At 30.9% G+C, this 63,540-nt stretch overlaps 7 protein-coding genes across 7 annotated transcripts; 4 read left to right on the top strand and 3 right to left on the bottom strand.

Moving 5' to 3' along the window:
* Nucleotides 1-3,715: 3,715 nt before the first annotated feature.
* Nucleotides 3,716-6,476, top strand: TRIADDRAFT_19184 (uncharacterized protein; the record flags this gene model as incomplete). Its single annotated transcript, XM_002108434.1, has 6 exons — nucleotides 3,716-4,015; nucleotides 4,817-4,905; nucleotides 5,136-5,265; nucleotides 5,940-6,013; nucleotides 6,126-6,224; nucleotides 6,338-6,476. 6 exons carry the CDS (start codon nucleotides 3,716-3,718, stop codon nucleotides 6,474-6,476), a joined length of 831 nt encoding a protein of 276 aa, XP_002108470.1.
* Nucleotides 6,477-13,520: 7,044 nt separating this feature from the next.
* On the top strand, nucleotides 13,521-17,131 carry TRIADDRAFT_36890 (expressed hypothetical protein; the record flags this gene model as incomplete). The annotated part of the gene is made up of 8 exons (XM_002108433.1): nucleotides 13,521-13,766; nucleotides 14,183-14,271; nucleotides 15,054-15,183; nucleotides 15,445-15,518; nucleotides 15,697-15,795; nucleotides 15,979-16,065; nucleotides 16,205-16,384; nucleotides 16,812-17,131. The coding sequence occupies 8 exons, from the start codon at nucleotides 13,521-13,523 to the stop codon at nucleotides 16,834-16,836; spliced, it is 930 nt and encodes a 309-aa protein (XP_002108469.1). The 3' UTR covers nucleotides 16,837-17,131.
* Nucleotides 17,132-20,279: 3,148 nt separating this feature from the next.
* On the top strand, nucleotides 20,280-25,614 carry TRIADDRAFT_51409 (uncharacterized protein; the record flags this gene model as incomplete). Its single annotated transcript, XM_002108432.1, has 8 exons — nucleotides 20,280-20,313; nucleotides 20,451-20,689; nucleotides 22,247-22,335; nucleotides 23,088-23,229; nucleotides 23,652-23,728; nucleotides 24,128-24,226; nucleotides 24,724-24,810; nucleotides 25,359-25,614. The coding sequence occupies 8 exons, from the start codon at nucleotides 20,280-20,282 to the stop codon at nucleotides 25,612-25,614; spliced, it is 1,023 nt and encodes a 340-aa protein (XP_002108468.1).
* Nucleotides 25,615-43,500: 17,886 nt separating this feature from the next.
* TRIADDRAFT_51408 (uncharacterized protein) lies at nucleotides 43,501-46,016 on the bottom strand (the record flags this gene model as incomplete). The annotated part of the gene is made up of 3 exons (XM_002107636.1): nucleotides 43,501-43,624; nucleotides 44,322-44,371; nucleotides 45,684-46,016. 3 exons carry the CDS (start codon nucleotides 46,014-46,016, stop codon nucleotides 43,501-43,503), a joined length of 507 nt encoding a protein of 168 aa, XP_002107672.1.
* Nucleotides 46,017-54,534: 8,518 nt separating this feature from the next.
* On the bottom strand, nucleotides 54,535-55,343 carry TRIADDRAFT_51407 (uncharacterized protein; the record flags this gene model as incomplete). Its single annotated transcript, XM_002107635.1, has 2 exons — nucleotides 54,535-54,645; nucleotides 55,092-55,343. The coding sequence occupies 2 exons, from the start codon at nucleotides 55,341-55,343 to the stop codon at nucleotides 54,535-54,537; spliced, it is 363 nt and encodes a 120-aa protein (XP_002107671.1).
* Nucleotides 55,344-58,863: 3,520 nt separating this feature from the next.
* TRIADDRAFT_18549 (uncharacterized protein) lies at nucleotides 58,864-59,427 on the bottom strand (the record flags this gene model as incomplete). Its single annotated transcript, XM_002107634.1, has 1 exon — nucleotides 58,864-59,427. One exon carries the CDS (start codon nucleotides 59,425-59,427, stop codon nucleotides 58,864-58,866), a length of 564 nt encoding a protein of 187 aa, XP_002107670.1.
* Nucleotides 59,428-60,867: 1,440 nt separating this feature from the next.
* TRIADDRAFT_51405 (uncharacterized protein) lies at nucleotides 60,868-63,236 on the top strand (the record flags this gene model as incomplete). The annotated part of the gene is made up of 7 exons (XM_002108431.1): nucleotides 60,868-60,918; nucleotides 61,373-61,471; nucleotides 61,570-61,635; nucleotides 62,142-62,261; nucleotides 62,415-62,457; nucleotides 62,840-62,966; nucleotides 63,137-63,236. The coding sequence occupies 7 exons, from the start codon at nucleotides 60,868-60,870 to the stop codon at nucleotides 63,234-63,236; spliced, it is 606 nt and encodes a 201-aa protein (XP_002108467.1).
* Nucleotides 63,237-63,540: the final 304 nt, after the last annotated feature.

The following is a 63,540-nucleotide window of genomic DNA, read 5'->3' as shown; positions in this document are numbered from 1 at the left end:
AAGTACCAGGTATCGCATTGAATTCCATTAAATTGTTGATTTGAACTATTTTGAGCGACCATTCCATTAAATTAAGTAGCATGATGCTTGATAGCCCCGCTTCCTCAATGAAGTGGAATAAAATGTCTCGGAAAAAGCTATTTATGTTGGTGCTAAAGTAGCTTAAGCTCCCAAGTATCAAATTAAAAAAAGTTCTATATAAATGTTGGTTTTAATTTTTCTGAACGAATATTCTAATTCAACTAAAGTATAGAATTGTGGTATAAATTTATCGATTTGAAATAAGTGCATATTGAAAAGGCGTCTTATGTTGGTACTACTTTAGCTTAAGTACAAGATATGAAATTAGATTTCATTCAATTATTGATTTGAACTGTTTTGGACAACCATTCCATTAAATTAAATAACATAATGCTGGGTGGCATCATTTCCACAATATAATGGAATAAAATATCTCGCAAAAAGCGTTTTATGTTGTTTCTAATGTAGCTTAAGCCCCAAGTATCGAATTAAATACCGTTTCATGCAATAGTTGATTTTAAACGATTCTAAACAATCATTCTAATTCTATTGCAGTATAAGGAATTGGCATCAATTTATAAATTTGAACAATCAGACTTCTTGACTGCCCATTTATTATAGTTTCCTAAAGTTAAATCAATAAGACAAAGCCATATTGTATCTAATCAAGAGATTTATCGTAACTATCGATTTGTCTAAATTGTTATTTAGCGTTAATTAGTTACTAAATAATGCAGTAGATAATGGAAATATGAAATAATAGCACAAATTAATTTTAAATTAATGCAGGTCATCAATATTTTACAGATGCTCGTCACATTTATAGAATTACTGGAAAATCATCTAGACAGAGTTATCTTTTCTGTACCCACTGATTTCAATTTATTGTCTTGGCAAGGCATTTAATACGACGTAATTAATTAGCAATAGTATTACTAATCATTCCAATAGTTATTGAAGAGCTGAATAATTAGCATAAACAATAGGTAATGGCTTACTGATTCTATTCCTTTGGTTATATGTATTCTTTTATGTTTAATTAGCGTGGTGTAAAAAAGGAATCCTATTTAATGTAAGGTTAGCAATGATTCAGTTTAAATAGAGTGTTTCATGTCTCAAATAATAATGATCTTATTACATGAATTAAGCATAGAAGATAGTCACTGTAACAGAAGTTGAGAAATAGAGTTAAATAAAATGCGATCGCCTTGAATAGAAGTTTGTATCTTTTAATGTTTAGTATACGTACGAAAAATGGAATCTAACTACCATAAATAAAATGATCAGTAGTTTTGTACACAAAGTCACTCTATTTCGATCATCATGAACAGACGCTATGTCTTCCAACGCTTAGTAGATGCAGGAGAGATGAAATTAGAATGCCCAAAATAATTAACCAGTAATTTTGCATCTTTGTTTACAGAAAAGGTTAGAAAAAAATAAGCACAGAATAAAGGATATTTATCCTTCGATTGAATGATATGCTAGCCAAAACTAAGAGAATGAATTTAAGATAGGAGATACACGTTTGTATATTGGTTACTCGATATTAAAAGGTCTGTGATATCCTGTTTAAAAATGAACTAACCTTGACCCAGTATAATTTTAAAGCTTTCTTAAAAACATTAATAAGGTATAGAAAGCTATTAGTTAAGCAACACTATCAGCTGTCCTATACCTTTCTCTACATAAGTATACGGTTTATGTATGGCAGCTATTAATCGCTGTTAGTAAGATATAGTAAGCTATTACTTAAGCTGCACTACCAACTGTCCCATGCCTTTCTCTAAATAAGTTCGCAGTTTATCTATGGCAGCTGTTAGCCTCTATTATTATTTTAGTGTATTTAGAATATACTGTAACTATATCCTACTCTTAAATATAGATATGTTGTATTGCTCTTATATTTAAACATATCTACAGTCCGCTTACTTCACATTCATATATAGGCTACTGTATTTAGTTATTATATTACTCGCTGTTTGCTACAATCATCAGCTATGTTGTAACCTGTTAGGGTATATGTTGTATCTAATTCTACAATCCTATTCTCTGCATGTGCTCTATCTTTAAACTATAAATACCGCCGTTTTCCACCTCAGAAATCGTTCGTTTCCTGCTTAATCTTCACACGTTACTCACGGCAGCTTGCACGCTGGTCTACCGTAACTACCTCGCTGTACTTACTTTACTACTTAAAATAAAGTATAACTTTTATACAACTTTTGGTGTACTTATTGTAAATGGCAACTAAATCTCAATCCTCCGAGATATCGAACCCTCAATCACAATTATAATTGTAATTGTTCTGAATAAGTTCACAGTTTACCTATGGCAGCTGTTAACCTCTATTATTATAAATGTAATTGTTCATCTAGCTAAAGTCAATAAGTAATTATTTCTAATAGATATCTGTTGGGGAATATCATTACAGTTAGGTAACTTAAAAGTAGGCCATTGAGCTAACTACAGTAATATACAAGTGACGCTATAATACGGTAGTTCTTCATAAAATGCCACAAAATTGCAAATACGCAAACCTTGCAAAACAGCATGCTAAGCTCAAGCCTTTACAATATAGGATTAGTCCACTCATCGATACACTATGGCTGAAAAGTATTAAAAGTTTTCTAATATCTCTGATAGTATAGATTAAAATTGGCTAATTTATGAGAATTTGGAGCGCCTAACGCTAGCGTCTACTGACAAATTCATTTTATCAATCCTACTAACGAAATAAATCGCTTAGTTGCTTTCCTTTACTCAGCGAATTAATTATTTATCTAAATGCAACCAAGGTTGAGTAATCTAAAAAAACAAAAATTTACAAAAAAGGGACGGAGATTATCTTGACTCTTGGAATAATTACTATTCTAAATGCATACAGAAGATCTAACTACAATCTTATCAAAGCAAGTTTTACTTAAGATTCCAAAAAGACCTTAAAATCGTAATCTAAAATTCTCATCTTTTAATACACCATATTCTTTATAGTATAATAATTTTTTATAAGTTATATGAATTACTGCGAGACCATTCATCTCGTGATCCAATTCAAATCGATATAAATTCTCACCTGATAAAAAGTAATATCTCATGCAGAGCTGAATCATCGAAGACTAATGGATTCAAATATTAAACTTTAGCAACGAATATGTATTGATATAGCTGACAATTTGTGAACGGAGAGGAGATCATAGGTTAATCCTTATCATATACTATTGCATTGAAGCTGGAATGATCCCTCAATATTGTAGTGTAGCTAAATTTTTTCTTAGCAAAATTTTCACGGCCATCGCTACCCTATCAAGAATAACAATAGCAATTGTTCGATTATAATTAATGGAAATAGCAAAAAAATCAATTTATCAAGTTTAATAAAATTAAGCCCTAGGGCATGGTGTGAAATCAATTATTTAATTAACCCTAAAAGCGATTTAAATTAAATATCGGTAGTGTTTTAATATATTTTAGCGTTAGCCAATAAATCCGACGAGTTAAAAACCATTATTTCAACTAATTAGTTTATACATCTGGACTATTATACTTTTTATAAAGGCTCCTCTTATTTATTATGCAAATGCAAAAGCATACTATAAAAGCAGAATTTTGAGTTTACAATTCATCACTTTCACGGCCTGCTATCTACCAAAGACATCTTGCTAAACACAATTAGTCTTTTTATTGAATCAAGATGAAAATTCTTCTCTATATCTGCTTGATTTTTGCCTATAGCCAAGTTGGACTGTCCCATTATCGATATCCATTTTATGGACTAAGTGATGATGCTGGTACAACACCTAGGATTGATCAAATCTTCATTGGACGCTGTTCAGATTATCAAGCATCACATACTATGGAGCATGAGGTCGATTGCCATGAATTATGGATGACATTTTCTAGCGTTTTCGCTAATTTAGATCCTTGCAAAGTACAAACGGCTGGCTATGATAAATTCATAGAGAAATCATCTGTGCCAATTCCTCAAGATGGCGTAAGATACTCATATCAGCTAATGCTTAATAGCGAATAACTTGATTGCTTTATACGCGCTACTTCGTCTTTATCCTTCGCTTAAATTTAGATAAAGTGATAAAACCAAAAATGAATGATACATTCAGTATTCCTTTTCATTAAATAGCTATTAATTAACATTACTGCTTTATTACTTTTATGTGCTACGTATCATGCTCACCTTTCGCCAAAAAATTAGATAAAATAATAAGATCAAAAATAGATGATAGTCTAAGTAATTTACACAGTTCATCAGAAATCGTAGCTATCGATTAATACTAGTACTAAGTGTTTTGATTACTTTTATATGCACTATATCGTCTTCATCTCTCGCTAAAATCGATATGATGAAATCATAAATGAACGATAGCTTAAGTATATGTTACAGCTAATCAAACAGCGTTTACTTATTTTATACAGCTAATCAAACAGTGAAGAGGTCAATGATAGTTATCGACATTGTTATTAATATAATCCAAAAAGATACGTAAAAATATTAATAGGAAAATGATATCGGTTAAAATAACGTACTTTTAGCTATCTAGGAATTATATCATGTTATAGGTATGCATGTATGGGTAATAGACTAGCAGAGATGTGCAGACATTTAGTTTCCCTTATATATATGCAAACATAAATACTGACATCTTTCCTTTACCCAAGTGCATTATTAAACATGCAGTTCTTGGGCTATTAATAAGATTGGCTATATTCTGGTATTTGCAAACAATTATGATATTCAACACTTGAATCTTTTTCCATTTTATTTTAAATCGTAAAGTCAGTATTCTGGTCCGGAACATATGATTTCACACATAGTTACGTAAAAACTGTTGGAAATTTATATACACTCGAGGATGTTTTACCGGGGTAAGTGGCTGGCATAATCATTTATATAGAAGAGCTACAACTAGTTTCTTTGGTGAGCTAAATTTTAGTCGATACGTGTAAAATTTTCAATTATAATGAGATCATGACGCTTATTTGATTAAATCCGTATTTAAAGGCGAATTTATACTTAAAAATTACGCCGAAACAAACAATTAAATTTGTTACTTGACGAAATCGAATCATAATTATTGTTTTCTGGTAAATCATAGATATTTAGTCAATAGCTTAACATGGTGTGGCCAAGAAAAATCTCCTGGCATCAACTATGAAACTTGCTCAGATCCACAAGGATGTAATAAGAATAATACATACGATTTCTGGGCAAAAATGTCGACTTGGGTAGGGATATATTCACAACTATAAAAGTAGTTTGCTTGTGTGTTATTACCTATAATTTTTTTTCTTTTATGATTGGTAATTGTTTTGCAATTTAGTATAATACTTACGTATCATTTATAAAACGTCAGCTTAGACAAAACTGTATTTTTCCATGTTGTATTCTGTTAATTTTCATTGTACGTAAAACTGTAACCACATGCGGCTCTTTTGTAAAGTTCTGCATAACAAATTTAAGTCTTCTGTTTGCGGCATACGCATTAATTTAATTAAAAAAAATAGTTACAATCTGTTTTAATCTTTAACTTAAAATCTAAAATAGCACCTTTAGTCGTTATGTTAATAGATAGTTATAATTAGTGTCCGTACTATTAATGAATGATAAGTGCCTTCATTCCGTACTTAGACTGTCCATATTATGCATATATATATTTATATATTTCAGCCAACGATAGCCAGCTATTACACATAATGGCAGGGATCGGATTTTAATCAGATCATATATAGGTGTACGAGTATATATTTAAAAGAATACTTTAGTAAAAATATTTCATTTTGGTTCTTTATCTTGGAAATTATATGGCAGTAAGATCAGAGATTACACCTGTTAAATCATTTCTAATGTAGTATTAGACAATTACTAATTTAATTTGTCTATTAATTAATCCAATAATAAGTTTGCTAAAAGTGCCAGTGGGTCTGTTCAAGTGATACTAAATGCAGGCCGTGATCCAGCTTTCGCATCAGATAGGTAATTTATATTTCAAGAGCGATTATTTTACAATTTCTATTTTCGTGGATTTAGTTGATAAGCGCATAATGGTATCAAAGTTTCATTTCTATTACATTCTTGTATTATGAAGCTTCTTCGCCAAATTTGAATTGCCCAATCTCCCACATGATAAAGTAAATAAAATAGAGATTATTGTTGTTCATGGCATCGACGGTAAAGATAATCCAAAGTAAGAGAAATACATCTGTTTTATATTTTTGGGAAGTTCTGGATGAAAACTAATTTTTCTTTTCATACTCATAAACTGACTAATCATATATTATTATAAAACGTCAGGGAGAGGTGTGGTTCAGGTTCAATAAAAGAATTGCAGAGTCTGATAGAACAGTACAACTTCGCTTGGACCTGTGCTGATAATCCAGGGTTAATTATTATATTTACATTTCGTTTTAATTTTTACCTTACTTATCAAAAAGAATAGTTTGTGATAGTCTAAAGAGGAAACCAGGATAACTATTACACGATAACACGTTTCACTTTATGACTAATTTAGGTGAAAATGAATAGCTAATGTCTTTTACTAATTTCTTTCAAATGTTTGTAGCCCTATATATCACCATCTCTGTACCTCTACGCCCGATACTATCCGATGTCGAAGTATTCATGGAGTTTCTAGGATCGTTCTTTTGGCAGCTCTAGCATCCGGTGGAGTGCTTATATTTATCTTAGCAGGTTTTATTATTGCTCTATTGTGTGAAAGAGGGAGGGCAACAAGATATTTAAAGATGGCACAAAACGTTAAAGCTTAATAAGATTAAGTTATTTCGTTTACTGGCTAATCCAGGAATCAATTTTCCATTTCTTAAAATTTATAGCAAGCTTCTAAGCATAAGTATATCTTTGCATTATTTAGACCTCTATATACATGTACGGTGCTTAACAATAAGTGATCACTGAATGTATCTGTCAGTTTTACCTTATTTCATACCTCATATAACTACAGATGTTATCTATCAATGTCTATTGATTGATGATCTGCCGTATTCATACAAGAAACTACGACTTGAGTTAACATAAGTGAAAAGCCTGCATAGATGTAGATTACAGTTTCATACACATTTCAGGATAATATGGGTTGCCTAGTTAAGAATATTTCGATGCCTTTATCGTGTTATTATATTTCACCGGAGTAGCCGTTGTATCCTTAGTTTGCAACTTTTTTATTTGGAAAGCCAGTTACTTTCAGCATGTCTGCGCATATATGGTTATTGTACTTGCCTTAATAAATAATTTACGTTAAAAGCATACTTTCTTGATTGATAGGTGTTATAATTAATCCTGATCCACTCAAAGCTGCTATAAGATCGGAGGTTAACTCTTCATAAATTACTAACATTCATTTATTGTCTAAAATTCAAGTGCTAGTATTTTAGTTATATCGGAATAGGGTTTGAGCAAAGTAAGGTGTTTATTGCCCAAAGTAATGTTATCAGCATCTACCCTACTATATTACTCTGATTACCAACAAACCCGGTCATCAGTAGAATACTCCAATCGCAAGTCTATACTCAAACTGAGCTATGATTCTCCAATGCAATTAAAGTACCATCTAACTTATAGTTTAGCTACACATAAACAGCATTAATATAATTTCGATGACATGATGTATGTAAGTAGCTATCTACACGAATATGAATAACATTATAGCTAATCTTGTTTTAGCTAAATTTCTTTAACCTTATCTAATAGTAGTTATGTTACGCCTAGTTCTCCTCAACACTTAGATAATTATATATTAATTATCTAGACTTTATAGAAGGAAATTCACTTGCAAACCTGCAAGTAGTGATTTTTGGGGGTAGAGGCATTATTTTGTTACGATAGTTCTCTTATTTACATAAAGATTACTTCAGAAGCCTATGTACAGTAGTTAAGTGTCCGTGAAGGTATACTTTAAGTATATTCGTGTATTGTTACCAAGTATCACCTGACTAACTTCTGATTCTAGAAAAAGAATCATTGAAGGACCGTAATGTACAGGACTAATATATTCATGGGTCTTTGTAGTAGTTCCAGCTAATTACAGTAGTAAATGAGGTGCGGTAGTGCTGAGTCACGTTAGGAATTTGCTCAACTCTAATAACTCTAATTTCCGAGTTCGTAATTGCAAACCGAAGGGGTTATAGAACCTATTCACTACCATCGTAACATGAGAGCTGCAGAATGATTTCATAGACTTAAAAATAAAGTACCTGATTAACATCTGCAGCATAACAGGCAGTTTAAACGCACACTATATTTGCATGTCTCCTAGTGTTCATGATGATTGCGCTGGATCGTATTATGAAGTCAAAAAGTAATCCTAAGATACGCGTTTACTCTATAATTGTATATATGCTACCGGTACTTTGCATATAATATCCTAGCTTGGCTAGAATCATTACAGTAATTTAGATATGTACGTAAATTATTGCACATTAACCATCTCGACCTAATTCAAATCGATTGTATCACATTTGTTAATAATCTTAAGAATAAATACGGTGATGAATAATTCTAAGGTCAAGTTGTACCTCATAAAAACTCTAAGTTATGCAATTACGACATATAATTACGTATAAGCGACTTCGCGTATAACATGTTAGCCTGGACTAGAATCAATAGAATAATTTAGATATGTACATGTCACAATTTCACTTCTGCAACAAGGTAACGTACAGTAAAAGTCTATAAGTAGCTACTGACTTAAACGCCCTTTTACTTAATGTTAAATACACACAGCAAAATACTGTAAAGATAAAACTTTTATTAGCTAAGATACATCTACAACTTTTTACCGCCCCACTCAACTCAAATGTTCCCGTTTATATAGGAGCCGTCTAGTTTGTAAAAAGCAGCAGTATTATTATTATGCCTTACTAGGAGAAATATCTCGAACTGAGATGTTCCTTACGTAGCTTTTCTATCAGTAAATATTTTGAATCTCTTACTCATACTTAATCTTAATCTAAGCTCGTAGGTTGTCCAATTCAACTATCATCAACTAGAACTTGAATCATCTTACTGATTGCTATCTATCACACAATAACAATCAATATCAAATATGTAATGAACTATCACAAACAACATCCACGTTAAGGCATTACTTATCTTACCTAGCACTACAAATATGGATATTCTCCATACTAGCTACTACTGTACTTTTTAAACTATCCTAATGATAAGGCAACACCGTAACAGTACATAAATTACTTCGCATCAACCGCCTCGACCTAATTCAAATCGATTGCATCATATCTACTAATGACCTTAAGAACAATGAGGTGAGAAATAATTTTAAGGAAAAAATTGTACTTCAAAAAATTTAAAATTACGTAATCATGGTACCGGCCGGTAATAATTAAAATTTAAATGGCACCATAATGTACTTCCCTAGAAATACAGTATAACTTAATATCTAGAGCTCCTGATATATGTAGTAAAAGGACTAAAAGTAGAGTCCTTTGTAGTTTTTAGTATGTAATTAGTATTATTTTACTATAGAAAATACCTACAAAGTGATAGTGCCTTTAAGTTTTACCCTGCCAAATCATCATATCGCCATCTTTTCATCTTCATTATTTTGCAAGGTATTATATAGATTACTATAGAAGTAGCCCTATAGAGCAAATGCCTAATCTAAAGAAAGGGCGTTTCATCGTCTATTCAAATTGTAAAGAAATTTGACTTAGTAGCAAAACCCTATCCTTAGAGAAAGGGGATTTATAACATGAGATGACGATAAAGTACTGTAATGTAGTCTATACTTGTACAGTTACAGTACAATCTGACGCTAAAACATCAACTGTCAATACTCGCGAATACTAAGCGATACTAATGTCAGAAAAGTAGTTGTAATAGTCATATAAATTTTTGATAAGCGATTACTGTGATCTTTATAAAACCGAATTTTTCCGGATTTGTGTCCGATATAGTTTTCGGATTCTGGGACCGGTCGGGTTTGTGTCCGATATAATTTTCCTGTTTTGGAACCGGTCGGGTTTATTTTTAATTTATGTCTGAATTATAATTTTTCTGTTTTAATTTTTGGATTTTTGTTTGTGAAAAATATCGTAAGAGTTGATTTTTGAGATTTGGACTTTTTGTTATGAATTTGAAACTTTGGAATTTTATGACGTGACTTGAAGTCACATTAGGAGATTTAGTGAGGAAAATAGAAAATAAGATGGAAATTGGCAGAGGTTGTGTTGATTGTTAGGTAGTTAGAATGTTGTTTTTATGACTAAATTTTGATGTTTAAAGGTTGATTTTTAGACTTTTATAGTGTATTAATGATAGAAATTATGTTAGAAATGAAGTTTGATGTATTTTTATAGTTAGCTTGTTACTTTTATAGTGTTTTGTAAGGGAATCGTAGGGTAAATTGTGTCTGAACTTTGAATGATTTTTGTTTTCTTAAATGATGCAAAGTAGTTTTCTAAAACGGATCTTAAGAGCGATTGGTGCGAATTGGTTAGCAAATGTTTAGTTTTTAATACCTCAGACGGCTCTACGAAGCCTATAAATGATAGTGCAATTAGAAAATTTAGAGAGAGAGTAGAAGAAGATTTTATTTGAAGAACATGTTGAATTTAAAAGGCCTTCGGGGTCGAATTGTCGTATGTTAAAACGTTCTTCTTTTTGAAAGGTTGTTTGGTCGTTGACAGTTTTTAAGTCTGTCATTTATTTTAATGATACTTAAAGCTAAGTATTTGTAAGGTTGTTCGGTCTATACTTCTCTCCATTTTTGTTGTGAAATAAATTGTTGTTCGGTTATTTCCCCAAATTTTATTTGGTGTCAAAGTATTAGCGTTAAGTCGACCGGAGTGCAACGAAAGTAGAATCAAAGTTTGTTAAAGTTTTGTAGCTTGATCTCTACACTTTTCATTTCATTACAATATATTTTGAAATCTTTCGTTCATATCAAGAATTAGTAATGCTTCATTTTGTCGTATTCTCTCCTGGAATAGGCCACTAGAAAGTTCAGCCTGCATAAAATCTTTAATGAGCTCTTCATGTCACATAACTTGAAAAAATTATTGTTAAGTCATCCTAGTAGCTTTCTTCGAGTTCAATGACGAAGCTGTTCTATCTGTGGGCATTTATCCTCAGGTAATCTGCTTACATCATCAATCTCATGCCCTTTAATGATTAAGAACTGTTTCAATGGTGCTTATTTATCATAGAACGCAAATATTACCGATGCTATTGTACATAACAGATTGCGTCTACCTATCATCTGCCAATTAGACTGTTTACTTAATCGAAGACATTATTTATTGATTAGTATTAGAGGTTCATGATGACCACCATCATTGATTAATTAATTTGCTAAGAAGTAATGTGTTGGCTACCGATTTATGGAATAATTATAGCTAATGCTATTAATTCTCCACTGCTGTATGTATTGTTAATTTATTTGTATTCTAAAAAAATAAAGTACAAGGTAGAGATATGGCGATAGTAAAACACATTTGAATTAACATGGACACCAAGACTGGCATAAGTAAATTTCAAATGATACTTCTGTGTCAATTTTGGCTTCGATTATCATCACTAATAAAGTAACTTCGAATAAATAGATAGGTTCAACTCTTGGACATATAAAAATTGATTAACGTTTATAATACAGCTATCTATGCAACCTAAGAGAGGGTGTGCATTATAAAAAATTCTCTAAAAAATATATTCTTATAATTACATAAGAGCATTAGTAACAGATTAACATAAAATTGGATATGATAAAATTATTAAGCATTTTATTTTATCTACTAGTAGTTCTATAAGATACTAATGCCTTAGATGGCTTTCACTTCATAGAAAGGCACAAATATATTTTGCACGTGAATTTTAATTATTCAATCGTTTATTTTTGCGGGGTAATTAGTGATGGTAAATCATGTTGCCATTAAATTGACTAGACTATATCGATGGTACAATCTGTAATTAAGGTGCAATGCGATGTTTGCAAACTAGTTTATTTTTGCGTAGCAAATAAAGATAATGAATAATGTTTTTTTGCAATCTATTGAATTATTTTCAGCGTGATAATGATTAGATAAAAACGTGATTTCTTGAACTGATTTACAAGTTTGTCAACAATCTTAACCTTTAATCACTTACCGTGGGAGTCTACCTATGGTTCGTATGGATGACGGATAGTAAACACCGTTACTGGAAAACTTATTTATTATATTGTATTTTAACATCGGTAATTAGCTATTCATATTTTAATTGACTCTACTAGAGTTCACTATTGTTTCTTCATTAACATACGTGAAATTTATAAGCATTTAACACTATTGTCTCTAAAATTGCAGAGTCTTAATAGCGCTTTAGTAATTTCTCGAAATGGAGGAAATCTTTTTACTTTACAGCATATCTCGCATTATCAGCAATAGACTTATCTCCTTGAATTGAAATTGAATTAAAGAATTGATAATTCTAATTAAAGGGTATCAGCTACTATTTCATTACAAGCAATTATTGAAGAGTTAGCATGTAATTTTTTGGTTAATTTATTTAATTAACTCAAATTAAACGTATACTTTAGCATAGTTACTCTTTCTTAACCCGTAAAAGCAATTTATTTCTCTTAATTTTGAAAGCGCTATTTATGATAAGACGTATAGAATTTTGAATCTCCAAATAATTAGCGACTACATACGGTATAATGCTGTGGTTGATGCAGTAAATATAGTACTTACGATTCGGTATATCTTAATATATTACCTTTATATATTTGGGCTTGATAATGTTTACACAACCTGTAGTTAGTGGTCTAAGTACTGCTTCAAGATAAAAATCTTTAATTAAGTTAAGCCAAATTGAATCCAGGTTATACTTAATTAAATTAAAAGTGCATGTGATGTCAATATACCGATAAACTTTACAGACCGCTATTTTCAACTGTATGGGTATAATCAGTTCTTGGCTTATCAATTTTTCTTTCTAAAATCGTAGAAAACTAGTTCCACTGTTTGCAAGTGATTTTTATTTCAATGAATCCAGCGGTATAATGCAAAGTCTATTTTTCCTATGATAAATAAACTAAAATTAAAATTTTATTTTAGACTCGAAAAATTTTAAAATCGGCTACCAACTCGTTGTGGTGCATTAGTATTTGATAAAGATATTCCTATGTGTTATCACAAGATCTCTTACGCTGCTTTGACCTGAATGCTAGCATAATTTCAGTTCGAATAATTGACAGCTTGATATCATTTCGTAATATGTAAATCATGACTAAACGTTAAAATATTTGCTAACGTGAGAAAAAAACAATGTCTCCCTTCTATTTCTTTATGAAAAGCTATAGAATATATAATTAGTTTGGATGGTATACACTTACATATATATAGAAACAACTCTTCACAGCAAGCATTCTAAATCGATATCTATGGTATCAGCATCATCATTCATTTTTTGATTCGCTAGGAAGAACCTGCAATTTGCTACTTCTCAGTAGACATAAAATCGCATCAAGATGAAATTGATCGCATCCATTATCGTAATCATTACACTTTATATTGATTGGTCTTTAGCTCATGGATCAACGGCTCGCATCCAAGAAATCTTTATTGGCCGTTGTTCAGAATATCAAGCTGTAAATAAATTGCAACGTCAAGTTGATTGTATTCACGTATGGAATCAATTCAGCCGTGTGTTTGCATTTAAAGAACCTTGTGCCGTTAATGCAAGTGAATATGATAACTTTATTAAAGAAGTTTCTGTGCCTATACTAAAGATGCGGTATGATTCTAGGCTCATTATTACATATTGCTAGAATAATCAATCTTTCAATATATCACTTTGTAAATTGCTTCAGGTTAATAGAAGGGCTAGTCTCATCTCTTAAGTGGTCATAGGCGTAGCATCATTGCTACCTGAGTGAATTCTAGTTATATTTTAACAATTCTTTTTCCTATCGCTAAACTCAATATCTTAAAAGAATAATTTTATCAAATTAAAAATATAATTTGAAATGTACTGCAAGAGCGATTTAAATATAGTTTTAGGCAAAAGTACATTACTTTGTGGCCTATTATATTAACTTATAGGTAATAAAATTTTCTCCTCACTTTTAGCCTGATTATTCAATACAGCGTACTAACGGAAAATTTTTAATATGCTTTTCTACTGATATAGTCTGTGTTTTGGTCCGGAACTTATAGCTTTGCACACCTCTACATCAGAGCTGTTAAAAATCTAGAAACATTGGAAAATACTTTTCCTGGGTTAGCAGATATACGACACGTTTCTATTAATTTATAAAATAGTATCTAGTTTTTTGCATCTAATTAAATCTATATAAGAATAAATAAATTGAGTATATTATTGCGTAGTTACTAATCTATTTGCATCTGATTCAATTTGATTTCACAGCACATAGTTACATATCAATAAGGATATTGGAATATATCATACCTTACTATTGCGTTATAGTTTTTTGGTTAGCATAATAAGCAAACACCGATAAATATTAATCACTTAATCCAAACATCTGTATCCCTTAAATACAGTGAACAGTACATCATGGCAAATCCATTCCTAGGACATGACCGAGCAATTCGGCTATTTCCGAAGTTGCTCGGTCAGTCATAGGGAATGGCTGGTTCCGGAGATTGACCGTAACATATATATATCTCAGTTAAATTTAACTTCAATTATAGATTTGAAAATCTATAAACAGTCTTTTTGATACTTAGAGAAAGGTGCTATAAAACTCTAATTTTGTCATTTAAATAATGTTGCCTAATATTGATAAATGAATAAGACTTATTAACTTATTTCTGGAAGTTTTCAAATGTCTTAATCAAAATTATTAGGCTTGATAATTAATTGGTTAATCAACTATACTGCAAGAAATGATTGATTTATAAGACGTATATGCATGAATTGTTTGCTACTCAGAAAATATTCATTGCCGAGTTAATATAAGAAATTTATACTCTTCAAATAGCTTTAATTGTTGATCATGCTAAATTTAATTATCGAATTTTATCTTCCACTTAACAAGATATTTAGTGAATAGTCTTAGTTGGTGCGGGCAACTAGCCCTGCCTGGTATCAACTACAATGACTGCCATGATCCTCAACATTGTAATAACAAAAATTCTGGAATTTTTTGGTCTAAAATGTCGACTTGGGTAAGCAGTAATACACATCAATCAATAATTATTTAACAGTCACTAATTATAAATATTTTATTCCTATGATCTAGTGTCTATGATTTATTGTTCAAATATGGTATATTAATTAATGTATTTAATATGATATCAGCATACGTGCATACTTAACACGAAGAATTTTTACGAAACTGCTATTAACAGCAAGTCTGTTTATTCGCATATCATGTTGGCAAAGAATAAATTTCCAGCCCTCACTTTTATTATTATATTTATATCTAGTTTGCTCAAGGTTCAAGCGGAACGGTTCGAGTTCTACTCAATTCTAGCCGCATTCCAGCATTTGCTCCCTATAGGTAAGCAGCGTATTTTCTACGTTTGGAAGTATTGCAATTGCAGTTACTATCTTTATAAAGATAGCGTTGTTTCAACCTTTGATCATAGCAGTTTCTATCCATTCTTTTTTCAGATATTAAGTATATTATCACTATTACCATGTAATTGATGTTAACTAATGATCAAAATAAATGATAGCTTTTTTGCCAGATATGAGCTTCCTAATTTATCACCTAGTAAAGTAAATAAAATCGAAATCATAGTGGTTCATGATCTTGATATGAAAGTAAATCAAAGGTAATAACCCCATATTATTGTTAATATGAATAGGAGTCTCGTGTTTATTAGCATCGATTATAATTATCCATTAGATTAGTGCTCATTGGATACATATGTACCATATTTTAGCTACAAATCATCAATTAAGAGAACTTTACTAGCAAGTTAGTGAGAATTGCTTGTATTCAATTTTATTCCTAGTGAACGATGCGGTGCTGGTTCTATCAAAACTTTACAAGATCTCATTCAACAACGAAATATTGCCTGGAGTTGTTCCGATAATCCAAGGTACCACATTATAGGATGAACTGAAGTTGAATAGCCGTCTCAATTTATTTAGTATCAGTTTAAGATAGTCTATATTGCGATAATTTGTAGCTAATATATAACCTGTTGTTGGTAATATGAAGTATTTATATATTTAAAGCTCTGTACAAGATATCCTCTGCGCTGCAAATCCCACTCACTTTCAGTGTCAAAGCATCCATGGAGTACTTAGAGTGGTGACATTGGCCGGATTGGGTGCTGCTGGTGCTGTTATCCTCATATTACTTATCGTTATAATTCTAATGTCTCGCACAAGGTCTAAAACTCAAACAAAAGCAAGGTATACTTATAAATCATCGATTAATAAAAGCTACCATAATACTACCATTGATTTCTACACGTGTTGGACTAAATTTAGAAGAATTGCAGATATTTGTAGTTACTTATAAAGAGAGAGTTTGATAGCACAGATTCCCAAATACATATTCAAAAACCTGTTGCAAGTCTTTACATTGCGCTTATTCCTAGTATATTGACTAAATTATTCTAATTTCATACCTTTCAAGCTTAGTTGATTGTCATCATATTTAATAGTTCTATTTATAATGATTACTGTATAGTTTTTAATATATCTTAGTATTACTATCTAATTTTAATAATTACTAAATAATATGAAATAAATCGATGCAACTCATAACAATAATATACTACATGAAAATAACTGTATTAAACTTCTAAAATTAAATTTCCTATGTCTTATTTTATAGGGAGGCTACTAAAACTGATTTCTAGAATGCTAAGAAGCTGTGTTTGCTACTACTGATGTCCTATTATGCAAGCCTAGAAACTTTCTACTACTTCGTAAAATTGCTTGACTATATGATTTTAGTACTGAAAGATGGCATCTGGTTTAGTATTAAAAATGATTTATTTTCGTCAAATTGCCATCCCAACGAGGTAGATTTATTCGTTAAAATAAATCAGAGTGGTATTATGTAATATTAAATAGGTATAGCAAGCGAGCAGAAGAATTAAATTTTTTATCACAAGGGTATTAGCATAAATTATAAGATAATCCTAAATGCTTGTATAGATTATTTAGAATCAATTTGGCTTCCTCTAGTTATCAATTATAATAGTAACATTTTGTAAAATTTTCTATTACCGCAATGCAGTAAAATCATACTAATTGTAAATGGAAGATTGGCTATTTTTATGATTATTTTGATATAGCTTACACTGACTAATGATTTCAGTTAGTAGAATAATTAAAATTAATTATATTCCTTGTAACATCGTATGAAATCGAATGAAATTGACTGTAACTATGATTTTCAGCATTGGATATCTTAATTATAAGTGTATCGGGCAAAACTTCAATATAGTTTGGAATAAAATTGCATAATTCTAGGTATTTATGTTAACTCTGAGATGAATAGTAACTAGTTTTAGAAATTAGGGTATAACATTAATTTATTTTATCTGTTCGATCGAATTCCATTTAAAAATCATCCAAACAATTCAATGGTTAATCAATTATCAGAAATCCTAAAATGTAACTCTTTACATGATTAAATGTAATTTGAATCGAATATATATCCTTTAGATTGGAGGTTGACCATTATAGCTCAATCTCCATAGAATTTTCGGTGGATATTATAATGTAGAACAAGAGAAAGTAGGTAAATTGAGCAACCCTAAAGCTATTATCACATAGCTGCTACTAATCTGGTCACAGTATTTAGTCCAAGCCTATTTTAATAGGTTGTTTGCCTTGGTCATTGCCACAAAACAGCTTTGCAACAAGATAACGTAATGTACGATCAATAAGTCAATTCCTTGAACCACGTATCAAGGAACGATATCTGCACTATCAGAAACACTTTTGCCCTACTAGCAGACTACACAAAGACTTAAACGCCTCGTATTTTACGTTAAACACTAAGTTGGAGAATTCTCTTATTACACGATATACTGCATTTATATACTATTCCTCAATAGTTCATGAGTCATAGTTAATACAATTAACCTCCGAATCATTTACTGAATTAGATATTAAGTTTAGCTACTGCTCCCTTAATGCAGACAACAGTATTTACGAATATAGACATGTATTGACTAATACTGAATAGTCAGATTACGATATGTCCTATCACGGAACATTTCCACTGTAACAGCCATGTTAAATTGATGTAATATCGTACTCATGCACATCTAGTATTATGCCTGCTTCAGTGATTTAAGCAGGTAATTATGTATTTCTTCAAAAATTTCTGGAGATAAACCGACAACATTAAAGCCATACCGCTGAGAGTTATCATCTTACTCGACGGACAGTTTTCATGCCGTATTCATAAGCTATTTTATGACTAAGTAAAATGTGAAGAATAGTACCATGCGGTGATTTGTTTGCTATGGACTATCGTAATCTATGAATAAATCAATCCTTCAATCCAATAGGAAATGTTCTGTAATGTCAACAAATTGCAATGCAGCTGATTTGCAATAAAGGATTGCTGGTTTAAGATCAAAGCATAAATTCTGTATCGTACCGTACAATTAAATTGTTCTTATTAAAAAGACTTTGACGGTACCTATAGTAGAAGATATGTAAATGTTTTGTAACTAAATTGCAATCATGCAAAAATCTGAACGCTTACCATAACAACTCTAACTTTGCCGGACTCTTTACAACACTTGCTCGATTTCATACCAGTAGTTTTTGCTAGTGATTAACGTTTATGGGTATGCCAAAATAGATCCACAATTGATTACTTGAGACTGAATTGGAGACCGTACATATTTTAACCAGTACACTACTTGCAATAAGATTTGAACATGAGCCAAATAGACCCTTTCCACCATAGACTATCTTGATTTCAAAGTATGGTGATTGACTGCTATTAAAGTCAGTAAAAATGAGAGCTTTAATTGCAATTAGTAATCTTTCGGCTGCATAGAGTATTTTTGATATCCAAAATATTATCATTAACATCAAAAAGGACGAACGAGGTAATGTTGATGGTAATTAAAATACCGTGGATCCGATTTAATTCCTGCTAGAATTGGTGAATTTGCTATTTGTCTGTATCAGTACTACATTTGATAACAAGAACTAAAAATAGGCCAAATCTGCTCTTTTCTACAATTGTATACTTAAGCCCTAGGCCTATGATTAGACTTGAAAGCGATAAAAATAAGAATGTCGATATCAATCAGTATGCTTCTACTGAAAGGAGTGCTATTCATCCAATTCTGCACTATTATTGCCGTAAGAAGTGATTAAATGGGTTTATTTTAACTTTAGCTCTAGAGTACAGACTCTAAAATATTGCCATTAGTATCGAAAATTTAATATCTTGATACGAAGGTAACCGGAACACTTTAATTCAATATACTTGCAACTTCCGCTTTGAAAGAGTGCATTTTCCATTGATCTAATTCCACATGACGCCCTTGTAAGACTTCAAATATTGCCCAAATTTACTCCTTTAGCTAGCGGAAGGAGGGAATTTTGGCTATTTTTAGTTATACAATTAGTATTATCGCAGATAATATGCAGATGGACTCCCAATCTAGCCTTCATTAGTCAATGTCAACTAGGCTCAAGCCTCGTTCATTACCCAAATTTACACTTTTAATTCATAGAATAAGTAAATTTTAGCTATTTTAGGTTATACAGCAAGTATCAGAATAGATAGTATGTTGTTGAAATTCAATCTAATCTGTATTAATCAATGCTAACATGGTTTGAGTCTCACCAATTATCTAGATTGACTCTTTTAGCTGGTGGAGTTCATAAAATATAACTAATATGTAGATAGACCCCAATCTAGTCCGTGTTAATCAATATCACCTAGATTCAAGTTGCCAAGATTTGACTCATTTATTAGCTAGTAGAGTTAGTCAATTTCAGCTATTTTTAAGCTATAGTATAGTATACATCAAGTATCATGGCAGATAATTATTTATGGCTTAGGGTATATTACTAGGGAAATAGACTCCAGTCTGGTCTTGATTAATCAATTACAACTAGATTCGAGTCCCAGTGCAAGAATGCCTTATTCGTTAACCACTATTACCATCAAATCAAGTTGGTTGTATAGACAGCCATTGATCGTTAGAGTCCCCATAGTTGATATCCTAGCTTTGGAGCATCATTTTCCTGTTAAATAGTAATTTTGCCATAAAAAGCCCCGGGCAAGAGATATAAGGCGATAAATTCTGACGTCATTATGTCAACAAAGGAACAATTTTCTAACTTGGCAAGTAGCTTACTTCATTACATTCTCTTTAGGCTTAGCTTTGAGTGAGAAAGAAGTTTGGGGGCTGTGGCTAAAAATTGCATGCAATAAATTTAAATGACTTCAAGATGAAACTTGTTTACTACATTCTTATTCTTGCAGGGTGCCAATACTTAACAACTTCTGCATCAGGCACAACTCACAATATTAAAGAGATTTTTATCGGACGTTGCTATGGATATATTGCTTTGCAGAATTTTACATTGCGTCCTGGCGTTACTTGTCCTTCGTTATGGCAAGAATTTAGTCGAGTTTTCGTAAACCGTGAACCTTGTGAAGTCGATCCTACTCAGTATAGTCGATTTCTTATTGAGTCTTCCAGTCCTGTCCCTCCCAATAAGGTAAGTCTATTTTATTTCATGCTTATAGCAATAATAGGCATATAGAATAAGGCAGCAACTTACAGTTAAAAATCGACTAGACTGTAATACAAGCCACTTGTTCGATATATAATGCTATTTATCGTTGATTTACTACACCTGAATCATGAATAATGTATCGGTAACAAAGCCAAGTTTATCTTCCTAAAAGCAAAGTTTTAATTAGTTTCCAACTATGATTTGGACGCATTCAGTTAAGCAATCAATGCAACTTTTAGTTCTGAAATATTTTACGAGATCGTGCTACATTAGACTTTCTGCATAAAAATCCAATTTGTCGTTTTAACAGCTTATTATGTGTTTAAAGGTCCTTAGTCCAGAAAATAATACGTTGCTGGATAGTATTCTAGCAATGAATCCACAATTTACTGATTTAATAAACCACATTAATTTGATTGTTAAGCATTATAGCCCGTTTTAATTGAAACCTATCTGGGGGTCATTATATTCGAATATTAATATCTCAATTAGATCGTATCGATTAAATTTAACACACATTGCCGAGATCATGTCTTGAAGATAGAGTTTTACGCTACGTACCTTGGCATCCTACTCACTTTTATCTATATAGTGTAATTGCAGCAAGTAGCCAGACATAAAAGTATTAAAGTGCAATGCTCTACATCGATAATCAATCGATTGCGCCGTAACAATCATTAATAGGTGGCGAATAGGATATCTATTACTTTCGTAACGTTTATTTTAACTCCATGTACTAATACATCAGTGGTATAATGTCGGTGTTAATAATGGCTTTGACTTTATTTTGATTATCGGCACGATATATTCTCTCAAACAAAATAATCTTTACAGTCATCACCATGTAAAAATAACAATCCTTTACGTCTTAACTGGCTGCGATGAAGTCTTTTCAAAATATTAAACAAGAACTAGCATTATAAGTCCTCACATTAGAGCATAAACTTGGTTCTTCTAACAATATCAAGAGTTATCTATCTTCAATTTACTTCTGTCTTACTTACTATAGTAAAATCGACGATTTATAAATAATTGGTTACAAGTTTATGCTTAGCAAGGCAATCATATTTTGGCATTTATGTCGTAAGATTAAGCTAAATTTAATATCGAGCGAATTATTATTGGCTATAAACATCGCTTCCAATTAAAGTATCATAATGAATCCTTCATATTGCTAATTTACTTCGAACAATCTATTCGTATCTACAACTCCTAATACGTATGTTCCTGGACGTAATAAAGGAACCATACGCATTGTAAATCTCGTCTAAGAGTAGATACTTGCACCATTAAACGTTCAACGTATCCATATTCGTACAATCACATAATTTTAATCTTAAGCTAATTTGGGGTTGCACTACACTGACTTTAATAAAGAAGTTGATTTACATTTTCGAAGGTCATTTTTATATCTCGGCCAACATTATCATCATTATGTTACTGTATCGTATATATTCATCCATTTACCGAAAATAAATGAATAGGAAAAATTCTTCTCCTTTTTTTTAAATTAAATTGCATGTCTCTGTAATAATTTAGGCTCTTTTTTGGTCAGGCGTTTATGACTTTGTTTCTTCGTACGTACAAGCTGTTGATGATGTTTTGGTAATATCACAAACTTTTACTGGGTAAGTAGATCACTGTCATCAAAATCAATTAGATTATTTTCACTAGTTTTTTTTGGATTGTCTTGTTCAACAGAAAATTAACAATTGAATTCTAACTAAAGTAGCTATTGTTTATTGTAGACTAACGAATAATGATATCAATATATTAGATGAAATAACCATACTATCCACTAAACTTTACGTTAGCTTGTGCTCCTAATTATCAACTAGATGATGATAAATTTAAGACATTAGGTGAATAAAACAGGAAAAAAAATTATATAGTAAACCTTAATCAATACAAATGCTATTATTGTACATTCATAATTAGGGTATACCCGCTATAAAATTTATCTTGACAGAACAACATGGGCTTAAATTTTGATATCGTCACATTTCTAAAAGTTCAAGGATAAAACTGCTTATCGATTAATTCTAAATTTGGCATTCTGTTTATAAATATATTTGTCGACAATAATAAAATATTAGGAGTAAATTAAATGTGAGTTAGTGGATCATCTTTATACTGGCTGGAGATTAATCATTCCTGATTTTATTTGACTATCCTTTAGTCAAGACACCTATTACATTACATAATCTTAGAGGAGTTATTAAAAGATGTCATTCATAATGCGTATGAAAATCACTGTTCTTTGCATAAATAATTACAAGTGTAAATGAAATTCAAGAAAATCATCTACATTCTATCCTAAATATTTCCGAATCATAGGAGGTTAATTAAAATTTCTTCCCTTCATATTTTCATACTCTAGATTTCTGCTAGATAAATTAACCTGGTGTGGTCGATTCAAATCAACTCCTCAGTCCGAAGGTATCAATTATCTATACTGTAATGATTCACAGGGATGTAGTCACAGGAATATGCTGTCATTTTGGGCTCTAGCATCCCGTGAGGTAGATCATTCACTATTTAATTAATCTAATAGTAAACTTAAAGTGTGTATTTCTTACAGTTACACTCTATACAAATAAATATGTAGTATGAATGAATAGAAAAATTTTAAAATCAAACAAGTAGACTTTTGAGTAGTCTCTGGAATGGAACATAATTTAAACGTACTAGTGGTTAATTTTAATTTAGAAATGAGGTTTTTTTAATATGAAGAGTCGCCGAATATAATGACCACTAGACGATTAATCTCTAGCTATTATTGTACTGAATTATGATTTTTACTAGAATTGTATTCTATTCAATCTTTACACTTGCAGTATTCTAATTATATTTTACAACTTAAATGCTTCATACTTGCAGTTGAGAAGATTTGTCGTAATATAATTTAAAATTTTTCCGCTATTTTTAAATTAATTATGACCAGTTTGCCAAAAGTGCAAGTGGACTTGTAAGAGTCTTGCTTACGAGTGATAACAAGACTCCTGCCTTCAATAACCAAAGGTATCTAGCATAAGAAGATTTAGTTGGATTGCAATGCAATTTTCAATTAACGGACAAATTTTGTTAATTCTGCAAATAATAAATCACTTTTATTACTGTTATAATAACTTTGAAATGTAGTAGTACAACAGTAATTCTCTCAGTAGTAAACTTTCAAAATATCGATAAGGATATTATGGAAGGATTATAAACAAGCTATTAATTATAAAAATTACTAACCGATATTGTTCAAGCAGGATCGATAATCCAACCTATTGTAGAGATTTCTTTAAGTTCTATTAGTAATTAATAATCTGTACTCCTTTTATTATTATTACTTTGGCGCACAATAGTGCTATTTAATGGTACAGCTTCCTGACTAATTTTAATACACAACTAATTCAATTTCACATGATATAGCATATTTGGTTCTATTGAATTACCCAATTTATCTCCTCAGAAGGTATCTAAAGTGGAAATTATGGTTATGCATGGCTTGAACAGTAAACCTAATCAAATGTAATGTATAAATTGTAGAATTATAACTTATATTAAGCAAGTACGTAGAATCGATTTGATACGATCTCCATATTCAGTTCGAGTTCATCTTAATTCCTTAGATTAATGATAGAACATGTGATATAGAAATATTAATTCCGGGAGTAATTTTTATTTTAAATGTTATTATAACTTGGGGTTTCACTAAGAACAACGTAGCAGCTAAGATTTGATCGGCTGTTGTCGTAGAATTGCTTTTATTTATATGAATAATCTACTATAGCTGAATTAACTAATATATGACTATCAGAGTGTCTGCTAATATTCGTGGGCAGCAATGTTCGAGCTAGCTAGAAGGAGTTAGTACAACGGTCTGAAATATTGTTTCTTCGTCTTTCTCTTATAGAGTGGTTTAAGCACTACTTATAAATTTGTAAACGTGGATAGATTATTTTGTTTCTGTACTGCTCAAGTACAATAAAAAAATGATCGTCATTAAATTTATTTCGTTTCTTTAGTGATCGATGCGGTATAGGTTCAATAAAGGAGCTACAAAACATCCTTACAAGCCATAATTTTACTTGGAGTTGCCAAGATAATCCAAAGTAAGTATAACGAACTTGCTTCTAATTTTCTTCAACACCGCCAATATCAATCGTAAAAGATTCGAAGTAAAACAGAATTTCCTACGACTTTTAGTTAAAAGAATTTTTATAGGGCTGGTTATTATTTTAAGTAAAATCCGTATAGTAGTGATTCGGCTACTTGTATGTCTAGCGTAATTACGACCCAATGATTGTGTACAAGAACTGCTGAATCGCATCAATTATACATTATAGCTTACTAGAATTAGTGAAAGGAATGACATATAACTTGATCATACTTACGTTTATTCCTGCCAACTTTAAATGTGCTACTTCCACTAATTTCGATATTTAAACCTAGACGAATGTCCATATGGTCACAGTTAGTATAGATAAATAATCACAGTTTTACAATTTCCCCTATTTGTATCTATTAATGGGATAAATACTTGACAAGTTTGATCACTAATCATATCCTCTTTTAAGATTGATGCAAATATCATAAGCTAAGTTTATTAAAGCGTTACAGTTAATACTAAAAAGAAGTTTTATTTTTTCGCTATTAACAGATCAGTTCTACACCATTTATGCACAAAAAATCCCAATAATTTTCATTGCCGCTTAGCCATCGATAATAGCACCACGACAAATCCAAGCAAACCCAATCAGTCAGGACTAATTATTGGAATTATTATAGAAGGGGTGGTTATTGCTCTACTTGTAGCCGCTTTGTTGGGCATTATATTGAGAGGAAAGCCAGGAAATTTCTGCTCCTCAAAAAATGGCGGACCTGGCTCGTCTCGATTAATGGACAATCATGAATAAGTCAGATTAATGGACTATGTATATGGCTTACGTACAAACTGTAGAGTAAGAACATATTTTTTACGATTTATAGCTAGTAAAGTCGAAATATCGAAGATCTTTAATGAATTAGACCTTTGATATAAACCGATAGGATTAAAATACATCAATTTGATTATTTAAGCAAACATTTAGTTATTTAGATTTCAGTAAATAAGTCTCTTTTCATTTTTTGTATTTATTACATGTTACGGTAGTAAGAATTATGAACTATAAATTTTTCAATCCTAGAGGTCATATCACAAAGCTAGTTTTCTATAGTAGAATTTCATTTACCCCACGATTAACCGAACCATTATTAAAACTAAATTAATGATGTTGCATTTAAATGCTTCTACGGCTTGAATCGAAATACAAATTATAACACGCTTTGTACAGTAAACTGTCGTAAATTTATTCAAATGTTTGGTATCCTATATAATCGGATATTTTCCTCCAATATCGAAAAAATAAAGATGGAAAGAATTTATTTCATTCTTGTGGCAGGCCATTACCTTGGCAATATTGTCAATGCGCGTATAGGGAGAGATAACACAGATTAGATATACCCAATCTACTGCAATGTCTAGATCCCTAGAAAGGATCTTATCATGCATGGGTCGAGATAGTTAATTAATTACGTTAAACTATGTATCGCCTTGAATTCAAGGTATATTAATTTTTAAATTTGGAATACTAAAGTTTCCAATATTATCAAATGTTGATTTTAGCTTCTGGATCTATACTTTGACATATTAAATCAGATATTGATTCGATTAGTTGTAAAGCTATTGCCCTATTTTATGGTAGCAAATTTTCTTAGCTCACGAGTAATATTAATGTCTTTACTCAAGTTAAGTCTGTCTTTTACAAAGCCAAAATATTAACTTTAAAAGTTAGTAAACTAAATGTAATTACTAATTGTTCCATTGAATTATTACTACTAATACCGAATTAATGAAAGCGTTACACGACTAATTCTGATTGTCATAAATATATTTTCCAAAAAAATCGACTAAAGATGATAAAGCTTTTCAAGCGGTCAACTTGTAACGAATCTGGCAATCATTGCTGAAGTTATACTGTAGATTTAGGATGACAATTTCTTTCAGTAATGATCAAAGTTATCGATTTTTTACTAAAGATCAAATATTGGTTTAAGGCCTTACAAAACACATATCCCAGCTCGTATAACACTATAAAGTGTATAGGAATTTATTTGAAATTGTTAAAATTGTATTTTGTAGCAGATCCAAATTGAATTCAAGGCGCGTACTCTTATACATTAAAATGTAGGTTTGTATCCTATTTTAGATACTATTGCTACAGCCATAAACTTAAGACTGCGACGGATTTTCATTTATTACGAAGAATATTAGGTGGGAACTGCATTAAATATTGCTTTGAGTGAAGTTGTATAGCCGTAGAATCACAATGCCTATATCAAAGGACTTATTGCTAACGGAATGAAAGAATAAAAAGTCTTATTTAGATCGTTAAAACGATGTCGTTCATCAGGTTAAATTTGATTTATAAACTAACAGCTGGAATCTATCTACCGCAGTTACTATGATTAAATCTGTAAATGTGTAATTATGATATTTTGGAAATGCTAAAGTTTTTATTCTTTCAGAGAACTAAAGATCGGTTTCAAATTTAGTAAGTTTCGACTTTTGATGTACCTATGGCCATTAATATAGTTATAAATATTATGCATGATTATGTTAAAACTGCATATCAATTAATTTTAAAGCTTATTTCAGAGTTAGAGTTACATTTTTACCCGGCTACTGTTATTGAAGCCGCGGACAAGAAGTATGATTGTATCCAAAATATATTTCTACTCAATCATTGACTGATATCAATCTTTTATGTAAAGCTGCAAATCTTTAATCCATCCAGCTGCTGTTATCAAAGCGATTGATATATTTATATAATTACAAAGCCTAGTCTGTATTGGCTAGTAAATCCGACTCTAATTGCGAAACTAGTCGAGCAATATAGATTTTTAGTAATTTAACAATTATGCCTCAAGTTTGATTAATTGGGTCTTCATGATTGTTTCTAACTTTAATAAACTAAGTAGGCTATCTCTAGCTAATTATTCCAAGTGTATTATAAGGCCCACGACAGAAGACTTGCACATCTGTCTACAAATAGTAATGAAGTTATTGCTTAAATTTCCGGTTTAATAATGAAAGATAGATAGTAAATAATAGCATGGTACCGCGATTATCTTTATTTAAAATGATGTCGTTTAGATTATATTTAAATGAAAAGAATTTTACATTTAATGCGACTAATACTAGAAAGAAATAAAAATAGAACAATATCTCGGTTAAAAGATAAAACGTCTGCATGGTGCAAATTGAACTATTCAATTGAAGGTGTAAATTGTCTTGATGATTCTTTAAGTAAATGTTGCTGAATAGGAATAGTATCTGCATATGGTAAGTTCTCTCTTTAATCAAAATAATCAATTCGAGAGTCAATAATTAATAAGGGATAGTAGATAGTATACGTTAATGGATATCAATATCTCAAGAAAGGATACGGCCAACGAATTAATAAAGAAAAATTAATAATAATATTTTATATACCATCCGGCTCTTCCTTGATCCAAAAGTGAAAAGAAAATAATTCTTTTCATTTTACCTTGTCTGAAGGATGAATTAATAAGACATCATAGTTACATTAACTCAGTTTATTCCATGAAATAGGGTAGCCTATATTGTATAGAATGAGTCATTTCGTTTATTATATTACTCTATTTTACAATAGTAATTCATTTTAACAACGATATTAAAATCTGAGTTATTGCATGTTCATTAAGAGTTGCTAACCCTCTAGAGACATGGTGAAAAATTTTAATTTAAAGGAGATTTTGGTGAATTCTCACGAAAATTGTCTGTGCTTTCATCTTTTAAATTAAATCCTATCCAGAATAAAGGAAGTATTACATTAATAATTCGTGAGAAATGAAACAAAGCAAAAATAATATGGAATTGAATATTCAAATGGACGACTTTTGGCTACATGATTGAAAAGAGTTTTTTTATTGCTATGTATAGTCTATCCTTTGTTTTGTAAGTATTTTTAATACATTTTATGGTTGAAGATTTTTATTAATTTGCTATTCCATCAGCCATGGTATAGAGTAGCAAATTAACCAATACAGCATTTATTGATTTAAATCTGTACAATATAGTATTCATCTTGATTGAGCGTGACTGTATTCAAAATCTTGACTGCATTTTTGTCCTTGAATTACCTTGTAGCTGTCTGTTATTCTTTCCTTTTTATTTTAATTTTAAATTAAAAATTTCATGGACTAAACCAGATGAAAAGTGAGTGAATTGGATCATAACACTATCATTTGACTATATAATATTCATCAAGACATTCTGCATAGCTATTGTCTATCTTTTAATGGAGATGGAAAAGTGTTTTGTTATAATGACTTTAATTGTTGCAGCTATGTTGATATTCAATTCGATAACGATAATAGGGTTAAGCTTTGGTTATTTTATCAACGTGATAATAAGTATTGTGATTGAAAAATAAAATTAAAAAATGCACCTGTATATATCTTAAATGGTCAAGCCTTTCTTAATCAGCAATCATTAATAACTTGATGTTAGCTATATAGAATGGATATAATAGTATTCTTGGCGACCATTATATTATGTTAACTTTAATTATTGATAGCTTTCAAGCAACTTAACGTGTTTATGATGCATGATTCTATAGAATAAATTCAATCATACCAAATGCAAAGTAACTTAAAATTATTGATATATATATTGTCTAGATTCTAGGTAATCTACTATTTTATTGTCCAATCGATGATATCTTATCTTCTGCTACCTTACTTGAAGTGATTGATAAAAGTTTTGAATTGGCATTTTATCGCTCATTTTTGGCCTTTTTACCTTTTGGCTTCTACACTATCAACCATTGCATTATCTATCGACAATCAATCATCAAAATGGAAGGTTGGAGGAGATTAAAATGTTTTTTAGCTCTTTTCTATTCTTGTTTACAGCAATTATATGCATACACTTACTTCTGTCTATTTATTTTATATGCCGATTTATTCTAATGGTATTATAATATAGTTTCTGAGGTCTTGAGTTAGAGCGATATTAAGCATGTTTTTTATTTGATGCAAAAGAACAACAGTAGACCGATAAATTCAAGAGCATCCTTTCAAATTGCTTCTCTTAAATGGATAAAATAGGCTAAAGTGAAATGGGAACCCATCTTTCGCCTAATCGCCCCACTAGATCGAGTTCAAAGCAAAGGGTGCACACCACCATAATATTTGTCCGCCTTGAAATAGTTATCTCTTTCTCTTGATGAAGAAAATATTCAAGTTTTTATTTTCTCAATATTCATGAAGAGTTTTGATGACTACTATTTTAGAGCAGATCAAAATTTTGACTTCCTATAATATCGATAGGGAAGATTTGTTGAAATAGAAAGTAACAGAAACGATAGCAAAGTGGAAAGTTATATAATCAATTAATGGCTATTTCTTTACATTGAATGTGAGATGGTGTACAGATTGGTTGAATTGGCTATCAAGCCTAGAAATTGATTATAGGATCGTGTCCATTAGTTACAGTAACTTTGACTATTCAAAATGGCGACATTGACTCTTGTATATAAGGTGTTAGCTAAAATGAAAATAGTTGGAATAGTTCGCTTATAAATTGAATTTGGCTGGCCTTCAAGCCGATGAATTGATTATAGTATATAATTATAGTATCATGTCTATTTGTTACATTACACTAACTTTGACTTATTCAAGATGGCGACATTTGACTGTTGTACAGTGGGTGTTAGCTAAAATGAAGATAGTTAGAATAGTTTATTCGCTTATAAATTGAATCTGGAATAATGTATGGATTGATTGGAATGGGCATCAAACCGAGAAATTGATTATAGGATGATGATTATTCGTTAGACTCACTATGGCTATTCAAGATGGCGATATTGAGTAAAGTACAGTGGGATGTAGAGCTAGAATTAAGATAGTTAGAATAGGTTGTTGGCTTGCCAAGCGCCTTTATTCAACATCTGAAAGTTACTAAGGACATGAGGTAATATTTGTACGCATTGCTGGGAATGTCCGTTTATTATTTTCCTTAATATGATAAATTATGAAAGAATCTCATTAAAATCAGTTGCAACGATAGTGTAACCATTTACTAGTAATCATTGAATATGGATCAATAGCAGTGATTGATAAACTTAAATAGTGTGTAAATACTTGAATACTAACCACAATATTGATCAGACTGTATAGAAAAATGTTCTTTGAGCACGGCTTTTATCATTTACTTTCACAATCAATTGAGCGCTATTCTATAATTATCCATCGATAATCGTCCAAATGCAGTATTGATTCATCGGATAATTGAGCACAATATTTTCTTAATTTAGCGCTTAGGCACCAATATCATTTGTCTTGGCGAAATTAAATTTGATTCGATAGGACAGTAGTCATTAATACTGCGTTGTTAAGGATAATTGGACCAATGCTGGATTGCTACTTTCTAACATATCGTTTGCTCTTCGTAAAATGAAGTTAAAATTAGCCCAAGTGGATAAGGAATCTGGATCGTATTTGGCTTTCTTCATGTTCATTAGATCGCTTCTATTTACGGATTTAGAAGTAGTAAATGTAGTCTAATACTATACAAACTGAAATAATTGCTTACTTGATAGAAACAATTTGATCTAGATCTAACTTTTAAATTACTTTACCAAATTATTAGCCCTACTATAGACTATAAGATGGACTAGATGGCTTTCGTGAGCGGATTGAATCACGATGAAATAGCCTACAAGTTAGACTAATTACTTGATTGATAGGAGCGATCTTATCATGGTCTTTCTTAGACTGCTTCTTCTAGTTTTTGGCTCCATTTTGCTATTACTAGACTACTTTCGTTCATGAATTGGATCATCGTAAGAAAAGCCTAGAGTAAATTAACTACAAACTTTTTGTAGACTAGATAGAAACAGTCAAAATTTGACTCTATCAAAACAAGATAAAGTCATCGATGATGAGAAAATAGGACCAAAAAGTATTCAATTACGTTAACAAGATAGGAATAAGATTCTTTTAACGATAAACGATTCCCTCTTGAAAGCTAGTCTACTGGGACATTGTGCAATCTTCAAAGCGATGCAGGCAGCTGGTAATCGCCTATCCGATTTTCCAATCTATAGCTGTCATTTCTCCTTATACTTAAATTAATAATGCAATACTATATCATGTCCAATTGTAATTCTTTACAACTGTAAATCAGTGATTACGATAGATTATAAGAATTTTCCATCATTCTCTCTTAATCATTCCACTATGGATCCCTTATTTAAAAGTTAATTTCATTTTCCAATCACGATAGTATCGGATATAGAGGATGACAGATACACAGTATTGTTCTATGATCATGATTTGGATGTCAAGAATGACAATTCATTATTCTGTGAACAAATGGCAATAAAAAATAACTTTTATCCATGTTGCATTCTGTTGTATACATTTACTACACATTCAAGATCAATTATCACAATATCGTGGAAGACTATGGAGACATGATAGCAACGATTACTGCCTATGTTATCCTGGATCTCCGACACCAATTGACTCTCAAAGAGTGACATAAGAACAGCCAATTTTCTACACTTATTGTGATGGCCAGACTCTTCTAGACCGAGTTGGCAATTTTCACCCATCATTAGGATTACTTTGGACAGTGATTACTACACTATAGGTTTCTAATTTTATTTTCAGTGTCTTCATTTTTTCTTATTAATTAATGCCTTGCAAAGCCACTTCAAACTAGAAATCAATAGAAGATTATTATTTGATATTAATAACTGTGCAATCCTAACTATTCTATAGCTAATAATTGTAGTTTTATGCATTAATTTCAAGCATGACTTACTTTCTTTATGGAGTAAAATGGCTAGAACGGAAATTTTTTCGGTAATAAATTTCGAAATCATTATCAAATATAAATTATACTAGTTATGTCTATTAATTATCAATGATACTCTTAACGTATTACAACAGAGAAATTTTTTTTCCTCTTCACTACGATTTCACAGACATGCAAATTATAATAGCATCGTTCCATGTTGCCGTGATGATGGTGTATTCTATTGTCCATGCTTGAATAGTTATAAAAACATGGGAGAAAATTCTTCTTCTTTTCGACGATTTGACAGCAAAGGTATCCAAATAAGAACAGCATCGTCTAATGTTAATGATGATGTAATCTACAGCCCATGCTTGAATATTTATATCTATAATTAGGGAGAAAGTCGATGATGTATTCTACTATTCATACTTGAATAGTTTTAAAGAGGGAGAAAGCTTTTTATCTTCACGATGATTTGACAGCAAAGACTTCCAAATTATAAAAATATCATCTCATGTTAGTGATGATGTATTCTATTGTCCATGGTTGAATATTGATAACGAGGGAGAAATTTTCTCATTTTCACAGCAATTTGAAAGTAAAGGCATTAAAATTAGAACAGCGCTATCCAATGTTAACTACGATGTATACTACTATCCATGCTTGAACAAATGTAACTATAAATATAATTAGGGAGAAAGCTTTATTTCTTCTGGACGATTTGACAGCATAGGTATCCAAATTAGAACAACATCATCCAATGGTAATGATGATGCATTCTACTATTTCAGGCTTAAACATTTATAGTTAAGGAGAAAATTTTTCCTTTTCCTAACGATTAGAACAGCATCATCTAATGTGAATGATGGCGTTTTCTAATGTCTATGCTTCGACATGGATAGCCAGAGTGAAATTTTGTAGATTAGCGAACGGGATTAAAAGCCAATTTCTACAGAAGTAAATCTAATTACATGCTATAGTAGGTGAAAAATCCTTGAACAGAATGTCTTCTATTCCGCGAGTAAAGTTATTCATGACAAGATTTTAAGGATAGGGGTAGAATTGATTGCATTATCATTTTCAATTTAGTACCTAATCGACATTATCATTGCTTTTGATATTATTACACTATAAAAAAAGCAGTGAATCTCTCATCAATGTTTCATTCTGATTTTATTGACCATTATTGTCCTAATAAGTACAAATGTAAAAATAAAATAGGCTTCAAATTATGTAGAGCTACCGTTTAGGATTTATTGCAATGGATTTTATTGATGTTCTACCAGCCGTTAAGTTCTAGTGTCCAGTTTCTTTGCTTATATTTAACATGATATCGTTATCCGTTAAACTGTTCCGTGATTTTTAATAGCCCGCTAAACTATCCCCTCTCCGCCTATACTGTCTAATCATGGACAAGTGTACTACTTTTATTTTTGATTGCCTTTGCTCAATGCAAAGTTTGTGTTGTAAACGTTGTTAGTGTCGATATTCTAACAAACTTTTCAAGTTCAAATGATGTCCTTTTATTGAAGATGAGAAGTTATACAGAGTTCATATCCAGTCGAAATAATCTATTCAGCTTAATGTATAATTTCGATCCTCTTGATCGCCTATCCAAAACTTCTCATTTATTACTCTGTATAATAAAAAGTATACTATCGTCCAACTATAGCTTTTTACTATTGACTGGATTAAAACATTATTCGGACGTAAAATAGCAGCTTGCTGTTCAATGTATTGCTATCGCTCAAACATGACAGAGGACTACAAGAAAAGTAAACTATTCAAAACGACCGATTTCTCTTAGCAGAAGTTTCGCCTTGTACTATTTAACAATCTAGTTGCTATCAGTTATTATGGAAAATCATACTAGACCGATAACCTTTACAGCGAATTCTCTTCACAGGAGTTTCCATCATTGGCTACTGCACCCGTATCTAAGAATGTAATCGCCATCTATCGCTATAGGAAATTAGACTATATTGATTACCTTCATAACGATTTCTTTTAGCAAAATTTTTTGCTATAGGCTGTAGTATAGCACCAGTATCTAAAAATTAAATTACCATCTATAGCGCTATAGAAAAGTATATTGCACCTGCAACTTTCACAAGAATTTCTTATAGTGAAATTTTCTACCATTTCCTATCCAAGTTTTAAAATACAACCAATGTAAACCAAAACTCTTATTCTTGGCTATCGTATAATATCATTTTTATGAATTATTTCATACGACTCTACTGCAAACTTAATGGCTGCCACTCATAACCGAAGTTCTTACCGTTTATTAATAACAGGTATAGCATTAATGATACACCATGACTTGATGAATAGTCAACGATTATCACTAGATCGTCTATTGACAACTGCTGACAGTAAGGGTATTATCCAACGATATTGTAGCAACTGTGGTTTATTCTACTCTTTAAATTAAGCTGTCAGGGTGTACATTATGTATGGCAAAGGAAAAGGTGGGAGTAGATACCGCTATTTTACAATTCAATATAGTAACAAGAAAATTAAAAGAAAATTTGAACATTTTCTTCTACATACGCAGTTTTTGCGAATTAGAAATACTTAGCAATATGGCCAGAAGTTTTCAATGCTTATGAGGAAATTTTATTATTTGATTTCAAGAGGATAACTAACTAATTATAATTAGTGCCTAACAATTCCATGACTGCAATCACTTAAGGTAGTTAATATGTACTACAGCAGGTATTTAATTGGATAGAAGTACTACTAGTAGTTTTGAGAAACAGCTAGTAAAACATCAAACTTAGAATAATGACCAGGGTAATTTAGGTATAAATGATACTATTTAAGCGATCTTTTACCAGAAATAGCGTATTTGTCTATCATTTGCCTACGCTATTTGTATGGATAAGGCAAACATCCATTTTAAGGCATTGAACATTTATGCTATCGGGTTTTCTAGATTTAAATGGATGATATAGGGAACAACTTATTAACAATCATAATTATAGAATTATAATTGTCTCACTTATTTGTTCGAATGAGACATACTTTGATATTCATCTGCTGAACATTTTAGCGATCAAAAATTTCAAGTGTGAATGATCATATAAAGCCTAACTTGAAGGACTAGAATCTTTACCTAACATTTGTCTACATTATTGACATATAAGGACTAATACCGAGCTATTAAATAATTAAGCTAATGGGTATTTAAAAGGTAAACAAAGATATATAGTCTAACTTTACGAGAAATTGAAATTTCAATCATTGTCTTAAATTAACTGCTGTCATTGGGCTTGAGTTCGCTTATACGGTATTTAATAAATTATTGAGTCGCTATTTGGAAATGAATACTTACCGGTACATTTCAAATCAAGCCAGTACGAATGTACTATCCATAAATTTACGAAAAATAGACTAATCACTAGCTGTTACAATTCGTATGTTAGCTTAAATTATAGTATATTCTGGCTGGCTTTATGTTAAGGGCTATGATAATAATAATTAGTTGAAAAATGGTCTCATTCATATTTCATAGTTTGGGGGATTAATTTTTCAAAACCTATTTCCATTCCTCCTTCGATAGATATAATATATCATCAAACTGAAATTTTTCGACTCAATCCAAGTAGTTAGGTAAAATAGTTTTAGCTCTGATGATAAATGCTCCGTCGTAGCTCGGAAATTGAAATTGATTTATTACGTGCACACAAGCCTTGAAATACATCTTAAGACAAATTCGTGATATCGTCATAATTGCCTATAATAATCGTGTATCGCTTGATAGTAAGAGAATAAATTGTATAGTAACTTTTATAATTTTTGTAATGATATTAATCAACTTACTTCAGAGATTCGTCGCCATATTGAAGAATCAAATAAAAAGATTATGGAAGCCTATAAAAGTGGAAGCATATCAGACGTAATCGATATGTACACCGAGGACTGTCGAGTTATGCCAGCTAGTGGACATATCTTAGTAGGGAGAGATGGTAATTATTCTCGTATTTTGTATAACCCAAGAAATAGTTTATTGATTGCATAGGTAACTTTCGTCGAGATAGCATAAGTAAATTAATAAAATATTTAATTTCTCTATAAGAACGATTATACTATGTAGTATGTTCCGTAATATCAATAAGGTTATTTTTGAGATAACATTCAGCATCTACGAAATAATTCTAGAAAAAATTCATTTACGACTTAGATAATTGTGATTTAGATAAGATAGTTAAATGTAAGCATTATTTATTTTTTCTACGAAAGACTACGCTATATAACGCAGTCTTAAGTTCTCAACGTCTATAATTTTAGGATAACCTGTCAGCATGCGAGAAATAATACGTCAATGCCGATAAATTTAGCTTATCTTAATGACTTTTAAATTAAAAATACACATGTAAGGTATTTGGAATCTTTTTTTATTGTTACCAATGATCAAACTAGAGCTGTAAAAAACAGTTTTATTATAGCTTTCTACTAAATAGTAATTGATCTGCACGTACCCTTTCGTATACTTTACAATACAGATAGAAGGCATTGAATAGAATTAACTAGGAAAACAACATATCAGTCATTTTACGCTGTAATAATTACTTTAAAATGGAATTACGCCTTCGATACGCCTCCAATGCTAATATTAGTATTTGATTATTGTATTAATCACTTTAAATTTAGTCTTAATATTTGAATCTAGTAGGCTAGTACAGAATCGACCATGCCGTATTAAAGATAATGCCTTTCTCTTTAATATTTTTGTTATCGAAAACTCGAATACTTGTCTCACTAGGATAATACTCTATACAATTTATGGCATTGGATGGAATATTTTGTAGATAAATGTCGCGTTAATACAATGTCTGTCATTTGAGACTATCTAAAGATTTAATTTAAAATTATTCTATATTCCCAATATGATGACAGTGACCTAAAAGAGTACGTTGAATGGTATTTCTAATTGGATAATGCAGAAATTTTTGTAGTTAATAAAAACAACTATGAAAACTCTGTAAATATAGTTTCAAGTTAATTTAATGTCGATCATGTTAGATGGTCTTGATGACTTTTAAATTAGGCTATAGTCCTATCACGATGACAACTGAATAAATATAAATTCATGACCTAAAGGAGAGTGCATTAACTAGTTGTCTTATTTTAATAATATAGGATCTTTCCTGATTTTAAATAAGCACTTCTATAAACATAAGATTTTAATAAATTTTAATATCAAATAATTACTAATATTTCTTAAAATTTCGGCATCCTTTGGCTTTCTAAATTAACAATAAAGGAAATCACAATTATAATCATAGCACGAGTGATCTCTAATATCTAAAGTAGTAGCTCGGATATTTCTCTCACTAGGGAATATAAAAATTTTTTGTTGTTGATTAAAACTTCTATCAACTCATTTTCGTGTTATTTTAATATTAATCATTTAGATTATCCTACTGCTTTTCTAACTAAACAAAATAATAATTACAATAGCGATTACAAAAATATCTATTACTTAAAAGAAGCACGCCGAAAATTTATTCTATTAAGATAAAGTAAAATCTTTCTTACTGTATGTGGTGGTTGTAAGTTATGCCTTTATTCGAGCGCCTTTCCTACTCCTTACTCTTACACCTACAAAAAAAACAACTGGTCCTTTATCTAGTGACTATATTCGGATCGGATTCGGATTTTATGTAGCGCTTTCAATCGGATTAAATGTTTAGTCGTAGTGGGGCTACAATACACTACTCGTATGTACGGTATCAAACTTTATCATATTGTACTATCGATCCGCGATACCTTAATGCGATATTCATATCTATAGCGCGCCAAGTAATAAGTAACACATCTAATACTATACACAACACGAATGTACATATAATGGCGTATATAGTCGCATAGAAGTTATTACTAGACTTTTCTCTAAACAGGATTTTCTGCATTAAATTTAATGTCGACCAATTTCGATCGTCTCCATAATTTTCAATTTAGACTCTATTTCAGTAAAACCTCCATCATAATGACAATTGCAACAATATACGACTCTATTATCTAAAGAAATGTGTCGAATTATTGTCTTATTAGGATAATATAGAGTCTTTTGTAGTAAATGAACACTTTTAAAAACGAAATTTTGATGTTAATATTAATATCAAATAATCATAGACATTCTTGATGTTTAGACTGTATAATGTTTTTCAGTTGGAGTAAATATTGACTAAGATCATTGCACAAATGTCTATTCCTAAGCGAGTAGTTTCAATTTTCTCCCAACAAGATACTATCGAACCTCTTGTAGTTCATGAGAAACTTTTATAAACAAACTTTCGTATTAATGTAATGTCAACAGACTTAGATCATGTCAATAATTTTCAAACAAGATATCTTGATCATGATGAAAGCATTAAGAAATAGCTACGATCTGAATAATAATAATGGACGTCAAATATTTATCTTATTTTAGAATAATATAAAATCTTTCGTAATCGGTAAGTATTTTTTATTAGCAAAATTTCTGTGTTAATTTAAATGCAATACTTGTAAATATTCGTATTCTTGATGTTGAGACTGTCTTTACTCTTTCTAAATAGAGTAATCTCGACCTTGATAATAGCGCAAGAATTTCTATTGCTTAAAAGAGTAGCACGAATATTATTACTCCCATAAGATAATTAATCGAATACATCCCAGTGAATAAAGATTTCTGTAAACAAATTTCTATATTAATTAATACTATGCCAGTATTTTAGATCATACTGAATGACCTCTAAATTGATGCATGTTATGGTGTTAACAGAGTAGATTTTATTAACTAGAGGAGATCTTAAATATTTATTCTATAAACTGTAAATAATATTGAGTATACTGTAATTCACAAATACTTTTAAAGTATACGCAAATTTCAACGCTCATTTAAATTATCAAAGCATTAATTTTGAATCGTTTTGATGATTTTCTATGAGAGTATATCTCAAATATGATAATAGAACAAGTTTTTAAATTAGCGTATTTGCAAAAGTAATTCGAGCATTTCTTTCATACTAGATAACATATATAAATCATCGTAATTTGAATACATGTTGGTCAATAGTATTCATCAACTTAATATAACGCTAATAATTTTAGACCACGTTGCTGATTTCTAATTACTGTAGATCTCCATCATGATAGCAGTGTGTGTTTCTGTAGTGCTAGAGGAATTTAATAGTCTACTAGTCATATTGTAGCTTTATTATTATGCTAGTAATCACTTTTGCGTATAGAATATAATTAATTACGTAATATTTTTTGAGATATAATTGTTTTACGATGAGATAACCGTAATTCTCTGAGTATTCTTATAGGATAAAATTTATAAAAGTTATAGGCTTTAGCGATCCTTGAATGATAGATAAATATGTATATATATTTGTGTAGCAATTTTCTATCCATTTCTGACCGATTCTGTATTCACAATTTTATTTACTTCATAGTTCTTGCTGCAGCTTATGCCGATGCCCTCGATTCTGGATTGAATGCTATCGAAATAACTTTAGATGAATTAGGTTGTGTATGCAATACAAATCATGATACCGTTTTCGAACGTGGACGTTATAAAGTCTTCTGTTCAGACAGTGAGATGGAGGATTTTGGCAGGTACGCTACTATTTAAGTATTAATATGATAAATTAGCGAAAACTAAGGTCTACGATACCAGTTATTAAATATTGTTTTGATTTTCAATTTCTATCTTTGCTATTAAAGTACCTAATAATATCCAAAATTAATTCCTAGATACCTCAATATTCGTTATATTTATGAGTATACAATTGTGGCAGTAGAAGTTGTTAATATTAACAATCTTGTGGATTTTTAATCCATCCTATAAGCTTCGAATTTTAATTTGCTAAGTGCAGACTGCTTCTGCTGACACAGTACAAGATATCATATTCTACATTTACCTAATTAACGTAATAACTACTGATTCAGCACAAACGATTGCTATCATCCGTATACTAAAGATAAATTAACGAATTCCTTATCCGATAGGTATGTGGTGATCTGGAAAAAATCTGCTGGTATCTATAAGATTTACATGAACATCTTTACCAAATGTGATTAATGCTTTTGTGAAATGTTGAGGAAATTTACAGAAATAACTTGTGAATACATTAAAGCCAAAATAATAATGCAGTTCTTACCTTCCGTAGTTCGGCTAATTCACAAAGTTATAATGTATATTTACTGCCATGTCTTCAGTTCGATGTTGATTAACTAAAAATGAAAATAAGGGTCAGGTTGATCTTCATAGACGACCCGACTGCGAGTATATTGTGCAACTGAAATAAGTTCCACGCACTTTAACTTGTGATATTTAACTATAATTTAATCGTTTACTTGGAAGTAAATTCTTTCAAATTGTCACGGTACTCCGTTACTAATTAAGTAACTGTTGTTTAATGAATGCTTATGAATAGATAAGATAAGGTTATGTGCTATGTTTAATGCGCTTGTAGCTGATAATAGGATGGTAGAAATGAGATAAAAATAGAAGTTGTTAACAGTTAGTTTACTGTAGGTTTGTAAGGTGTGTTAATCTCTAAAAAATTGAGCTGTATATGGACGAAGGTTAAGCGTCTTAACACCTGATAGCTTGTAGCTATCTAAGTCTGAGAATATCGACATGTATATTTAGTAATGGTATTATACTAATTAATGTAACTTGTAAAGCATGAATTCTCACTCGTTAATATTGGAATTCACTGTAGAAGCCTATTTAAGCGCGTGTGTTTGTAGAATAAAGTAAGTAATTGCTCAAGAAACGGCAAGACTCATATCGTGAAGAATAGTGTAATAATTAGTCAGTTGTCTGTGGAGATCAGCCGAGAAATCGAGTTCTCAAATACGTCTCTCATAGAAACTGAAAGTACTGGGAGAAATAGCCGAAGTTTTAAGTAACTACACTAGAGTTCTTTACTTTCCTTTGCCACAAGTGAGGGTTGTGACACAAATATAGAATTTTTAGGGGTATTCATTTCCAAATATTAAAGATATAGTTAAGTGTATTATTACTGAATTGATTAGCAATATCTGTATTGGATTGTACTCTTTAATAATATAAAAGTAGGCTTATAGAACTATCTTAGATAAGTCAATAACTATGAATTTACTCGATAAATTTTCTAAGTCAAGACGCGATAAACCTTATGCCTAGTCAAACCTATCAATTATATAAAATAGTGATCATGGTCAAATGAAAATGATTATTCTAATAGAAAAGAAGATCTCGATTGCTGTTATATCTTCACTATTCTAGGCATCTTGATTTTCTGCTTGGATAAACATATCACGCTATAAGATATTACGATAAAGATGCAGAATTTTTTTTAGAAAGGACAGGATAGAATTATCTCATATAACCTATGCAGCTTTATTCAGTGGTACACTTGGTTTTAAAATAGCCAAACTGTGCTTCAAGATTTGGAAATCATCACTTTAGTTGAAGTCTTTGATTTGATCGCTTTACAGTCAAAAACTTCAACCTTTCTATTTCAGTTATTATAATTACTTATATAGCATTACATAATGAAATTTACAGTACTTCTCTCTCGAGCCGCTGTTAATGATGATTAATGGTATATTGTCTCCATATAGCTTTATCTTACAGTCTGCTTTAATTATATGGAATGCATAAAATAAAAGGATCATCTTTTGCAACCTAAATGAATTAAAGAAAATCTCTCATCGAGCATTAGTATTTTAATTATTTTGAAATATACTGGCAGTGGCTGTACTTAGTTGCATAACTGGAGATCTATCGGTTTAATTAATTGGTAACATCACGACAAGCCTATTTCCTGACAAATACTGTATTTGAATTTATATCTGTCATTTACTGTATAGATTTTAGTGTATGCGTCAGGATATAAATATAAGTACAGGTAATGATTTCATTATTTTAGATTTAATCTACTTTTTACAAGTAATAAGGTGAGAAGTGGACGAGTCTTAATTAGTTTGTGACATTGTAATAAGATAGGTTCTATAAAGAGTTCCACGGTAATCATAAGTAAGATGACTGCGCTAGACCTGAATGGACCGTGATGCCGAAGATTACGTAAAAAGAGAAAATTCCAGCTTATGAGGTTTGCGATCGATACAAGGCGAGAAGCATTGTAGGAATACTAAATTAAGAAAATGAATACTAGAGGATCATAGGAAGAAGTAGATTGCATTATGCAAATTGATTAAGATATTCCAGAAAAAGTTTTGGACAATACAGTATTTACCAAATATTACACGAAATTACTAAATAACCCGAATCTCTCTCTCTATTTGACCACCGAAAACACAAGAACAGTCTCAATTTCTTCGTTAGTGTTGTAATTAATAACTAATTTTTTATTATTAATATACTATTTTAAGCCAGAAAATGGCAAGTCTACGTCTTACTTAGAGCCCAAAGTGACGAAATCATTGGTAGTACAGAAAAATACAAATTATATACTATGAGCTATACCTTTTTAAGCACTTTCAACTATGGATCTATCACCGTTTAACTATTTGCTAGTTGTATGACATTTAATGGACTTGTAAACACAATAACTGCATACATAGTAATTAAAATATAGGACTCTTCTCTAGTACTCATTAATTCCCATATTGATTAAAAAGTACTGTTATCGCCAATTATTAATAGTAAAGGCATCTTTTTAGGGTAATTTGAATACTCAGTTCTTCTCTACTATCTTATTTTATATAGAGTAGCATAGAAAGGTTGCATTAATGGGGTTCGAATTAAGATAGTAACACTCGTATATTATGCCAAATACGCAATAGATGATCATACTATACAGAATTCTCATTTTATAAGTTATTTTTATTCATTTGCGCAATAACTAGTACAGATACACTTACACAAAGTTGGAACAATTCGTAAAACTAACGTGGTTTAATTCGTGTAATTTGTTTTTACCTATTTTTCAATTACAACTATCTTAATTTCTAAAATTTTTCTACGGCGCAAAACTTTAAAGATCTTATCGTTTTCAGTGGTAATTCTAACTGAGCTTGGTAATCGGCTATGCTTTGAATAATTCCTGTAGAAATAAAATATGAAATAATATTATTAGCATGACAAGGTCGATAAGAGATATAGTCATGGTTATGTACTTTTTTTAACATTAGATAAATATTTCAATCACTCTGCAGATAGATGAAAATCAAAATAATTTTCGATTATCTTCCTTATCTGAGTTAATAGACTACTGAAACGAATTGGATAGCAATATCAATGTATAGCTATGTAATACCGTAAAAGTAATCATCAACATATAATTAGAAAATGCTGTAGCCTACAATATTGGATGATAAATGGAGTACTAGTACTTAATTATTTATTAATTTAATCGTATAAAAGATGGTGCTGAGGCTATCAGTAAATTATTAAAAGTGTAACATAATTCTCAAGTTGATGGAATCATTGCAGCTGATCTATTGATAGAGAGGAATATAGACGCGGCAACTAGACTATAAATCGGATTCTATCAGAGGTGTGCTATGGTATCAAATAAAATTTATAGTATAATATCTCCATTAGTAGAGACTGTAGGAGGTGATAACTCAATATCTTTGACCAAAACATAGTCTAAAAGTGATAGATGTATCTAGGCCCTTAAACTGGTTATAAAAATTTACCAAATAATGCCGTGAAATCAAACTAATTTTAACATTCCTATTCACATAGTAATTAATCAATATTCTAAATATTCTTAAGTAGACAATATGATTTAATACCTTTTACTGAAGATAAAGGGTTTTAATATATTGTTTGCATAGTAAGAAGGCTATAATAGCAAGCTTCATTATAGAAAATAGTAAGAGCCATATGAAAACGTATATATTTTTCATCTATTGCAACTCTACCATGCCATGCTTTTAATCTATCCATAGAGGAATATTAATCCATCGTTGGTATTTGTACGTACAGGAAGTACACAATTTGCTTAGTTTTTTAATTCGCAATAAATGAAAGACCGTGTAAAGCATATAAAATAGATTCAGCAAACTATAGTAATCATGTATTCTCAACTTTAGTAGAAAATTTGTAGACCGCTAGTGCGATGAGTAAGAAAAGCATTTCAACAATATGTTGCTAAATAAATAATTTCTGTAAAAGGATGCCTACTATTAGTTTGTTGAATAATAGATATAATTATCTATTTTAGCTCAAAATTAAGCTTTATAAATAAATAAATAAATAGACAATGTTAACTATCTTGTCTAAGCAGATAGATGTTATGAACAATAGAACTGCAATTGTAATTGTTAATCAAGCTGTCCTATATCGACCACAAAGCATACCTTATTTAAAGAATATTAATGCTCCACTAATTCCAACACATTCTTTGCTATTATTGCCAACAGAAATACATTTCTTAGTGCAACATTGCACGTCAGATGTACATAAGCCATCATATTTGCACTATGAGGCATTCATCGATCCAAACATTGTAATGGGTTATCAAAGGTAAAGTCCAGCATAAAGGAAAAAATCAAGATGCAAAATATATTCCAATTAGACCGGAATAGCGGAATAGAAAATATACGTATTGATCTTAATACAGTATTTATGAACGATATTGTGGAAGTAGTTACGGCTGTCGAATAATATGTACCATTAATACTTTATATACATACAGTCTACATCTTGTAAACTTTTGATGACAGTTACTTTAACAGGTAACTTTTAAACTTATAAATTTTACGCAAATAACAATATATAATTGTAACTTTGATGTGGTTGTATTTCTTTTAAAGAAATGTAAACTATTGGAGTTGCTTAGTTTATATATCCTTGACTACGGTTGGTTGCAGAGAATTGCTATAAATTCGTAAACAAGTAACACAAAGTTGCATATATAGCTAATTCAGTAATAGGATAGGAAATATATTAAAGCTCTACGGACTATCCGCTTAGACTACAGTCTAAACAGATCAATAATCTATTAAATCATCTAATGATGCAAAAGCAACAATGTAAGCATTGCTAACCATGTTTGATTAGTATGAGAATGAAACAACTGAGACTCTTCGCGTAGTGTTATCTATGGATACTATACAACGCTTTACAGCAAATAATCAACTCAACAAACTTACATAGAGAATTTTTTGGTTGCTTTTATCGTCAGCTCGGTATAAATAATCTTTCAAAGGATTTACATGGATAGGCTGAGTTAAGTCAGTATTGGATAATATCTCTTGTCCTTTTTCGTAGGCATCGCGTTTACTTTTTAATGCCATATATTCTTTATCATCATCAACGTCGTGACGAATATTTTGCCATGGGAGATTTTTCATTGCACTTTTTTCCGGTGATAATTCATCTCTTTCATGTATATCAAAGTCATCATTTCGTTGAATCAATCTAGCTTGACAGATGATAGCCAAGGCGGCTAAGATGGACAAATGGAGACAAATTTTGTGTGACATTTTACTACCTGCTAATTTAGTTAGTTTGTCAAATAGGAAAAGTTCAAAGACTAAATAAAGTCAGACTGGTGGAGAAATTTGGATTATACCGTTGAATAAAGATTTTTAAATTGTCATAACTGGCACAAAAGTAAGCCCTTATATCTTATTTTAAAGTTGGAAAGACAATACCATGATAGCGTGGGATAATTCGGAAGGAATTCATTTGATTATCTAGGAGTAAATTCATCATAATACCGGTCAGGCATAATGTGTTGTTAAAATTAGTTTACCATTTACTGTCGACTATGGCTAATTATCACAGGTAACAATATCCAGAAGTACCTTTATCTATGACTATCATAATTATACAAGGACAACCGTAAAAGTACTAATCTAAATGCGTATTACTATAAAGATTAATTCCTTTATCGATTACGAGAAAAAGAAACAGTGTTGCTATTAATACATATCGCATACGTATTACTCTCATTCAATGCTAGCTAATCCAAACTTAAGATAATACCAAGACGAGGTCATATATTGATAAATTTTCTCTTCAAATTTGCCATATATGTCCATGGAATTGGAATGGACTATCTCATAGCCACTATCAATAGCATTATGAGCTACCTCTTCCCACCTATTACTCACTTTTAGCATTTTATTGTTAAACCTTGGTGCCTGTAGTATCTTGCAAAAGAGTTGAAACAATGATAACATGGATGATGCAACAGGAACAGAATCTTTTTATCTAAAAATCAATGCCTTTTGAATTGAAATGAAATAGTAATTCTTATGACGGTATTTTTCTCAAAAGACGTGTTGTAGCAGCAGCATAATAATTTATTATTTACCGTAATCAGTAATTACTACAGGAATAGAAAATATATTGATTATATGAAGTAAGATGTTTAGTTCTCACCTGTTTGTTTTGTTATTTATTTCCAAACATGAGTAATTCGGTAAAGAATACCAAGGTTATGGGAAAAACAATCTAATGCATTAGGCAAATAATAATAATTGTGAGACTAAGACTGATTTAAACACTAGTAAATCAACGTCAGCATTAAATTACAGTTATTCATTTTATGTAGTGATACTTATGTAGACTTGAATTTACTATTTATTAACGTCAGTTTTAGATCTGCATTAGTTCTACTATATTTGTTCTAAACTCTATTTATAGTTATAGAATTTATCACGACTTAAATACTGGTAATTATAGATTTCCTGTTAGAATGCATTGAAAAAAATATCAAGAATAATATTATCTATTCATAGCTGATACTATAAGCCGATATGCCAGCATGTACGTATATGTATAAGGAGAAATTACTAATTATTCGATTCCGATGTTAATCTCCAATCTATTCATTGAACTTGACATCTGAATTAACTTGAAATACCGGTACTACAAATCTAGCTAATATCCAACTCTTGAGATATTTCGTAATTCTATTTTTACGAGCTACTGTGATTTGTCACAATAATATCGCTTCTAGAGGTCATCTTGAGTTATTGATAGATGTGCTAAAAATGTGGCTTTCCATGAAATTGGAAATCATAAATTATTCGATTTGGAATTTTGTTTTCGGGAAGTACCACGTGTAATTAGTATTACTCATGGATGTCAATCTACTGAGTATAAATTGAATAAATAGATACTTCGATTACAATTTATAACAATATCTTACTCATGCGTGTTGCAATATATAGAACTACACTATACAAATGGGTTAAGAAAATATTAGTTTTGCTTTAATGATGAGCACTATCCATCGTAAACGTATATCAGCTTCTTTTCAAAAGTAAGATGTATAACCTAAATTCTGACTTAATTCTTGAAATATGAAACACATAAGATACTAAATACACGTATTTAGTAATGCTGTTGGTACAAATAAGGTTAGAGTCGTCAGATGAGTAAATGCTTCATTTATGACTGTAAAGAATAGTTAAAATACATTTGCCTATAGAAAACGAATACAACGATAATGATTAGTGAGGAGTAGTAGTATGAGAGAAATAGGAATGACTTAGTTTTATTTCATTACTTGCAATTTGCCATTATAAGTATTTCGCCTATCTGTAGCGGCTTCAATCACCGATATAAATTATGGGGAATACTTGTGGGAATAAAATGTCTCTTTTCTAAAGAAAACAGACAATAATGATGACGATACATGCATGCAATAATATGATGTTAATAATATCTGTCTATAACTGCTATACAGTGTTATAATTATAATCATACAGTAATTCTTATTTTCTCCGATACTAAAGTACCTCCAGTATTGTAGCATTTTAATATCATCATTTGGAGGGAAGAAATGGCTGCTGGTTGATGAATATAGATCAACTTAGCAATACCATTATTGACTAATTCAAATACCATTTCTGTTTACATGTAAGTGTTTGTAACGTTAGCGAGATTAACTAACTTAAAGAGCTGTTTACGTTAATATAGGAAATCCTAAATTAGTAGAGATATCTTATTTATTATGATGATTATAATAGTGTTGTCGACTAAAAGTATATGAAAAATGTAATCAGTTGTTATCTATGCCGTATTCGGAAAGATAGACAATAATATAAGGAACTATGGTGTTAGAGAAGCTCCTACTGTATTAGTTAGGAAGCTTTATTAACTTGTAAGATGACAGATGATGTTTGCCAGTTGTATATAAAGCGAGATCTTCTATTAATAGCTAGTTCTTATCCTCCGCGAAACAACAGTCTCCCTATAAATTGTGACCAAGCTATTACTATCCACTAACATTTTCTTTGGATTTAAATTTTGTTACAGTGATGTATAACTCAAATTTTATAATCTTCAATTCGATAAGCTCTCTCTAGATTCATAGTACTTGATACCTTTTCCACACTGAGTGTCGCCTTTTTCAGTAATATTTTATTTAATAAAAATCCGTTATTATGTTATTATATATGAAAAGTTACAATAAATAGAAAGTAAATTAATGTGTGAATTACTTGCGAGTACAGTTATATTGATTAACTCGCCTTAAAAAGGTCTTAATAAAGATAATTTTAATAACTTCCTTTCCATAATTACGATTCTAAAGAACATCTACAGACAAAATTAATTTCAGACTTAATTCATGGCTCCATTTGTCTATAATATATAATTATAGACAGATAGCCGGGTGGCAAATAGATGAATTCTTAAAGTACAAATGGAGGCACCTAATTAATTACTAAGACAATGATTTACGGGTAGTTAAATTCTGTAAGGCTGAGCATTTGATTATTTGCAACTTCAGTACCTTAAATAACGTAGAGCTGAACTTATTTCGCAATGAATTCATAGCTTGTTCTTAAATGCATTTTAATAAAGTCTGTTTACAAACAATGATAACAATACAATTATGAGCATATTATGGTAGTCATTAAGGATAAACAATTGCTGTATGCCAAAATACACTATTAGGAAACCAATGCCATGAATTCCTTATGAAAGAAAGTTTATTATACCGTTAAATAAAATTTAACATTCTAGAAATAGGGCATGAAGATAATCAACGGATATGTGCTCAGTAAAGTCATTATCATTAAGGTTGATATTCTGATAAATTTATGAAAATAGTCTATATTGACCTATTGACAATGTCTAAAAGTTCTAAAGTCATTGTCTAAGGTAAAGCTAATTATTTATTAATCTAGTCCTTGGTTAATATGATAATAGTATGGAATTAGTAAGTGGAAATAAGGCAGCCAATTTTACAATAGAAATAACTATTTACAAAAAAAAGTTTTAAAAATGTTTGTAGACTGAAAGAGTTCATTTTAATTCTGATAACGTTTATTACATCACGATATTAATGACGAAATAGATTCAACTGTCTATGAGAAATCTGATGGTGTATAAGATATAATGTTATATAATTTTCAGCAACATTAGACTCTAATTTAACCCCTAGTAACTTAAATATTTATTACTGTTTTCACTATTTGATATGGGCTCTATAGTAAATCAGTGTAATATGATGTATATCTGTATTATTCTAATGAAATCCCATGAAAGCTATACCTTATAGGACACGTATAATTATTATATTTTCCTTGCATTATTAATTATAGAGATATAAAGGAACAGGTTTAAAAAAATACACATTTGTATAGTTGTAATACGGTGAATTATAACTGATGGTGGTTTTCATTTGGTAAATCTAGCAATTAGTAAAATTATTGTCTTTATAAGCATGTTGCAGGTGCATATTGTACTTTCAGATATACACTCGTGGACAAAATAGTTGTTGCCAACTAACTGTAAACGCTGCGACAATTATCTATTTCTGTATACTGAATATTACATAATTAAATGAGAATATGGTGAAGCCTGCACGACTGTATTTATAAGCTGTAGCATGGCTACGCTACTCAAGAGGAGAGATTGCGAAACATTTTCCTTGCCATAAATTCTATCATTGCATAGAGTTTTAATTCCGTATGTAATCGATAAAATCGTAAAGTGCAGTTTGGTCTACTAATATTGTGTATATAATTCAAGACAACTTGATTTATTGCTGACGACGAATGCTTTAAAGTTTGTTCATTTTTTATTATTCATGACTTACTGAATTAGAGCAGACTATATACTGGGGAATCCATTTTAATTTATGGTATTAATACACACATTACTAAACGTGAATTGCTCTTTCTTAAATAGTACTAATTTAATTTCGACTTAGCAAACTGTCTATAGCTATATCTAATTGATATCATGAAGTTAGTTACCTAGTTTTACAACGTAGTTTTATTGAATATTTGAGTTAATATAGACATTAAGGAAAAAATTGAATGGCTAGGTAAATAACTAAAAATAATATAAATGAAGTTTGACCACTGACATGTACAGTATTGTAGAGATTGAGTAATTACAATTAGAAAGTAACTTAGATGAGCATGTAAAATTTAATATTAATATGTAATCGTCTATAACTCTTAATATAGCTATGTAAGATTTATACTGTGTGACAACATAGCCTTCATCATAGCCCTAAAATTTAGCTAGCGAAGTTCGCGTATCATGATGGCATGTTGTGTTATAGGTGGGAATATATAAGCACAGGTTAATGAATAAAAAGATCAATTTTATCAGTTACTCTCGGAGTAACTATCTTAAGATAATATAGATACGTAACAGCCACGTTAAAGAAATAAGATAGAGTACTAACACAAATTTTTAATTAAATTAAGACACTTCTATTAGTGCCGGTTAAACTGAATTGAAAACAAGACATAAAATATGACAAAATGGAAACAGATTTACCCTTGACTCACAGAATAAAGATATAAACCTTCCTTTATGAAATATTGTTGTGCTTTATTATTGCTGCCTTGATTTAAACCGGATATAAATTATTAAAAATAGTATATGTAAACAGAAATAGATCCGCCTTGAATTAATAGTATAGAATAATAAGTTTTTCTGCATATATAATTGATGTATCATTATTGTCATATCTTATTTGAATTGTAAAAGAACCAACACCGAAATATAGACAAAAATAGGCTATGCAAATAAAACAAAGTAAAACTCATTTATGAACTAAAGCTCGTATATCCTTACAAATGTATCCTACTCTGTTGCAGAAAGAATCGATGTGTTAAAAAATGATGAAAATTGACATGAATTCACCATAAACTAATAGAATAAATTAATAACCTTTCCTTTAGAGAAAAGAGAGATTTTTCGTTAATATATTCTGAGAAATTGTTACCAAGAGCAGAGCACTAAGGGCAATACTTCAAATTGGAGTAAGATCTCTACAATAACATTTATTTCATGAATTTGTATTGTGATACCGTATATACCAGTTTTTCTAGTCTTAATGATATATTTTAGCTGTTTTCTTTGTAGTTATTGGCCAAATAATAATAAATCTAAGAAAGAAACTGGAGCTTTAGCCGTTTCAATGAGGGCTTTAAGTCAAACCAGGAATATTTTGAAATCGAATTTTTGATATATAATTATACATGCGTATATTAATTATGTGCTGCGGCTTTTGGCATCGAAGTTTCGATAACAAAGCTCTACATCTTCGTATTTTTAACAAAATGTCACTCCGAATCTAGTTAACTCCACCTCATTTTAATAATAAAGGAAGATATCTTGATTAGAGCTGGGAGAATTGTTAATAGCATCAGTGTTATGAAATGACATATGCTAACATTCTAGTTATTAGTATTTCATCATTTACTAATACCGCATAGGTCATTAAATATTAGTAGCCAATGTTTGAGAATTATTTTCTTGTATCAAATTTGAAATACATTTGTGGACTAACATAGCGAGGTTTTCGGCTAAAGTGGAGTTCGATATTACAAGATTTAGAAAATTTTTTCCTTTATTTATCAAATGATTTGGCATTATATTATATAGCTAACAACGACAATATTCAAATATTAAATCATATATAACCTTAAAGGAGATATGATTACTTACATCTAGGGGTTAGGATTATCGAATTACAAATGAAATGGACTTCCTAAAACTGAAATACAAACTGAAATTTCCCCTAATGAGTCGCAGTCTAGATAGCTATTCTACATACATTGCGGTATTTTGAACAATTTCAAATGCCTCTTTGGAGCTAATATGTAATTGAATTAGAAATGTAAATGTGATCAACTAGGCTGGTGTAGTTTTTTTAGTAGTCAATTTTATCAAATCATAATGCTGTATTCTGATGTCTAGACTATCCAAAATATTTTTGTTCTCATGCGTGATGATTAGGAAATTTATCATGATGAATTTAGACAGCTTAATGTCAACCAATTTCTTGAAGCTAAATTAGATAATTAATTATTAATGTAACCGTTAATTAAAATAATTTTCTCGTTTATTTATTTTCGATAAAGCAAAGGCCATAAAAATTTTATACTTATGTTGAAAAATATTGACGGCTAATAAACATATTGGAAGATGACATCGATTAGTTTCTCTCTCTTCATGACAGCTTTAGCTTAAACTTATTTCACTTTGTGATGCTCGTGTTGCTGAATAATTAAAGACGTAGACTGAATTATTTCGACATCAGGCTTTCTATTGCTGTCTTGAATATCCACTTTACTAATTAATGGCTTCATATTTCGAAATATTTTCTATCCGCTAAGCTGATAGAAGTAATCTTAAGATATTTTCAAGTTGTAAACACTGTAGGCATGTTATTATTATACTATCGACCTCTTTTATTTACATTTTCATTGCAATAGGCATGTTATTTTTATGTTGGTAGGCGATTGCGATCATATTACACGCTTATTTACCATTGGCTTACATAAGATTTATGGCATAGATTTAAAGTTTATTTTTTTAGCTATTGCACGAGTTTAGTTTCATAGCAAGCAAATTCGGAAATAAACGTCTGCATATAACTTTTGTATATTATTATGACCACAGTTGGTGATGATTAAATCAGCATTATGTAGGAAAGAATAGAATTACTACGATAATGATATCCCAAATTTTTTAGAAAAAAGTTAAATATTTCAATCCCATTGCAGCAATATGAATCTTTGCTAGTGAACGGTAGTGTGATCTATTGCATGCATAAGTGTTTCATTAAGTTACAAGAAGAAAATAACCAATTCTCGCATATACATCCAGTTGAATTAAAAGTTTGATCTCTTTAGAGGTAAAATCAGGCGATTTAGCTAACTTTTAACTCTGAGACAAATATAAAGAACGAGACACTAAGGTACTGATGAGCTGTAAAGCTTCTTCGATTTATGCAATAAATTATGGTACTGATTATTAACTATAACAGTCGCCTAGTCGTAAATCATTATTAAACAGTAAAATACTTTTGATAGAATTAAAATCCTTTGTTCTCTGTTATAACACAATGTTCATTCCCACAACATGTTGAATTGCAAAGTTGCAGAAGTTTATTCAATTATTATTGCCACTACATCGCCTCACTTTTTTTCGTTATCACCTACGTAATATTATATTAGCAAGTTAAATCTATAAAATATTGATCAGTATAAATTCAAAATTATAATCCGACAAGATTTCTGTTTCGGCATGATGTTTAGTTTGCATTAAGTTACATTGCATAATGATTTGCAGTAACTGTATTTCAGCAGATATATTACACTGAAAATAATCGGCGGAAAAAGCATCAACTGAATAATATATTGCGGAGATCCTTCATTATACTGTCGTTATTATCATACTCTAATTATTATATTCGATTAAGAGTATCTAGATATATGGTTACTGTAAATTCTATCCAAGATTTAACAATTATTGTCGTAGAAATTTGTAATAGTTACAACTTTTCTACAATATCATGTATAGAGAATACGTTAAGAATACCGTTATTGCTGAATATTTCATAATTTTCCTGGTCAAGCATTATGATCAAATTTGATGAATTTTATAGAATAAATTCTCAAGATAGAATAGAAGGGAAGGGTAATTTAGGAGTATCCATAATATTAATCGCTATTTGATTGTATGAATGGGCGTATTTCTGACTATAATCAGCTAATATTGACGTAGATTCTCTTATGGAAATGGATCGACATCTGGTGGAGATGCTAAGCATTGACCAACAGTGACATCACAGGCAATGCAGCAATGGTTACTTTGGCTGTTACATGCTCCCTGATAATAGCACTGAAAAGGAAATTTTCACAGGTGATTAATATTAGAAGAGATTAAATATATTGATTTATTACGTAATTCTAATTTATAGAAAATTACAAGATAATTTTTATCATGTTCTTTAATACAGGATTCGAATATCGGAAGAGCTTATTATTAAATATAGGATGATTAATAGCGAAGTATGGTGTTTATATGTCCCATACATGCACTATATCATAAAATTTCGGTATATTAATAAATTATAGATATACAAGTATGGCAATTTGCGCATGCAAGAAACTCTCAACATAAGTCCCTTGTGGGATTCTATGAGGGGAAGCTATAGCTAATAAAATTATAGTATCAACAAGAGATGCATTCCATAAATATAATTTACCAGTTATGAAGACTGCTACTGCAGATTATGATGGAGTAATCTAGGCTAACATCTTTACTGTGTTTGATGTTAATCTTACCCGACGATATTTATCATTACTTCTTGCATAGTATTTTTCTGTTTTGTCAGCTTCTGCAAACGCTAAATGATTATGGCGACTAGGGTGATTTTTTGCTTTTAAACCTGCCCATTTATGCACTAAATGATTGTATTGGAGATGATCGATATCCTTCATGTACTCATCATTGGTACTATGTTTAGCTGCTTGAATTGATATCATACAGCAAGCCAGGAATACGACAGCCCAGAGGAAGACAACTTGGTTTTTCATGACTATTGTAAGGAATTCAAAGTTGCGATAGCTAAGTAGACATAAAAATATTTCATCTGTACAGTACTGTATTGAAATATCACCATAGCTAGTACTGCTCATAAAGATGCTACTATATTGCATAAAATTATTTACTTGTCTTCGATATTATCAGTACCAATGCTGCAAATAACGAAATATTATGATAGATAATATAATTTATGTGGTAACTTTCAATGCTAATCTTATCTTAATTTACTTGCCGCGAGATATGTACGTTTTTCTTTCTTCTAGAATGGACAACAAGATCTTTGGATTTTACCTTTGACAAGTTAGTTTAGAGATAGGAGAAGCAATCACGGTATTTATAGAGTCGTACAGAATTTTAAATAGGTTCTTTATTCAAAGAGTGACGTTAAAAATTTCAGATATTCAGGTAATGGCCAACATTTGCATGGAAGACAAAAATTATAGCTAACAAAAGAAAAAATTTCATATTAGACATTTGTTGTTGAAAGTAATTTAAAAAAAAGTTGACATTAAGCTCTTAAATAAGATTTCATCAATAATTAGAAAGATATCCATTTAAAGTAATAAGCATGTCTAGTATAATTAGATTATATTTATGACAGTGCAGTCAAAATTATAAATACACTAATCATAAAGGACTCTGCTATCGAATAATTTTATCATTTTAAATTGACCAACGTCTGTGCTGCATTTTTAAAATAAAATGCTTGTCCGTAATACAAGTATAATAAAAGAAAATTATTAATAAAAATTTGCAGACAGATTAGATAAGATTTCAATTAGATTTAATTATCTAAATTTGGCTAACCGTATAGGTCTAAACTTATTGAAAATTACTTATGCAGTGATTCATGACTAATCATGAAACAGCATTTAGCTATTGCTGGTAAGTCTAAGGTATATCAAGAACAAATTTTAACATATTTATTTTAATGAACTTCTTTGCAGTCTTTTCGTTAGCACTAGTTACGAAATCAAATTTATGCAAAGATTTCCAGATACTGTAAAGGACATAATTTTCATCCATATCTATGTATTATGGGTTTTAATATATCATCTAAGTCCTAACAAAACGCAGCGAAAGTTCATTGCAATATAATAAATATTGTAATGATAAATTTAAGTATAGCTATCAACTTCTTCTATTGATGCAATAGTTAAGCCATAATTCAGTATCGATCTTCAAACAAACAAGAATAGCGCAAATATAATAAAATCGGTATCATTTAATATATTTAATAAATATAGCTATATTAATATTTTTGCCACAAATACGACCATCTAACAATCAAGCATTATAGACTCAGGAAACGAAACTTTGATAATATAGTATAATTATCAATCTTATTGTCCTGCAATATTCTGCTTTCATATGTTAACGAATATTTTGCTAAGCAGCCAACGAAGATTTCAATATTGAAATATTAAATAATAATGTAGTGACCTCCCATTCAATCTGGCATAACCTTGATATTTCTTTTATTAGTGCTACATAATTAATCATAATAATAGAGAGGAAATAAGACATTAACTTGACCAACTTAATTTACTGCTAGCAGTTGATTTGTTGATGTAACATCAGTCTGTAATATATCATAGGCTTTACTGATTGCCACTAGTTGGATAAAGATTTACATACTCGCTATATTCTTTCAAAAGGAAATTATGCTAGTATTTATCCAAAATCTTGAATGAGGAAACTCGAATGCATTGGTCTAGTCGACATCTATCCCTTATTAGGGAATACTTTACTGATGGCTTTAACACTGATCATAAAATTAGTAGGGTACTTTATACACGCAATTCATCCTAATATAGTAAAAAATGAATTAAAACTTATTGTTGTCCAAGTGCACACAATAACCCAACTGATTGCTTATTAAAGATTGATATTAAATATAGAAGTACAGTTTTATAGCGAGGTTCATGGATATTCGAAAGGACTCAAATCTATTTTATGCATTGTAATATAGCAAAGTAACGGAGATTTAAGGGTAGATGCTAGTTCCAGTTATTATTGAAAAGCAGAGATAAAGTGAGAACGTAGCTCATTACATATGTACTAGTTTACTACCAACTCATTTTTCGGTTATTTTAAAGCTTGAAGACTATAGATGCGATTTTGGTATCTGGGTCATTTCTAGCAGCAATGTCTGTTGTAAGCGCCAACTCTGCCGTACGTATGGCAATGATTGTGGCTACGTAATTAGCTAGATACTTTATATGATTAATTTACAATCTAAATTAGTAACCAATATTGGATAGATAGAAGCATGCTTTAACTATTTATTGACCAAAGACATTACTTTCATTTCAATCTTAGAGCAAGTAGATTTAATCTGAAGATACGGCCACCTGAAAAGTATCCATGTAGGATTGATTAGAACGAAAACAAGTTAGTATTTCAGACCTGTAAACAATATATAAAATAAAGGCCGGGGTAAGATTGGATTGAAAATAATTTTATTACGACCAGTCCAACACTGTGGGATAGTATCGCGATGACTTTGTTTAGAGTACATTACTATAACAGTAAATTTAATGTTCGCGTTTCATATGTTCTATAAAGCTCTATCTGAAAATCTGAAGAATACCGTATTTTCTTACTGTTACTATTTGTATACTATATAATAGAGAAGCTGCAAAAGTAACTAGTAGGTGTATTATAAACAATGTTCAAAGCAGTCGTTCTTCTGCAGTAGAGTAATATTCTAATTGTGTAGAGTGCTTACTGATTGAGTATTTACAGTGTAAGAAAATACAAGGTATATTATACATTATATACAATAAAGACTACCATGGCAGTTGGAAAACAATCCAATTTCATTTCTACATGTAGAGATAATGAATGATATATGATATCATGACAGTCAATGGCTATTAACTTCTACAGAGTAAGAGCTTTTGCATTCAATTATCATTGCCATGATCAAATCAATGATAGTTGCTGTCGTTGAGGTTGCATCAACAATCCTATTGGCATTAGAATGACGATATTGCAATATTTCCACTATTTCTTTTCTAAGTCGTTCTTCAACAATGAGTCGTATAAAACTATTCTGACTACATGTATTCTATTCCATCTGGAATAGGTGCTTGTTGCGTGAACTTTATTGCCATGCACGATTGCTTTGCATTGCATTGATGGTTTAAAAAGGATTGTAATATCTTGATTGAACCCATTGAATTCCATTTCTGACATGTTTGGAATTTTGAATAGGTAGTTAATAATTGTACAGTACGGTGGTTTTTCAAGCGCTACTGACAGCCCTTTAGCACTGTATCTATGCACCAACGATGATGCTATTGTAAGCGACTTCGAGTCCGATTTTAAACAAGTTGTGATCATTGATGCTTCCTCGTCGACATAAACAGTTGCTCAGTAGTTTGGCTTTTCGTTTAAGATGGTTTACGCTACCAGCAAGGTGTCCTATCCGGATGCAATTCATTGCTAGGGGGATATTGACCGCTTTGTAATGTACTGTATGCATCGTATAGCAATTCTATCAAGTTAGCGTGATAAAGGTTCCAATTTATGTCCTTCAGGTAGTAGGTCATTAAATTGCTCGGCTAAAGCGGTGGAATCTTCTAAATTTTTTTGGATCCTTTGAATATCGCTTTCGATGGTTTGGATCGTCCTAGCACAAACTGCGAAATGATTTAACTTTTGTTGCCTTTCAGCCACTTTATTGTGCACTAAATCCATTAAATAATCAATTTCTTTCATTCGACTAGCTAGCATAACTTGATCATTGGTTATCATTTGGCTACATAATCTTAAATGTTCCTCATAGCGATTAACATAACTGATAACATGCTTGCTTTCCATCTTGCTAAGGAATCCAGAATCTCGCATAACCGGTAAATTGAGAGAGCCTCTCATTAAAGGGGAAAATTTAGGTAGTTTTTGTAAGGCTTTAAAGTCTTCATCTTCTTGAATATGCTTCTTGACTAACATTCTTGCTGGAGAGCCGTCATTGACGGTGATCATGGTATTGGCTTGGGCATACGAATCTTGATAACTCGTTCCTTTGCCTTGCCTACTGGGGCTATCGCTTGATATCTGTTGACCCATCTCCAACGATAATCAATCGTTAATAATTCAATCACTCGATGATAGCAAACTTCCCGTACTCGTAGAGAATGATGATGGAAGACGATAGCATTTGTCCATCATGGCGAATAGCAACTGGTCAAGTCTGGGATGCGTTGTGTTGGCAAGGTGTTGAAATCGAGTAATCAAACTTGGGTGGAATTTTGATCCTGTGGCTGTCTGTCAGTCCGGGCTGGAAACAGAAAGAGAGAGGGACGGAAAATAGGCGATCAGTCCCAAGTCAGTGGAGTCAAAAGAGCAGACTAACTCATTTGATGGTCAATTTAACTGTACGGTAGCTCTACCACCGTACAGTGTACAATCTATTATGGACTTGCAGTTCCAGACAGACGGACTTTTCGTAGCCACGAAAGGCTCTACCTGTTCACGGCCAATAACGAAAAAGAGTGACCAAGTGTGGATCTTCCGTGTCTATTTTCTAAATCACGGGTACCAATTTCAGTAACACCGACCATCTTGTATAACTGTGTCCAAGTGGAACTTACTAGCAGATAATAAGATTCAACGTGATATTTTATTGAATTTAGAAAAAATCTCAGTCCATTTAAAATCGACCGTCTGCATACTAAAGTACTGTCATATCGAGGATTTCCTATACTGTACTGTTATATTATGATATTTTGATCTCCTAAAGGTCTGTCCGTCCAAGAGAGATTGGTCCATGCCTGCTTCAAGTAGTCCATACAGACTATGATACAGTACAGTACACTCACTACACTGGTACTGGTTACGGACCACTGGATGGCCAAGACTGTTCTTCGCACTGGACTCTTCTATTTGTTATTATCATGTCATTCAATGGAGTAATATTATACTTGAATTCTATTCTATTTTACCGAGTTCTGCTTGAAAGTAGTCCTATAACATCATCCATGATTTTCAATAAGTAGAATGCTTAATTAAGAAAATCAACTCGGAAGATTCGTACTAATGAGCAAGTAGCTTCCATATTTTGGCCTCATCTCTACGGTCCTAGGCTACAGTACAGTACAATACACACAGTGTACAGTACTGTACAGTACTGTACTGTACACTGTAGCATAGAACAGTGTTCGGTCATGACAGCCATAATTTTACATGAGAATGTATAAGTTATGAGCTAGTGAATCGGTACCATCACTAAATTCACTCCAGGTATATTGCAACAAATGATGTCACAAACTAGCCTGCTATAGCGGTAGTAAAGCTACCGATTCACCATTATTTTCCCTATACTGTATCAGTAAAAGGTTTTGAATGTTCATAGAAACTACAAGACTATTAAGTGGCAGATCATGCCTATCACGTGATGTCATTGGTCAAAACTCCTCCATCGGCCAAACGAATTCTGGGCATCGCCGCACAAGTGGACATTAAATATTTGAAATCTGGATTGGGTAGCATTTAAATTAGTTTCAAATCATGGAGATCGATGGAATTCCTGCCTTGGCTTCCGATACAGATTTACAGAAAGTAAGTTTTCACTTTTTAACGGCATGGTATATTGCATTGAAAATGAAGGAAATGAAAGTTCCTTGATGATATGATGGTGATGGTCAAGACTTTGCATACAGCTTATTACCGCTAGATATTGATCTGTATGAAGTTTGAGGAAACTACATCGATCGATGGTGGAGTTTAAATTGAAACTTGAGCTTGTTGTCGTCAAGAGGAGGCGAGGATGATGAACAGACGATGAAAGAGAAGAATTCCCCTTGGCGATAAATTTCAATAATTACTAATTGAAGCGAGAAATAATGCTTTATAAATGTGTTTGATAGGATAACTAACTTTTATCTACCTTCAAATGACTGTCATTAATGCCTAATTGACTGTATAAATCGTCATATCAAATGAATTCAATTAGCCGTATAGATACATCAGTACTGATCAACTTATTCTACTTTTCTCACCATTTCTGTTGCAGATCAAACCCATCAATAGTAAAAAATTACTGGCTTATATCAATTATTACATTACTTATACGGTCAATTTTGTGAATCGCTTTTCTTCTGTGAATGAAGAGGTATGTAGTCCTATTTCTAATATTACGTGCAAAGCATATATATTCCATTCGTAATCGTAATAATTTCAAGTCAGTAAAATCATCTCCATAATTAACAGAGGTTAGAGGAAGTTACCACGCGATTGCAAAAGCTCGAAGTAGCCATGGCAGTTTTAGAAGCAAAAGTAAGTGACTGATAAATATTGATTAGCTCAATAACTATGTAAGGCTTTACTACACTATTGTCATGTAGTCAATATAGACATATTCCGTTACAGTATGTAATCCTCAGATACGGTTATCGCGAGGTTGATTCTCAATTGTACTGCAATGTTTAATCAGTACAGCTGATGTTGATATGCTATATTTGCAGTACATGTGGGGCCACAAGTTTCCCCATTTTTGATTCAGCTTTACCACAAATAGAAAATTATCTGTTCATTGTTACACGTTTCGATATGATCGATGTAGAATATACCATAAATGGGCACTTAACCCGTATTAGCAACATTCTAACTTAATCATCAATTGAAAAGATGTGAACTTTTAATTACTGTAGTAAACTGTGCAAGTAATATCTACTGAAAATACCAGATTGTTGCGTGACTGACAATAAAATAACTTTACAATATTATTGAATTAAAAGCTTTCTCCAATGTTAATAATGGTGTGCTGTTATCTATATGATCAGTTATCGTCCGTGCCAGGCTTAGAAAATGTGACTGCAGATTCTCAGGATCAACCGACGGTACAGCAACAGCAATCTACGGTACAGCAACAGCAATCTACGATACAGCAACAGCAATCTACGGTAATATCTTTGTAGTAATTCGTGTTACAGCTTAAAAGTAATATCAATTGTACATTAGTCAAGTTTGATGTGCTGCGCTAGTATTAGCAACATGTGATATTTGATCAATACGTATGCGCATTCATTAATGATGTACGATACATTATTGTTAAGGCTACCGAAGGCCTACAACAAGATAACATTCAACAATCTGAAGGTAGGAAATAGCATAATGGTATATCTTATAGCCGTTAGTACTACAATAAATAATCATGTACGGCTATCTTTGCCATATCAATTCCATTATTAATTTTGCTAATTAACCCTTTCCTTGCCCTATGCATTATAGTCGCGAAAATTCCACCTGCCGAAAGAGTACCTAGTTAGTGGTGGTCTATCTTAATTTACAATACGTATATTATACCAGTTGGAAATTACATTTTAATGCAATAACGTTCAATTACTTAGATGCATCAATAATACTGATGCTTTCATAAGCAAAAGCTGACCTATCACGAAGTTACTTTAATTTTAATAATTAGTTATTTTGGAACTGGTGTGAGTATAAATTTGTATTATTTATTATATTATATAAGCAGGGGACTTTATCGCACTTAAAGATGATGCCCGGTATAAAAAGTTTTTCAGTATGTTACGTGTTGGCATACCAAATCAAGCAATCAAATTAAAAATGACGGTAGAAGGATTGGATCCTGCAATGCTAGAGTATGACAAATTATACTTATTTTTGCTGAAGTACTTTTATATTGACAAATTACTTTTACGAACCTATGCAGTATACAGTTATAAAAAGCATATTGTACTTTAACGTATTACAGTCGCTGCTGAGTAGTTTCTTATATAAATTCCCTATTTTTTTTTATAAATTCATTCAGTTTTTCACCGGATGATCCAGCCCCTGATGGTGGTGTACGAGACGAAGATGACTTTGGAAGCGTCGACGGCAACAATTCTGCAGATAATTTCAGCGATTAATAGCAAATTTATTTCGTACGCTTTATAGTAAAGCATCCTGCCAATTGTTGTTTTATATAGTATATAATATATGTAAAATACACATATACAGTACAGTAGATAACGAACTTTTGTTTATAAATGCGTAGTCTTCTAATATTAATCATTATATTACTGTATATTGATTAATTCGCCACAACGTATAAGATTATTCTGGTTAGCTTAATTATAAATTAGAATTATTAGTAATAATCCTCTATTTCATAATGTATATGTTTTGTTTATCTTCAGTACTTCAAGACTATAGGTGTTAGTGTAATGATTT

Source organism: Trichoplax adhaerens, genomic scaffold, assembly GCF_000150275.1.
Source record: "Trichoplax adhaerens TRIADscaffold_1 genomic scaffold, whole genome shotgun sequence".
Taxonomy (NCBI): Eukaryota; Metazoa; Placozoa; class Uniplacotomia; order Trichoplacea; family Trichoplacidae; genus Trichoplax; species Trichoplax adhaerens.
The sequence above is the reverse complement of the archived record's forward strand: the minus strand, read 5'-3'. Positions and strand labels throughout refer to the sequence as shown.